Source organism: Triticum aestivum, chromosome 3D, assembly GCF_018294505.1.
Source record: "Triticum aestivum cultivar Chinese Spring chromosome 3D, IWGSC CS RefSeq v2.1, whole genome shotgun sequence".
Classification (NCBI taxonomy): domain Eukaryota; kingdom Viridiplantae; phylum Streptophyta; class Magnoliopsida; order Poales; family Poaceae; genus Triticum; species Triticum aestivum.
In genome coordinates this window covers 157,675,061-157,746,496 of record NC_057802.1, presented here as the reverse complement: position 1 = coordinate 157,746,496, position 71,436 = coordinate 157,675,061, and the positions used below count along the sequence as shown (strand labels likewise).

The 71,436-nt window shown below is 46.9% G+C and overlaps 4 protein-coding genes across 6 annotated transcripts; 1 reads left to right on the top strand and 3 right to left on the bottom strand.

Moving 5' to 3' along the window:
• Positions 1 to 32,172: 32,172 nt before the first annotated feature.
• On the bottom strand, positions 32,173 to 33,443 carry LOC123074408 (uncharacterized). Its single transcript, XM_044497268.1, has 3 exons — positions 33,134 to 33,443; positions 32,714 to 33,055; positions 32,173 to 32,624 (listed from the first exon to the last, which is right to left on the bottom strand). The coding sequence occupies exons 1-3, from the start codon at positions 33,146 to 33,148 to the stop codon at positions 32,301 to 32,303; spliced, it is 681 nt and encodes a 226-aa protein (XP_044353203.1). The 5' UTR covers positions 33,149 to 33,443; the 3' UTR covers positions 32,173 to 32,300.
• Positions 33,444 to 40,320: 6,877 nt separating this feature from the next.
• Positions 40,321 to 41,592, bottom strand: LOC123078015 (uncharacterized). The gene is made up of 3 exons (XM_044500397.1): positions 41,283 to 41,592; positions 40,863 to 41,204; positions 40,321 to 40,773 (listed from the first exon to the last, which is right to left on the bottom strand). Exons 1-3 carry the CDS (start codon positions 41,295 to 41,297, stop codon positions 40,399 to 40,401), a joined length of 732 nt encoding a protein of 243 aa, XP_044356332.1. The 5' UTR covers positions 41,298 to 41,592; the 3' UTR covers positions 40,321 to 40,398.
• A 2,358-nt stretch (positions 41,593 to 43,950) lies between these two features.
• On the bottom strand, positions 43,951 to 49,992 carry LOC123078014 (isocitrate dehydrogenase [NADP]). Of its 3 annotated transcripts, none has more exons than XM_044500395.1 (16): positions 49,743 to 49,992; positions 48,803 to 48,846; positions 48,519 to 48,628; positions 48,171 to 48,208; positions 47,982 to 48,059; positions 47,781 to 47,834; positions 47,598 to 47,699; positions 46,917 to 47,002; positions 46,720 to 46,823; positions 46,537 to 46,605; positions 46,341 to 46,456; positions 46,206 to 46,240; positions 45,864 to 46,006; positions 45,406 to 45,528; positions 45,182 to 45,294; positions 43,951 to 44,497 (listed from the first exon to the last, which is right to left on the bottom strand). In XM_044500395.1, exons 1-15 carry the CDS (start codon positions 49,789 to 49,791, stop codon positions 45,201 to 45,203), a joined length of 1,245 nt encoding a protein of 414 aa, XP_044356330.1. In that variant the 5' UTR covers positions 49,792 to 49,992; the 3' UTR covers positions 43,951 to 44,497; positions 45,182 to 45,200. The 3 variants fall into 3 exon arrangements, with proteins under 3 accessions (XP_044356330.1, XP_044356328.1, XP_044356329.1); XM_044500393.1 differs by lacking the exon at positions 43,951 to 44,497 and adding an exon at positions 44,556 to 44,922; XM_044500394.1 differs by lacking the exon at positions 43,951 to 44,497 and adding an exon at positions 44,556 to 44,922 and having other exon boundaries at positions 45,199 to 45,294.
• Positions 43,959 to 44,501, top strand: LOC123076221 (pathogen-related protein-like). Its single transcript, XM_044498590.1, has 2 exons — positions 43,959 to 44,255; positions 44,376 to 44,501. Exons 1-2 carry the CDS (start codon positions 43,959 to 43,961, stop codon positions 44,499 to 44,501), a joined length of 423 nt encoding a protein of 140 aa, XP_044354525.1.
• Positions 49,993 to 71,436: the final 21,444 nt, after the last annotated feature.

The window sequence follows — 71,436 nt, the reverse complement described above, 5'->3', positions numbered from 1 at the left end:
CATCGATTCACTCGGACGAACTGTTTTCGATTAGGGAACACAACAGAAACGGTTCAACTTAACAAGATGTGTGTGATATGCGGCATACAGTTCACATGGATGAACTGTTTGCGATGAGCCAAAAGAACACAAACGAGTCATGTAAACAAGATGTGTGTGATATGTGGCAAACAGCCGACTCGGATGAACTGTTTGCGATGAGAAATTACAACACAGACGGTCAATATAGTTACTTCGTGTGCGATTCTGTGTGTACAAAAAACTTTGAAAAATGCAAACTATTTGCTTGCGGTGGCTAGGAGTATCGCCCACGATGCGTCTGCGAGTACTCGTGTGCGATGATTAGTATGTTACACATATGTTTCCTTATGTTAACATGTGTGTGAATTTGCAATATGGACAATTAATATGCAAATGCCTTCTGGACATTGGGCACACGCTTAAACTCAATGAAATGTGTACGATACTAATACTTTCCATGAAAATTTATGAACATGGGTAACAACATTTGAGTAACATATATATAGTGGTTACACTATTCGACAAAAGGAGGATCTTCGTAACACGGTTTTGACAACCATATGGTCCATATCTACATACTTAACATAGTAACAACTATCACATTTTAAGAGGCTAAGGCCCAACCACTATATGGTCCATATCTACATACTTAACATATATAGTAACAGCTAGCACATTTTAAGAGGCTGAGGGCCAATAACCACAACTATCCACTGGAAGCAGCTTGATCACGGCGACTCGACATCTCGTCAATGAAAAGGAAGAGCCCTCCCGTGCCTTGGTAGAGCACGAGTAGAATAGTGTCTCCAATTTTCCAATATGGATGCATTGCCATGAGAAGCGAGAACTTGTTAATTTGAATGGTTCCATTTTTGCGGGAAATGCAGTTCCTTGCAATCACTTTGGCGTTATTAGCAGGCACAAGTGTAATTCGACCACGCTGGGAAATCGATCCAGGAACTGCTACAGGGGGCAATTTCTATTGACACGTAGAATAAAAACCAATTGTAACATATCGTTGAAGATATATACAGTTTATGAGTATCAACATTAAAATAAGACTTTTTACCAGCGTTTTGTGCACACAATTGGTATTGTTCAGTGTGTGCACCATAGGTCTAATTAATCCCATCCAAAATCCAGTGTTCATACGTTGTGCTATCTCTGTCAGATTATCAACAAAGTTTATGACATGCTTCAAGTCCTTTCAGTGTTATTTGGTACGCTTAGTAACATACAGATCGTTCACTATGCATCCAACATATTCTGATTAAAAGGTGGAAATGTATTATTTATTCAGAACATGACAAAAGAATATATAGTGTGCATAAATTGGTAAATCGAATTTGTTACTGCCTAGGAACAGAGTCAGAATATGATATCACAATTGGTTGATCAATTAGTTAGAACAAATACCCCGATTTTGCGAAGTAATATGACAGCATGGAGAAAGTTGAAAGGACACTAACCTCGATCAGACTTTGATCGGCTGATGACGTTGGGGAAGTACACAACCATGTTAATTAGACCAGGCTGTGGTGCACGCACTAGAATTTTATTGCCAGGTTTCAGTTCATAACACTTAGACATTTTTCTCCAAAGGTCCGCATTAAAATAGGAGTGACCATCTTTATCAAGTTTACGCTAACCGTCATTGTAAATCCATGTTGCATTGTCAATATGACATCCTGGGAGTCATCAACAAAGTAAAGCCCAAGATTTCCTTCTACTCCTGTTCTTGCAAAACAAGGGATGTACTACTTGAAATGAAAATTAAGATCGTAATTTAGATATACTGAAATAACAGAGCAAGATGCAAATGTGGGAGTAACTGATAGAACAGATCAATATATAGATGAAAAAAAGTACAAAAATATAGAATTAAAAATAGATAATGTAACAAAGATTTGATGCAAATATATAGATAATGTAGCAACAGACGGTATATGTTCACAAATTTAGGCCATGCCGACCGTGGTAGGTTGAGATTGAATATACCGAGCGCTCCCTGAAGTCATCCAGAATGGTGAGATAGAACTTCGTTTCCGATTGGCCACGACCACAGTTGTCCGATTTGTGCTCGCACTGTGGACACATGAATGAACACCCACGAATCAGCTAGAACAAAAATGATTCCACGGCGATTTCCGTCGGTTGATTAATAGCGATGGATGGACTGCGATAAGAGATGAGTGAATATTTTGCTAAGTTGATTACCTTCTCCATGAGAAAAATCTCTGGCCCAATCCCGCAGAAAACCCAGTCAACCAGAGTCTAGAATGTCGGTGCAGATAGGCGGCTGAAAGCGGTAGGGGCGAAATCCCGTGCGTTTGGAGCGCGACCTACGCCTGCCGCCAATAGCCGTCGAGCTTAGGGTGCAGAGTTGCGGAGGAGTCCGCGGCGAGTGAGTGGGGACGAAGTGGGCGAGGGTTTTCATTTTCCTTTTGCATGTGTGAGTGAACACACACGGTTCGCAGAGGTGGCGGAGATGAATCATGTGGGATAGTAAATCACCGAGATTGAATGGGAATCCAAATTTCCTTTGTCCTTCATCCATGAGTTTTTTTCTATGATGAACATAAACCCTGCTAATCACCGTGTTCAAATTTGACACTTTTCCGGGTTCATTTACAATATTTAGGGGATTATGTGCATTTTGTAGGCATTAATGCACATAATTCAAATTCAAACAATTGGTGCTTGAAACGGTGCACAAGAATGGTCTGGAAAAACCATACTCGTGGTATTTAGTAATTTCTCAAGCCTTTTACAAGGAATGGGCAGAGATTTCAATGGAATGCATGGCAATAGTCAACCACAAACGCGTCATTTACTGGGTTATCAACTATAGAACAATGAAATACGTGCTTGAAAAACATGACGCCTGGCATGGTGCCATGGTATGGCCTCACCGTGCCCTGGTTAAAAGCTGAGAAGGTTCGATTTATGTCATCATGCACGCCCTTCATAAATTGAACCATCACCGTGGAAGTTCAATGCTTTCGAGAGGGAAATCACCAAGATTGAAAGGGAATCCAAATTTCCGTCCTAGTTTGTCATTCAATTTTTTTTCAACGATCAACATACCGCCTCAAATGCAACGTGTTCAAATTTGATATTTTTCCGAACTCATTTACCATATTTAGGGGATAATGTGCATTTTCTAGGCATTAATTATGCACATAATTCAAATTTGAACAATCGGTGCATGAAAAGGTGCACAAGAACGGTCTGGAAAACCATGCTCGTGCTATTTAGTACATTCTCATGCCTTTTACAAGGAATGGGCAGATATTTCAAGGAAATGTGTGGCAATAGTCAACCATAAACACGTCGTTTACTGGGTTAACAACCTTACAAAAATGAAATACATGCTTGGAAAACATGACGCCTGGTGTGGTGCCATGGTATGGCCTCACCGTGCCCTGGTAAAAATATCGTCATGCACGCCTTTCATAAATCGAACCATCACCGAGGAAGTTTCATGGTTTCGAGGGGAAATCACCAAGATTGAAGGGGGATCCAAATTTCCTTTTTCCTTTGTCCACGAGTTTTTTTTCTATGATAAACATACAACCTGCAAATCACCGTGTTCAAATTTGGCACTTTTCCGGATTCATTTGCCATATTTAGGGGAATATGTGCATTTCCTAGGCATTAATGCACATAATTCAAGTTCAAACAATCGGTGCATGAAAGGGTACACAAGAACGGCCTGGAAAACCATGCTCGTGCCATTTAGTAAATTCGCATGCCTTTTACAAGGAATGGACATATATTTCGATGAAATGTGTGGCAATAGTCAACCACAAATGTTTGTTTGTTGGGTTTTCAACTATAGAAAAAATGAAATAAATGCTTGAAAAACAAGACGCCTGGCATGGTGCCATGGTATGACCTCACCATGCCCTAGTAAAAATTTGAGAAGGTTTGGCTTATGTCTTCATGCACGCCCTTCATAAATCGAACCATCACCGAGGAAGTTCCATGCTTTCGAGAGGGAAATCCCCAAGATTGAAGGGGGATCCAAATTTCCATCCTAGTTTGTCATTCAGTTTTTTCCCAACGATCAACATACCGCCTGAAATGCAACGTGTTCAAATTTGACATTTTTTCGGGCTCATTTACCATATTTATGGGATGATGTGCATTTTCTAGGCATTAATGGACATAATTCAAATTCGAACAATCGGTGCATGAAAAGGTGCACAAGAATGGTCTGGAAAACCATGCTCGTGTTATTTAGTACATTCTCATGCCTTTTACAAGGAATGGGCAAATATTTCAAGGAAATGTGTGCCAATAGTCAACCATAAACGCGTCATTTACTGGGTTAACAACTATAGAAAAAATGAAACACATGGTTGGAAAACATGACGCCTGGCGTGGTGCCATGGTATGGCCTCACCATGCCCTGGTAAAAATTAGAGAATGTTTTCCTTATGTCGTGATGCACGCCTTTCATAAATCGAACCATCACCGAGGAAGTTTCATGGTTTCGAGGGGGGAATCACCAAGATTGAAGGGGGATCCAAATTTCCTTTGTCCTTTGTCCACGAGTGTTTTTTCTATGATGAACATACAACCTGCAAACCACCATGTTCAAATTTGGCACTTTTCCGGGTTCATTTGCCATATTTAGGGGATTATGTGCATTTCCTAGGCATTAATGCACATAATTCAAGTTCAAACAATCGGTGCATGAAAGGGTGCACAAGAACGGCCTGGAAAACCATGCTCGTGCCATTTAGTAAATTCTCATGCCTTTTACAAGGAAGGGACAGATATTTCGATGAAATGTGTGGCAATAGTCGATCACAAATGTTTGTCTATTGGGTTTTCAATTATAGAAAAATTGAAATAAATGCTTGAAAAACATGATGCCAGGCATGGTGTGCCATGGTATGACCTCACCATGTGATGCGGAGCATCCCTCGACTACCCGCACCAACACTCCATCACCACCGCAAGCATCGAGAGGGCCAATGACAAGAGCACGTGCACGCAACATCGACAACGAGGTCACTTCTTTCCTCTCCGAGTTTCGTTCGGCTTCACATGAGAATGAGATTATACCTCAAAGAGATATGCTATGCATCCTTAGGTACATCGGAGATCATCGTGAGGAAGCAAGCACGGAGACCCAAGCAGTCGCAGAGAAGACGAAGGAAGAAGAACGAGCGAAGCTTGAAGCTACGGAGAAGAGAAGCGAAGAAGGACGCGTGGGGGCAAAAAACCCTGAGCGCTCCGGGTGCCCGGCCTCCCCGCCTGGGAGCTGCTCCGGCCTGCCCCGGGTGCCCGGCCCCTTGCCTCCCGGGTGCCCGGGCCCTCCTCTCCTAGCCGCTGGCCGCCCCACCGGGTGCCCGGGCTCGGGACCCCCGGGTGCCCGGCTCCCCCCCCCCCCAGCCGCCCGCCTGGCGCCACCCCGGGTGCCCGGGCTTGGGACCCCGGGTGCCCGGGCCACCTCCAGTCGCGCCCCTGTACAGGTCGGGTGCCCGGTCCCCTCGCCCCGGGTGCCCGGCCAAACCCGTGGATGGCCCATGTCCGGTCCGGGTGCCCGGCCCCCATGACCCCGGGTGCCCGGACACCTCCGAGGGCCTGCGTGCCTTTTTGGGTTGATGCCCTTGTATCGTTCTCCCCCTCCTAATTTCGTCCCTAGACTATAAGTACCTCCCACCTAGCTCATTAGAGGGATATAATAGATTTGGATGAGATATTTGTGAGCTTTGTTGTTCCCCTACCTCCTTGGGAGATCAAGACCTCTTTGGAGAGGATCCACTTGTGGAATCAAGACCTCCTCCTTGGAGTGGACTACCAACATCAAGACCTCACCTCTTAGGAGTGGGATGAACATCATCATTGTATCTTTCCTTTGATTGTGATTGTGAACTTGTGGATCTTGTGATGCTATTCTAGTGGATGTGTCATTGGGATTTGTTTGAGTGATTTCCTCTTGTGTTCTTGTGTGTTCTTGCCCTTTTCCCCCTCCAAGTGTGAAAAGAACCCCTCTAGGGTTTCACCCTACAACATCTTGGTATCATGAGCAAGGTTGATTCACATCTTGGAGTCCCATCCCCCCATTTGCTAGCTTGATTTTGTTGTTTTTCGTCCAAATTCGAAAATTCCCCACAAAAATAGCCCCAAAATGTTTTCTTGCAATTTGTTGGATCTTGTGAGATTTGGTTGTTTTGGTCCATGAATTTCATGTTTGGCAAGTGGATCTAGCCCCTCCCCAACAATCCCCACCCTTCCCACCACGAAATCCTCGAAATTTTGCTTTTCCCCCAAATTTTCCGCCCAAATCGGAGACCACTGGGTGCCCGCACCTCGAACCACCGGGCACCAGCACCCCCGGGCCATTTCCCCCTGACCACCCCGGGCACCCGCACCTCCCACCCCCGGGTGCCCGCACCCCCCCCCCCCAAATCATCCCACTTCTAACACCGTTTTGGCCATAATTTCCACCTCCCAAGTCCGTTTTTCGTGTTCTTTAGCTCGTTTGGAAGCTCTTGACACCCCCCATCCATATATATCATTACCACCACCTTTAGACTCCATCCAAAAATCATCACAAAAACACCTACCTTCTGCATTTGACCGATTTTGAGTTGCGATTTGCATTTCGTAAGGTGTTTCGGCTACTTAGGAGCGTGTAACATCGACATCATCGCCTCGGAGTCATCTTCACCGCTAACCGTAAGAAAGGACAGTAACCTCGACGACACTTAACTTTGCTTTTGCATTGATAGCCCCGGCCTTTTTGCGTTGCTTACCCATCAAGAATAGCGAGTTGAGAATTGCCGGGCCACGCTTTGTGCACCGTTGTGATCGTGTTATCATCTTAGTGCCATAAGTCTCTCCCGTGCATATCTTACATACTTGTCTCATATCATACTTGGCTCCGGCATCAAGCATAGAAAAAAAGAGAAAGCAAGAAAAGCTTATAAGCAAAAGATGAGAAACAAAGAGCTTGTGAACAATAGCATTGAGCCATTTTCCATACTCATATCATCCTGGTCACCTCATACATAGCATAGTTGGGATTGAAGACGGCATGTTTCTCTTATAGGTTGGTGCACATGCGTATCTTGCCCATTTGAGCAATCGAGCTAGCGTCTCTCTAGCATTCGCACAACAAGAGCATTTTCCGTGGTTGCACATTTTGAGCTCACCCCTTGGTTGTGCGGATCCCATCTATCTTCCGTGTGTGTGTTCCTAGTGATATCCTTGGGTTTGATCTATTTGCTTTACTTGCATTTTTGTGAACCTTCTCAACCTTATCGATATCTTGACTAACATTTGCTTGAAATTTTTGCCACCATCCTAATCGAGCTACTCCATAAGCCTTTTACTTGTAGGTGTGAGAAACAAGTCCCGGTACCAATTCTCCTATTATAGCATCACGTGGGATCGTACTTGTTTCATTCACAATCTTCGGTAAAGTTAACTTTGATTTTGTTCTCTCTTTTTCCTCCTCACCTCCACTTTCTTATGATGGATAGGCCGAGTTCTTCTACAAATCCACTCTTCATTGAGAAATACGGCGACATGAACTCCTACGTCACCAAGACTCACCTATTTGGCACACAACGAGCTTTGCATCAAGAGAAACTAGCAATGGGCGACCGCATTGACAATCTCGCCACCGACTTACGCCTCTCCGAGCAACGTACAAGAGACTACTTCGACAACAAGCTCGACGAACAAAAACAAGAGAACAATGCAAGAATGGACGATATTCGTGCTTTGTTGGTCAACCGCTCTTCTACAGCGCTGTCCTACTCATGATGGAGTCACTCAATTCGACACTCATATGACACCATCTCCGGCTCAAGTACTCCGACATCAAACACTCTTCGACGAGCGGCGCGCCAAGACCGTCAAGCCAACCGCAATCCTCTTCACGACATCGATCCTCAAGAGCAACCTCGAGCATAAGACAATCGTCATCGCCACAATCAAGCTACCCTTGTGGAGGCACAAGCAAGGAAACGCCAATGCCTACAAGAAGAAGAGCGAGCGCGCCAACACCAAGAGGAGCAAGATGCCGAAGCACTTCGACAACAACAACTACGGCAAGAAGTTCAAGCTCAAGCGGCCCTAGATGCACTCCGAAATTCCACATGTGCCGTTGCCCAACGCGGTCAGGAAGCATGTGAGCAAGATGAAGCTCTTCGCCGGGAGATACAAGAAGAAGCCGTGCATCGCGAAGAACAACAAGAAAGGTGCAACCAAGCGCATATCCCTCGTCCTCCTCCACAGCAAGAATGACATCAAGAGAATCAAGTGCTTCAAGACCCTCCTCCACGCCAAGAGAGACATCTCGAGGAACGAGCATTTGAGGACCTTCCTCCATGCCAAGAGCGACATCAAAACCGCTACTTCGATGAAGAACTCCGCTATGGCAAGCTCAAGTTCACCGTGCCCAAGTTCTCTGGAAGTAATGATCCCGAAGAGTATCTCTCATGGGCCTTGAAGGTGGACAAGATCTTCCGTCTTCACAACTACGACGAGGAAAAGAAGATCGCCATGGCCTCCCTCGAGTTCCAAGACTACGTCCTCATTTGGTGGGAACAAGTGATCGAGCGACGACATACAAGAGGCGAACCACCAATCACAACTTGGACGGAAATCAAGGATGTCATGAGAGCTCGCTTCGTGCCTACACACTACACCCGTGATCTCTTCAAGAAGTTGCAACTACTCAAACAAGGCACGAAGACGGTGGAAGAATACTAATAAGAAATGGAGATTGCCATGATACGAGCCAATGTCAAGGAAGACAACGAGCAAACTATGGCACGCTTCTTGAACGGCCTCAACCACCCAATCAAGCGGATTGCCGACTTCCAACCATACTCAAACCTTCTCGAGCTAGTTCATCAAGCGACCAAGGCCGAGTGACAAGTGCAAGATGACTTCAAATATGCCAAGTACTCGTCCAAGACCTACGGCTCCTACTCTCAAGCTCCCGTGACTTCGGCAACTCCTACCACGACTAGAGCATCACCAAGTACCGGCGACAAGTCAAGTTTCAAGCAAGCTATGCCTTCCTCGACTCGTTCTTCGGCAAGCACCTCTAAATCCAAGAATTCGTCTTCTTCGGCGCCATCGAATGACCCCGTCAAGACAAGTTCATTCAAGTGCTTCACATGTGGTGGCCGCGGTCACAAGTCCTTCGAATGCACCAACAAGCGGACAATTATCTTCAACGATGATGGCACATATGACTTGATGAGTGAAGAAGAAATGAAAGCCCTTGAGCACGTGGCCATGCACCGGTGCATGAACGAAGAGGAAGATGATCAAGTCTTTTGTGACAACGATTCAAGTCCCTCTCTAGTGGTCTCCAAGGTCTTGACGCTACAACACCATCAAGATGAAGACCAACGATGCCACATCTTCCACACCAAGGCCAGCATCAATGGGCGTTCCGTGAAGGTCATCATCGACGGAGGAAGTTGTCACAACTTGGCAAGTGAAGAGCTATGTTCCAAGCTGCAATTGGTCAAGAAGAAGCACCCTCGTCCCTACAAGGTGCAATGGCTAAGCGACTCCAGCACTATTCAAGTGGAGCATACGGTGCAAGTGTCTTTCAAGATTGGCGCCTACGAGGACACCTTGGAGTGTGATGTAGTTCCTATGTCGGTGTGCCACCTTCTCTTGGGACGACCTTGGCAATTTGACCGTGGAGTCATCCACAACGGAAGAACCAACCACTATAGCTTCAAGATGAAAGGCAAAGAATATGTGCTTCGCCCAATGTCACCAAGCCAAGTGATCGCCGATAAGCAAGCATCCACCCATCGTGGAGATCCTAGTGAGAGAGTGAGCCACCAAAAAGAAGTGAGAGCCACAAGCCAAAATTGAGCGCCTCTTCGCCAAGAGAGAAAAACTTAGTCCTCCTAGCCACAAAAAGAGAGATGAGAGAAGTGTGTGAGAACCCTTCAAGTGTCATCCACTTTGTCCTCCTATGCAAAGATGACGTGACAAAAACTAACACTCCTAATCCTCTTCCTCTAGTGTTTTCTAATTTGTTGCAGGAATTCGAGGATGTCTTTCCCGATGAGCTACCTCCCGGTCTTCCTCCTCTACGTGGCATTGAACATAGGATCGACCTCATCCCCGGAGAACCTCTTTCGAACAAGGCTCCCTACCGCATCAACCCCGAAGAAACTAAGGAGATCCAATGGCAAGTCCAACAACTCATCGACAACGGCCATGTACGTGAAAGCTTAAGCCCTTGTGCCATTCCGGTTATACTTGTACCCAAGCAAGATGGTAGTTTTCGCATGTGCTCCGATTGTAGACCCATCAATGCTATCACCGTTCCTTATAGGCATCCCATACCTTGCATTGATGATATGCTAGACGAACTTAGCGGTGCCACTATTTTCTCAAAAATTGATCTCAAGAGTGGTTACTATCAAATACGCATACAAGAGGGTGATGAACGGAAAACCGCTTTCAAAACAAAATTTGGTTTGTATGAGTGGTTGGTTATGCCTATGGGTTTATCGGAAGCACCCGGTACTTTCATGCGTCTTATGCATTATGTGTTTCGCCCTTACATTGGTGAGTTTGTTGTGGTCTACTTCGACGATATCCTTGTTTTTAGCAAATCTCTCAAAGAGCATGTCACCCACCTTCGCACCATTTTGAAAACCCTTCGCAAGGAACGTCTTTTTGCAAACATGAAAAAGTGCACTTTTGGAGTTGACAAGCTTGTTTTCTTGGGTTTCGTTGCTCAAAGGGTGTTCATGTTGATGAGTCTAAAATTTAAGCAATTAAAACTTGGCCACAACCCACTAATTTGCAACAAGTGTGTAGTTTTCTTGGCCTTGCGGGTTTCTATTGTCGCTTTGTGAAAGATTTCAGCTCTATTGCCGCACCTTTGCATGCCTTGAGTAAGAAGAATGCACCCTTTGCTTGGGGACCTTTGCAATCAACCCTTTTGATGAGCTCAAATATTTGCTTACTCATGCTCCAATTCTTGCTTTGCCCAACTTTGACAAAACTTTTGAGCTTCATTGTGATGCGAGTGGTAATGGAATTGGTGGAGTTTTGATGCAAGAAAAGCGAGCTATTGCATATTTTAGTGAAAAACTCTCCGGTGCTCAACTCAACTACCCCATCTATGATAAAGAATTGTATGCTTTAGTGTGTGTGTTGCATGTTTGGGAACATTATCTTAGACCGCATGAGTTTGTCATACATACCGATCATGAGACACTAAAGTACCTTAAAGGTCAAACCAAGTTGAATAAACGGCATGCTAAATGGAGTGAATTTATTGAATCTTTCTCCTATGTGATCAAGTACATTAAGGGCAAAGAGAATGTTGTGGCGGGTGCCTTTTCTCGCAAATGCATGTTACTTACTCAACTTGAATTGAATGTTGTTGGATTCGATCATATCAAAGATTTATATGAGAATGATGCGACTTTTGCTACTCCTTATGCTAAGTGTGTGACGCATACTTCTTGGGAACGATACTATATCAAAGATGGTTATCTTATGAGAGCTAACAAACTATGCATTCCCGAGTCTTCTCTTCGTTTGTTACTTTTGCAAGAGGCTCATGGAGGTGGACTCATGGGACACTTTGGACGTGACAAGACTTTTGCCACGCTCTCCAAGAACTATTTTTGGCCCGAGATGTTTCGCGATGTCGCCCGCTTCACCAACCGGTGCTCTACATGTTGCAAAGCTAAGTCACAATCTCAATCCCATGGTTTACATATGCCTTTACCTATTCCACATCAACCTTGGGAAGATATTAGCATGGATTTTGTGCTTGGATTACCTAGGACTCAAAATGGCAAGGACTCCATATTTGTTGTTGTAGACCGTTTCTCTAAAATGGCTCATTTTATCCCATGCAATAAGATAGACGATGCTTCACATGTTGCCAATCTCTTTTGTAGGGAAATCTTGAGGTTGCATGGTGTGCCAAATACAATTGTGTCGGATTGAGACGTCAAGTTCTTAAGCTACTTTTGGAAGATGCTATGCGCCAAGCTCGGAATCAAGCTACTCCTCTCCACGGTGTATCATCCTCAAACCGATGGCCAAACGGAAGTCACCAACCGGACGCTTGCAACTCTCCTACGCGTGTTGATAAAGAAGAACATCAAGGAGTGGGAGGAGTGCCTACCCATCGCCGAGTACGCCTACAACTGCGCAAGACACTCTACAACTGGCAAGTCCCCCTTCGAGGTTGTCTACGGCTTCAACCCTTTGTCACCTTTGGACATTCTCCCTCTACCGCTTCAAGAACGAGCAAACATGGACGCTAGCGCAAGGGCCAACTACCTCAAGAAGATGCATGAAGAAACACGTTCCACGATCGAGCGTCACGTACACCGACTCGCCTCCAAGCTCAACATCAACAAGTCTCCAATGGTGTTCCAAACGGGTGATCAAGTATGGGTACATCTCCACAAAGACTGCTTCCCGAAGGAACGCAAGTCCAAGCTACTCCCGAGATCCGACGGACCATTCAAGGTGCTCGCACGCTACAACTACAACGCCTACAAAGTCGACATCCCACACGAAAAGTACAACGTAAGCGACATCTTCAACGTCAAAGACTTGGCCAAGTACCATGGTGATGAAGAGAACGATCCGTGGATGGATCTCTCCCAAGGGGGGGAGATGATGCGGAGCATCCCTCGACTACCCGCACCGACACTCCATCACCACCACAAGCACCGAGAGGGCCGATGACAAGAGCACGTGCACGCAACATCGACAACGGGGTCACTTCTTTCCTCTCTGAGTTCCGTTCGGCTTCACGTGAGAATGAGATTCTACCTCAAAGGGATACGCTATGCATCCTTAGGTACATCGGAGATCATCTTGAGGAAGCAAGCACGGAGACCCAAGCAGTCGCAGAGAAGACGAAAGAAGAAGAACTAGCGAAGCTTGAAGCTACGGAGAAGAGAAGCGAAGAAGGACGCGTGGGGGCAAAACCCCCTGAGCGCTCCGGGTGCCCGGCCTCCCCGCCTGGGAGCTGCTCCGGCCTGCCCCGGGTGCCTGGCCCCTTGCCTCCCGGGTGCCCGGGCCCTCCTCTCCCAGCCGCTGGCCGCCCCACCGGGTGCCCGGGCTCGGGACCCCCGGGTGCCCGGCTCCCCCAGCCGCCCGCCTGGCGCCACCCTGGGTGCCCGGGCTTGGGACCCCGGGTGCCCGGGCCACCTCCAGCCGCGCCCCTATATAGGCCGGGTGCCCGGTCCCCTCGCCCCGGGTGCCCGGCCAAACCCGTGGATGCCCCTGTCCGGTCTGGGTGCCCGGCCCCCATGACCCCGGGTGCCCGGACACCTCCGAGGGCCTGCGTGCCTTTTTGGGTTGATGCCCTTGTATCCCTCTCCCCCTCCTAATTTCGTCCCTATACTATAAGTACCTCCCATCTAGCTCATTAGCGCGATAGAATAGATTTGGATGAGATATTTGTGAGCTTTGTTGTTCCCCTACCTCCTTGGGAGATCAAGACCTCTTTGGAGAGGATCCACTTGTGGAATCAAGACCTCCTCCTTGGAGTGGACTACCAACATCAAGACCTCACCTCTTAGGAGTGGGATGAACATCATCATTGTATCTTTCCTTTGATTGTGATTGTGAACTTGTGGATCTTGTGATGCTATTCTAGTGGATGTGTCATTGGGATTTGTTTGAGTGATTTCCTCTTGTGTTCTTGTGTGTTCTTGCCCTTTTTCCCCCTCCAAGTGTGAAAAGATCCCCTCTAGGGTTTCACCCTACAACACCATGCCCTGGTAAAAAATTGAGAAGGTTTGGCTTATGTCGTCATGCATGCCCTTCATAAATCGAACCATCACCGAGGAAGTTCCATGCTTTAGAGAGGGAAATCACCAAGATTGAAGGGGAATCCAAATTTTCTTCGTTCTTTGCCCTGGAGTTTTTTTCTATGACGAACATACACCCTGCAAATCACCGTGTTCAAATTTGACATTTTTTGGGCTCATTTACCATATTTAGGGGATTATGTGCATTTTCTAGGTATTTAGCGCATATAAATCAAATCCAGCTATAGATGCATGGGTGTGATGTGAGGGGCGTGGATTGCCGTTCGATCGCGGCGCATCCTACGGTGCACACGCGCGATCCGCGTGGCTAGGGTTCCGGTCAATCATAACGCAACATACAATAGGCTCAGCGCACATTGTATCCGGAAGCGACGGAGATGAACCGTGTGCGATAATGAAGGAGCAAAATGGTAAGGGAAGCCAAATTTATGTTGTCGTTTGCCGTTGAGGTCTTGAATACCACCGCACTGTACGGCTGCCCAGCCCCTCCATCCAAGAGCTCTCTTCGGGCATCGTCCATGGCACCGCGTTGCACAGTAACTGGTAAGGAAGCGATGGCATCCCATCGCGCCGCGTTCCTCGCTGCCCGCGACCGCACACATGGTAAGGAAGCGATGGCATCTCGCCCGCCGAGTTCATCGCCGCTGGCGGCCAGAAAGTTACATGGGCGGACTTTGAAGTTGCCATGGCCGAATGGGTGGTGGATCTAGAGGCGGCCAAAGCCGCACAGAAGGAGCGGAAAAGGTAGAAAGCAGTCAAGAAAAGAGAGTCCCGCCGCCGCAAGAAAAAAAGGCCGCGCGCCGTGGTGAGGAGAGCTTGGCGGAGATCGAAGCATGGTGGGCTGCCGCCTACAAGGCCGGAAAGGAGAACGCCGACGTCTGGCCAGCATGCCCCGATGGTAGCATGTGAGAAGTAGTTTAAGTTTGTAGTATTAGAGCAAATTACCAGTAGTACTTTAAGTTTGTAGTATTAACGTACAATGTCGGTAAGAGCATCCTTTGAGGGCTTTGAGCATTGATTAGCATGTGTGCCCGTGTGCGTTTTTTTGCGTTAATCATTAGAAGATCACAAAACACACGGTTTCTATGCCGTACCCATCTGCGTTTTTTTGCGTTAATGATCCGTAAGTCAGTTACATGTGCGCTGTTTCCTAATAAACCAGGCGTACCATTGACCAAAAAAATCAACTACACGTGTACATTTTTTTGGAGACGGGATCTACCAACTTTCTTTTTTCTCGCACACGAGTATTTTACGCGCTTCGTCTGTGTTGTGTGTTTCTCCCGCCCAAGTTTCAAGTTTCGCAGCGAAATTTTCATTAGGTGCACGATTTCAGAATTTATTCCTCCAACCACATCCCCACCCTCAGTATCCCCCCCCCCCTCGCGCCTCCCCCTACCGGCATCTCAAACCGTCGCCGCCGCAACCACAACTTCAACCACATCTACGTTTTGCTCGGATCTAGTCAGGTAACCCACCGATCTCTATCACGGCCCCCGCCTGATTGCTTAAATGGCACCTGCGAAACATCCTCATGCCTCCAAATCCCCACCGCCAAGAGCTAATGGCGGTCCATGGCGCGATGGCCCCTATGCGTGTTGACCCGGAGGAACACCTCGCATCCGCCGCCGCCACCGACATGGTGTAGGCTCTGGCCCAGATGAAGTGGCCCAACGACTACCCCCCAGGACTTAACAGGTAAGATCTGACCAGCTAAATCTTACCAATACCACTTGCAATGGCTATGATTTGTACGGTTGATGTATTAAGCATGTTCGTGCCTTGTTTATTTCAGTACTACACACTGTGTGATGTTCAAATATTACCGTGTGCAGCTCAATTTCACCAATACCAGCAACAAACTTACAATACATGACTCAGGATATCACTAGAGATGTTGCCCATTTGCTATTTTTAGTGGATGCTAACCCTGTTGTACTTAACATGCTTGTCCATGTACTTACGCAGGGTCATAACGGCCGATGTTGTTGTTTGCCGTCGAGGTTAGCTGCATCCCATGTCTTACAGTATTTCACATCATTTGTGCAATTGCAGTTTAACTTCTACCATTTACTGGTTGCCTGTAGGTACACATGTTAGTGCCACTGATCCACGCTTCGACCCGGAGGAACAGCTCGCCTCCGCTGTCGCTGACTTTGGGCGGGCTCTGGCCAAGATGAAGTGCCCCAGCAACTACCTCTCAGGACTTACCAAGTATGTACTCACCAGTTCAATCTTACCAATACCAGTTTCCATTAATGGCTATGTTCTGTACGGTTGATGTATTAAGCATGTTCTAGTAACATGCCTAACACTTTTTTGCTACTTTCCCTACCTTTTTATAGACATCTGGGCTCTGCTCTGGCAGCACCTGCCTTGTGATGTTTAACTATGCCAATTGCATTTTTATCAATACCGGTTTCAATGTCTATTAAGCCTGTTGCAATTAACAGTTGAATCCATTTTTAAACAGTTGTATTTCAATGGCTACAAACTTACAAAACATGACTCGGGATGGTGTTAAGCCTGTTGTATCCATTTTTTAATCTATCCATTTGCTACCATGCTACTCTCCGCAATGAAGATATACTAGAGATGCTGCCCATTTGCTATTTTTGGTGGATGCTAACCCTGTTGTACTTAACTTGTCTGTCCATGTACTTACAATGGGTCATAACGGCCGATGCTGTTGTTTGCCGTCGAGGTTAGCTGCATCCCAGGTCTTACAGTATTTCACATCATTTGTGCAATTCCAGTTTAACTTCTACCATTTACTGGTTGCCTGTAGGTACACATGTCAGTGGCACTGATCCACGCTTCGACCCAGAGGGACAGCTCGCCTCCGTCGCCACTGACTTTGGGCGGGCTCTGGCCAAGATGAAGTGCCCTAGCAACCACCTCTCAGGACTTACCAAGTATGTACTCACCAGTTCAATCTTACCAATACCAGTTGCAATTAATGGCTATGTTTTGTACAGTCGATGTATTAAGCATGTTGTAGTAAACATGCCTAACATGTTTTAGCTATTTTCCCTACCTTTTTATAGACAACTGGGCCATTATCTGCTCTGGCAGCACCTGCCCTGTGATGTTTAACTCTGCCAATTGCATTTTTTATCAGTACCGGTTTCAATGGCCATTAAGCCTGTTGCAATTAACAGTTGTATCCATTTTTAAAGAGTTGTATTTCAATGGCTACAAACTTACAAAACATGAATTAGGATGTTGTTAAGCCTGTTGCAAATAACAGTTGTATCTATTTTTAATCCCTCCCTTTACTACCGTGCTACTCTTTTATAATGAAGATATCACTACAGATGCTGCCGTTTTATTACCATTTGCTATTTTTGATGGATGTTAACCCTGTTGTAGTTAACATTGGCTTTCCATGTACTTACACATGGCTACAATGGGCGATGATGTTGTTTGCCGTCGAGGTTAGCTGCATCCCATGTCTTGTACACCATCTATTCCTAAATATAAGTATTTTTAGAGATTCCAATATAGAGTACATAAGGGGCAAAATGAGTGAATCTAGATTCTAATCTAAACTATAACTATAATTCTATATACATCCGTATGTAGTTCATATTGAAATCTCAAAAAAAATACTTGTACTTAGGAACATAGGTAGTTGTATTTTACATCATTTGTGCAATCTCAGTTTAGCTTCTAACATTTGCTGGTTGCTTGTAGGTACATATATGAGCGGTACTGATCCACGCTTCGATCCCTTTTGCGTATGGGCAATGAGATATTCATGAACAAGCGTCAAGTGAGAAAACTAAGAAAGGTTGTCAGGCGAAAGAAACAGGTGATTGGAATTAAGCTCTTTATTTACACTTTGTCCAAGACAACAGTGAACTTTAGGATGGTAAGTAATGTGTTGCCTTTTCCCCCTGCCCACAACAAGTTACTCTATGACCTCCGTATCTGATATTTTTTCTCTTTTCAGTGGTTTCTGAAGCTATTACTGATGATTACCTTGCAAACTACATGACCGGAGTGGAGGCAACTAAGGTTAAACTATATAATTCATGCTACCATGATAATGCTCTAGAAGTCTTCCTAAAGGCGGTGAAGGATGGGCGGGCGATCGTCACAAGGGGTTGGACAAAAGTGGTTCATGCCTATGACATGCAGGAAGGCACATTATGAGCATTCCGCTTCTTCAACACCGTCGGCAGTCAAAATGATTTACAATTGTCTCTTCACCTTTACCGCCTTTAAATATTGTGGTTCATCATAATTAATTGCTGCCTAATCCTATAATTACTGAACATATTGTACTGGCAATTTTATTTATGGATTCGTTGTTGAACCATTGTGCTCAGAATTTGAATTGCATGTTTCATATTTCAAAATTTCCAATTAGAATAATAAATTACAGGCAAAAATAAAAATATACATGAGCTAATAAAATAATGTGCACATGGTTAGAAAGAAAACAGCATGTGCGATGTAAAAAGAGAACAGACGGTCATGGAACTTTGCAAACGGTTCTGGCAGTAAAAGCGCTTGTGATGGATAACCCAATGCCACACAGGTTTCTACGTCAAATCGTGTGTGATGTAGTTCATAAAAGCAAGCAGTTAACCAAGGCAGAGCGTGTGTGATAGTTACACCTTTCACACACGAGCATATACATAAAACTGTGTGGGATGTACATACAAACAAAAACGTTTTCCCTGGATTGACTGTGTGGGATGTACATAAGAACGGAAATGTATTCCTTGGATTGACTGTGTGTGATATACATACCTACGGAAATGTTTTTCTGGGATTCACCGTGTGGGATGTACATACCTACGTAAATGATTGGGTTTCGATGCCTCGCCCGATCGCACAGGAGCTCATTTGGTGTCTCAGTAGGGCCTATCCCCGACGATTTCTGAGTCGTGTGGGAAGGACCCCCCCTATCACCCACACTCACTTGGCGACGGTTCCAAATGCCGTCGCGGAAAGGGGTTAAAACCCGTTTGTATAGCACCAACGCGTACCAGTGGATCCACTGAAGGTCCATTTGCAGCAACCCATGTGGTTTTGGGGTACTGCTCAGGCTTCCAGTATGAACCATCAACATTCATTTTCCTCTCGAACCCAACACCCCCTTTCCTAGGATTTCGGTTCAGAATCTGTTTCTTGAGGACATCACATAGTGTCTGATGCCCTTTGAGGCTTTTGTACATCCTTGTTTCAAGCAAAGTCTTCAACCTGGCATTCTCATCAGCAATAGTACTGGTATCCTCAGAAGAGGGGTTAGTTACCACATCAGCACTTGAAGATATTGCAACAGTAGCAGCAGTAGAACACTCAGCAATAGAGACAGCATTATCACGCTCAAGACATTAGACATGGTGGCTCAAAGTCTTCCTAAGCGGAACTGATCTGTTGAGCGCGAAGTGAATCATTCTCCTTTTGAAGATCTTCATGAGACGCTCTCAGATTCTCAAGTTCTTGCTTCCTTTGAAGATAATCATAGGAAAGCTTCTCATGAGCAGCAGAGAGAGTTTTATGACGACTTTCAAGTTCCTCGTACTTAACGTGAAGATTTTTAATGTCTTCAGTTAAGGACTGAGTTCGATTCATTTCTGCGTCCAACAGGGTCATCGCTTTTGTCTAGCAACTTTTGAATATGTTCCATAGCAGTTTGTTGTTCAGTTGCAATTTTAGCAAGTGTTTTGTAGCTAGGTTTAGATTCACATTCAAAGTCATCTTCACTGGATGTTTGAAAGTAAGCATCGCGTGAGTTTACGTTGGCACCACGTGCCATGAAGCAGTAGGTCAGAGCAGAGTCATCCTCATCATCAGCATCAGCGTCGGCGACGAGGCCATTGTCTTCGGTGTTGAAGATGGACTTGGCGACGTAAGCTGAAGCTAGAGCCAGGCTTGCCACACCTGAATCGGACTCCTCCTCAGACTCCACCTCCGCCTCCTAAGAAGCAGACTCCTCCTCTGAATCCATCTCCTTGCCAACAAACGCACGAGCCTTGCTGGACGAGCTCTTCTTGTGAGATGAAGACTTTGATGATGACTTTGAAGAAGACTTTGAGGATTTCTTCTTCTTGTCGTCAGAATCATATTCCTTGCTCTTCTTCTTCTTGTTAGATTCCTTGTCCCACTGAGGACACTCAGAGATGTCGTGAACAGGCTTCTCGTGTTTGTGGCATGTTCTCTTCTTGTGGTCACGAGTGGAAGCTTCATCATTTCTTGAGCTGGACACTCGGAGATGTAGTGACCGTACTGTTCTTTGGTCAGATGACCACAGATGATGTTCTTGGCAGTCGAATCCAGTTGAATGAACCTCTTCACATCAGCAGCGGTGACACCTTCACTGACCTTGGGAACGCCATTCTTGACGACATACCAGAGGTCGACATCAATGGCTTCAAGATGCATGCGCATCTTATTCTTCCAGTAGGGGTAATCAGTGCCATTGAAAACTAGGCACGCAGCGGAGACCTTGATTATCCCTGCAGTCGACATAGCTAAAACTCCAGGTGGTTAAACCGAATCACACAGAACAAGGGAGCACCTTGCTCTAATACCAATTGAAAGTGCTAGTTATCGACTAGAGGGGGGTGAATAGGCGATTTTTATGGAAGTCTTCAAAACACGAGGTCTTTGAAGACAAACAGTAGAAATGAACCTATTGATATGCAGCGGAAGATAGACTACACTAGACAAGCCATAGTCAAGTAAGCAATGTGTGAAAGTACGAAGACTATCAACAGCTAGGTAGTATGGATCAGGATGGAAGACAGTATGAAGCCAAACAGTAAATAGTCTACACACAGTGAAGTCAATCAGACCAGACAAGCTAGCAATGACTTCATGAAGACAAACTGAAATGTAAAGGGAAGTGGGAGATAGAACCAGTTGCTTTCTATAGGTGCACGTGGATTACCCGTGACGGCAATAGTTCAATACACATTTGACAAGATGAATGCGTACTTTGTAAAGTACTCGATGGAAACCGATGCACAGATAGCGGGTGAGAACCCACGGAAGTACAAGTACAAGTTCCCACCCAAAATTTATGAATGGTTGGTATTTCAATCACGGAAGGCGGACTCAAAAGAAGCTATATTATATGACAACGAAGAGTGGAAGTACGAAGTGAAAGAGCCAGGAGGAACCACAAACGATGGCCGGCAACATGGAGGTCGGGCTTTCAAGGTGTCGTTAACACAATGTGATTGCACTTGCAGGAGGCCATTGTTGCTTCATCTCCCATGCTCACACTTGTATACCGCCGGTCGCGTTAGGAATGTGGACATCAATCACCCACGCACCGTGAGGGAGTCGGAGTTCTTAATCATGACGGTCAAGAAAACATGGGCTCCCCGCTTTCACCCATACCTTGACCAATCACAATGGCCGGAGTATCATGGAGTTCAACTATGGCCGGATCCGGAGTTGAAGGTTGTTAAACGGGGTAGACGTAAGACAAAGCATCTTAGAGGCGACATGGACGGATGGGGCCATGGTGGGCGCCACGAAGCGGGCAACGACCAATTCCAAGAGCCTCGTGAGAGCTCCCGTTGTGGGGAGTGCAAAGGTCATGGCCACAACAAAATAAAATGTACGAAACCAAGGAAAAGGTCCAAGAAAAATGATGCAAGCACAAGCCAACAAGGAGCTACACAAGGGAGCCAACCAAGTGGTAGCCAACCTAGTGGTAGCCAACAAGTGCCAAGCCAACCAAGTGGTAGCCAACCTAGTGGTAGCCAACAAGTGCCAAGGCAACCAAGTGGTAGCCAACAAGTGCCTAGCCAACCAAGTGTTAGCCAAAGAGGATCTAGGCAACAAAGAGGTCGGCAACTTGGACTTACAAGAGGCCGTGGTGGTGGTAGAGGTGGTGGTGGTGGTCTAGGCCGTGGTGGTGGTAGAGCTCGACGTGGTGGTAATGGTCGTGGTGATTGTCTCGGCCTTGGTGATGGTCTTGGCCTTGGTGGTGCACTTGGTCGTGGTGATGGACAAGGGCAAGTTCGTTATAGAGGAATGTTTGGATACCTAGATGGACCGTTTCCGTATGTTCCTCACTAACTATAATGTATCATATGTTCTTGTTTTTTCATATGTTCTTCTTTTTCATATGTGCTTCCATTTGTTCTTATTGTCCTTACTAACCATTATGTTTCACTCATTGTAGGTATGGCGGCTTCCCAACCCAACAAACCAACGATGAAGGAGGATGTCGAAGATGAGATGGCGGGATGGTGGGAGAAGGCTGCGAAGAAGCTTAGAGAGGAGGATGCAGCCAAGCTAAAGAAGAAGAAGGAAGAGGAGCTTGAGAAGGAGAGGAAGCAAAAATAGACTGCAGCAAATGCGATGCGCGCTAGGGAGCAAGCGTTGATGAGGAAAGTTGAGGAGGCACAGAAGAAGCGTCAACAGGATTTTGAAGAAAGAACCATGAAGCTTTGGGCAATTGCAGCTGAAAAAGAAGAGAGGGACAATCAGATATTCATGGAGAGGGTGGTTAAGGAGGCTCACCTCATAAGAAAAAGGGAGGAGGAAGAGGAAGAAGAGAGGAAGAAGAAGGGAAAGGGGCCTTGCTCTACGCAATAGAGCTATGTCATCCTCTTCGATTTGGTTGTGAACTACTATGTCTCCTCTTCGATTTGGTTGTGAACTACTATGTCTCCTCTTCGATTTGGTTGTGAACTACTATGTGTCGTGAACTACTATGTCTCCTCCTCGATTTGGTTGTAAGAACTACTATGTGCGGTGAACTACTATGTCTCCTCCTCGATTTGGTTGTAAGAACTACTATGTGTCGTGAAGTACTATGTGTTATGAACTACTATGTGTTATGAACTACTATGTGTCGTGAAGTACTTCGTGCATATGTTCTTTTCACAGTTGTTTGCTTGCTACGTATCAATCCTACTTCACATCTGGGCGCTGCAATCTACAGTTGTTACTTACTATGTTTGCATATGCTAAAAAATTCACCAAGTCCAAGTGCAACGCCTAGCATCTGGGCGCTGCAATATACCGTGTGGCGCCTAGCTGCTGTGGCTCTCTGGATAGCTAAAAAATTCACTAAGTCCAAGTCAAGTGCCTCAAACTGGAGGCCTACCTTCTGTGGCTCTCTGGATAGCTACAGACATGTGCAGCGCCTAGCCTGGAGGCGCCACACTCTACAGTGCAGTGCCTGGCCGCTAGGCGTTGCACGGTATAGTGTAGCGCCTCCGGGCTAGGCGCTGCACAAACACTTAGCGAATTTTTTGCCTCAAACTGGAGGCATGAGTGTGGCGCCTCCAGGCTAGGCGCTGCACAGGTCTGTAGCTATCCAGACAACAACAGAAGGTATGGCAAGTTATAGACCCGTGCAGCGCCTAGCCTGGAGGCGCCACACTCTACTGTGCAGCGCCTGGCAGCTAGGCGTTGCACAGTAGAGTGTGGCGCCTCCAGGCTAGGCGCTGCACAGGTCTGTACCTATGCAGACAGCAACAGAAGGTATGGCAAGTTACAGACCTGTGCAGTGCCTAGCCCGGAGGCGCCACACTCAATAGTGCAGCGCCTGGCCCCTAGGCGTTGCGCAGTATAGTGTGGGGCCCCCGAGCTAGGCGCTGCACAAACACTTTGCGAATTTTTTGCCTCAAACTGGAGGCCTACCTACTGTGGCTGTCTGGATAGCTACATACCTGTGCAGCGCCTAGCCTGGAGGCGCCACACTCTACAGTGCAGCGCCTGCCTGCTAGGCGTTGCACAGTAGAGTGTGGCGCCTCCAGGCTAGGCGCTGCACAGGTCTGTAGCTATCCAGACAGCAACAGAAGGTGTGGCAAGTTACAGACCTGTGCAGCGCCTAGCCTGGAGGCGCCACACTCTACAGTGCAGCGCCTGCCTGCTAGGCGTTGCACAGTAGAGTGTGGCGCCTCCAGGCTAGGCGCTGCACAGGTCTATAGCTATCCAGACAGCAACAGAAGATGTAGCAAGTTACAGACCTGTGCAGCGCCTAGCCTGGAGGCGCCACACTCTACTGTGCAGCGCCTGGCGGCTAGGCGTTGCACAGTACAGTGTGGCGCCCCCTAGCTAGGCGCTGCACAAACACTTAGCAAATTTTTTGCCTCAAACTGGAGGCCTGCCTTCTGTGCCTCCTCCCCCCCCCTCTACTGGGTCATTTTCAGCCACAGTTCAACAATTCGTATAATAAACATTAAGGTTCAAAAAGGGTTCACCACAGACATCATTTCTTACAAAGGACCATCACAATAAGTTCAAGTTTAACATAGAGCTACCACCACTCCAAGTTCAACGACATAACAAATTCCACATTACTAAAAGGTACGACCACTCCAAGTTCAACGACATAACAAATTCCACTCTAAGTTCAACATTATAAAAAAATGACGATGACTAGTGCTTTCCACGCTCGCTGGCTCCACCCCCCTCTTGACGCTTATCTTCTTCACCTTCCTAGGAAGAGGAACCCGCTCCGGCTCCGGTTCGTCCACGTCATCCAAATAGTCATCCAAAGCCGCCATCCGCGAGGTGCCGACCGTCCTTTTGCCTCTTTGGCCTCTTTGGGTGAAGTCTTCAGGTGTGTACTTGTTGATTCCCGTCCTAGGCTTCAACTCGTATGCAGACCGAGCCTGGTACCTCCCCACGGTCATATCATCAGCAACCTATGCATCAACAGAAGATATGGAAAGACCGTGTGTGAGGATATAATTAGTAATGCATCAACAAATGGATATATATCGTCGTGACATACCTCTTGGGTGACCACACCCACGTCCTCATCCTCGAAAGGTTCACCATGGCCCTGCCCCGAAGCGGGATCTGATGGTGTCGCTGACCTAGACCGTTCTGGTGATACATACTCAGGGTCACGACAACCGAAAAGGTTTGATAGCCGCCTTAACTTTTGGCCCTGGCGCTGCAACATGTACAATTGAATGAGACATGGAAGGTAGCAACAAATGTTAAGTGCTAGTTTGAAGGAGATGTGAACCTTAATGAATGCTCGAAGTGCACCTTCCCCATCGCTTTTGCCAGCCGGGGTTGTTTCCAGAATAGTCTCGGTCTCATCAGCTGCTTTCTTGATCTGGGCATGCTATGAACAGAAACGGTATCAAAGTGTTAGGCAAGCGAAGATGTGAATAGTGCGAATGGAAAAGCAAAAAGGGCTAACCACAAAGTTCATCATTGGAGCTGAAGGGATCACTGAGTTGCCTTTCCTGACTAATGCGTTGTACTGGTGCTGGGCTACCTCATCAAAAACGGTGGGTTCTTCCAGAATCTCCTCAGCATACGCCGGTTGGCATACCTCCACGTGGGGTACTTGCAGGAAACCATGTGAGATAGTTGTTGAACGCGATCAGGCAGTGCTCACGAAGCTGGGCTCGTTTTCCAGCCCTTGCTTGCTCCACACTAAGAGCGAACTGCACGACATACTTGATGTGATGCTTGGCCCAATCCTTGATCTTCCGCTGCTTTTTCCTATCCAACCTGCAAGTTAGAAACAGAATATTAGCATCATCGAAACCGTCGAGAAGCTGCTAAGTGCTCAAGGTTAATTATATCTTATGCGTGTAGCAACTTGTCCGTGTCCTCCCACTCCGGCGGGTGTGGCTGGAACAAACCAAACTGACGAAACACCCGATGTGGCAGGTGAAGCTCAACCGCCCAGTTGCATATCAGTGGGCACCGCATATGCCAGAGATCCCTATCCCTAGTGCACATCGGATTCAGCCTGAACTCCATAGGGTTACCAAAACTCTCTCCTTTTCCATACGGCTCCCATTCCACCTGCAAAATGGGATTGAATGCAAAATTGATATCGAGTTACGATACAAGCATGATAATCACTTATGCAATGTCGGTTCACCTGCTCAGGCGTGATCGCGTCCAGCTCGCTCTTGTACAACTTCTACATTACCGAGGGATCATCCGTCGTCTCATTTAACACATCCCACTTGTAAGCCCAAGTGGGGAGCCGTAGTGGGTCGTCTTTATCGTCCCAATCCTCGTACTTCACGGTCTTCGGTCGTCCAACCGGCAAACGCTCCCAGCTCCATATGGAAAGTGCGAGCAGACAACCACCAATACCTCCAGTGTGCCTACAACAGGCTTCGTCCAACTGCACATAAAAGAGAACATGGTCAAATTTGCCGCAAGAGCGCATTGATAATGTATCAATGAAGTGAAAAGGAAACAACTTCATACCTGTCGATACAAGTAAGCCAGTGTCGCCGAACCCCAACTCCATTTGCTATCGAAGACGGTCAACGCCTTCAGCCACATCCATGGAGCATTCTTGCCTGTGCCATCAGCAAACATTGTCCTGGATATCACGTACCACATGTAGACACGAGCATATGTCTTCACCATGTCTTTATTAGCATCCTCAGGGCAATGACTGAAGTTCGATGATATCCACGTGAAAGTAGCGCCCGCTGCGACTCTTTCCTTCTTATTTTCTGCTTCTGGTTCCCGAGGCTCCGAAGGAACCATACCGATATGGGCATGCATCTGCGCGCGCCACCCATCAAAATCGGTGTTCATACATAAAGGATTGCCATTAATAGAAAGATCGGTAATCATAGCAATATCCTGCAGCGTCACGGTCATCTCCCTGGTCCGAAGATGGAAAGTGTGTGTCTTCGGCCTCCAATGATCAATAAGCGCGGTGAGTGCTGCAGCATTGTTGAGTGGCATCGACCGGCGGACCAACTGAATGAAAGGGAGAAGTCCTGCCTCCCTTACATACGGTGTGTACCGCTCATCATAGCACATCCATCCAAGGCTGATCTCGTGAGACCGAAGCTTCAGAGGTGCAAGCTCCTACAAACAAACAAATCATAACATTACATATGGGGCATTTGTGTTTGAAAAAAAATACGAATTTCATAACACCGGCCACTTTCAGTATTACCAGCTGCTCCACCGACATAGCGTACGACCGGTGTTGTTTGTCCCAATAATCATCGAGAAGCCAAACCATCCTAACAATTTCAACAAAGCATTCTTGTCAACACGATTATCTTTTCAATTCAAAAAAACTGAAGTAGGCCTACTACATGCAAGATTCAAAGCATATGTATCCAAAGCATTTTTCTCAATACGAGTATAATTCAAAGCATATGTATCCAAAACTAAACTAGGCCTACTTCATACAAATAACTTTTCCATAGAAATAACATGTCAATCTATATATCCAACCATATTTTTTCAATAAAATAAAATACACTAGGGTTCCACAAATCAAACAAACAAGGGTTGTAATACATGCAAATTTCTAATACATGCAAGATTCATATCTAATCAAATCAAACAAGGATTCCCCAAATCTTTGAAATACCATATTTTGTAGGGATAGAAAGAAGGGGATCGGAGGAGAGTACCTTCTAGGATGGATTGGTGAAGAAATGCACGAACCAAATCGTCAGATCTGAAGGATTTGGGAGAGGGGATTGAGAGGGGGAGAGGAGGAAGCCGCCGGCGCTGTTCTGTAACTCCTGGAACGAATGGGTGGGGTGGGGGAGGGGGAGGGAGCGGGTGGCTGGCATCTAAGTCACAGTGCAACGCCTAAGGGCTAGGCGCTGCACATTACATGTGTGGCGCCTACCTCGTAGGCGCTGCACTGCTGGGTCCGGGGCCCAGGGCTGCCACGGTGGACTGGAGTACAACGCCCCAGAGCTAGGCGCTGCACCGTTGGGTGTGGCGCCGGCCTGGCGGGCGCTGCACAAAAAGGTCTTCAGTTAAGGACTGAGTTCGATTCATTTCTGCGTCCAACAGGGTCATCGCTTTTGTCTAGCAACTTTTGAATATGTTCCATAGCAGTTTGTTGTTCAGTTGCAATTTTAGCAAGTGTTTTGTAGCTAGGTTTAGATTCACATTCAAAGTCATCTTCACTGGATGTTTGAAAGTAAGCATCGCGTGAGTTTACGTTGGCACCACGTGCCATGAAGCAGTAGGTCAGAGCAGAGTCATCCTCATCATCAGCATCAGCGTCGGCGACGAGGCCATTGTCTTCGGTGTTGAAGATGGACTTGGCGACGTAAGCTGAAGCTAGAGCCAGGCTTGCCACACCTGAATCGGACTCCTCCTCAGACTCCACCTCCGCCTCCTAAGAAGCAGACTCCTCCTCTGAATCCATCTCCTTGCCAACAAACGCACGAGCCTTGCTGGACGAGCTCTTCTTGTGAGATGAAGACTTTGATGATGACTTTGAAGAAGACTTTGAGGATTTCTTCTTCTTGTCGTCAGAATCATATTCCTTGCTCTTCTTCTTCTTGTTAGATTCCTTGTCCCACTGAGGACACTCAGAGATGTCGTGAACAGGCTTCTCGTGTTTGTGGCATGTTCTCTTCTTGTGGTCACGAGTGGAAGCTTCATCATTTCTTGAGCTGGACACTCGGAGATGTAGTGACCGTACTGTTCTTTGGTCAGATGACCACAGATGATGTTCTTGGCAGTCGAATCCAGTTGAATGAACCTCTTCACATCAGCAGCGGTGACACCTTCACTGACCTTGGGAACGCCATTCTTGACGACATACCAGAGGTCGACATCAATGGCTTCAAGATGCATGCGCATCTTATTCTTCCAGTAGGGGTAATCAGTGCCATTGAAAACTAGGCACGCAGCGGAGACCTTGATTATCCCTGCAGTCGACATAGCTAAAACTCCAGGTGGTTAAACCGAATCACACAGAACAAGGGAGCACCTTGCTCTAATACCAATTGAAAGTGCTAGTTATCGACTAGAGGGGGGTGAATAGGCGATTTTTATGGAAGTCTTCAAAACACGAGGTCTTTGAAGACAAACAGTAGAAATGAACCTATTGATATGCAGCGGAAGATAGACTACACTAGACAAGCCATAGTCAAGTAAGCAATGTGTGAAAGTACGAAGACTATCAACAGCTAGGTAGTATGGATCAGGATGGAAGACAGTATGAAGCCAAACAGTAAATAGTCTACACACAGTGAAGTCAATCAGACCAGACAAGCTAGCAATGACTTCATGAAGACAAACTGAAATGTAAAGGGAAGTGGGAGATAGAACCAGTTGCTTTCTATAGGTGCACGTGGATTACCCGTGACGGCAATAGTTCAATACACATTTGACAAGATGAATGCGTACTTTGTAAAGTACTCGATGGAAACCGATGCACAGATAGCGGGTGAGAACCCACGGAAGTACAAGTACAAGTTCCCACCCAAAATTTATGAATGGTTGGTATTTCAATCACGGAAGGCGGACTCAAAAGAAGCTATATTATATGACAACGAAGAGTGGAAGTACGAAGTGAAAGAGCCAGGAGGAACCACAAACGATGGCCGGCAACATGGAGGTCGGGCTTTCAAGGTGTCGTTAACACAATGTGATTGCACTTGCAGGAGGCCATTGTTGCTTCATCTCCCATGCTCACACTTGTATACCGCCGGTCGCGTTAGGAATGTGGACATCAATCACCCACGCACCGTGAGGGAGTCGGAGTTCTTAATCATGACGGTCAAGAAAACATGGGCTCCCCGCTTTCACCCATACCTTGACCAATCACAATGGCCGGAGTATCATGGAGTTCAACTATGGCCGGATCCGGAGTTGAAGGTTGTTAAACGGGGTAGACGTAAGACAAAGCATCTTAGAGGCGACATGGACGGATGGGGCCATGGTGGGCGCCACGAAGCGGGCAACGACCAATTCCAAGAGCCTCGTGAGAGCTCCCGTTGTGGGGAGTGCAAAGGTCATGGCCACAACAAAATAAAATGTACGAAACCAAGGAAAAGGTCCAAGAAAAATGATGCAAGCACAAGCCAACAAGGAGCTACACAAGGGAGCCAACCAAGTGGTAGCCAACCTAGTGGTAGCCAACAAGTGCCAAGCCAACCAAGTGGTAGCCAACCTAGTGGTAGCCAACAAGTGCCAAGGCAACCAAGTGGTAGCCAACAAGTGCCTAGCCAACCAAGTGTTAGCCAAAGAGGATCTAGGCAACAAAGAGGTCGGCAACTTGGACTTACAAGAGGCCGTGGTGGTGGTAGAGGTGGTGGTGGTGGTCTAGGCCGTGGTGGTGGTAGAGCTCGACGTGGTGGTAATGGTCGTGGTGATTGTCTCGGCCTTGGTGATGGTCTTGGCCTTGGTGGTGCACTTGGTCGTGGTGATGGACAAGGGCAAGTTCGTTATAGAGGAATGTTTGGATACCTAGATGGACCGTTTCCGTATGTTCCTCACTAACTATAATGTATCATATGTTCTTGTTTTTTCATATGTTCTTCTTTTTCATATGTGCTTCCATTTGTTCTTATTGTCCTTACTAACCATTATGTTTCACTCATTGTAGGTATGGCGGCTTCCCAACCCAACAAACCAACGATGAAGGAGGATGTCGAAGATGAGATGGCGGGATGGTGGGAGAAGGCTGCGAAGAAGCTTAGAGAGGAGGATGCAGCCAAGCTAAAGAAGAAGAAGGAAGAGGAGCTTGAGAAGGAGAGGAAGCAAAAATAGACTGCAGCAAATGCGATGCGCGCTAGGGAGCAAGCGTTGATGAGGAAAGTTGAGGAGGCACAGAAGAAGCGTCAACAGGATTTTGAAGAAAGAACCATGAAGCTTTGGGCAATTGCAGCTGAAAAAGAAGAGAGGGACAATCAGATATTCATGGAGAGGGTGGTTAAGGAGGCTCACCTCATAAGAAAAAGGGAGGAGGAAGAGGAAGAAGAGAGGAAGAAGAAGGGAAAGGGGCCTTGCTCTACGCAATAGAGCTATGTCATCCTCTTCGATTTGGTTGTGAACTACTATGTCTCCTCTTCGATTTGGTTGTGAACTACTATGTCTCCTCTTCGATTTGGTTGTGAACTACTATGTGTCGTGAACTACTATGTCTCCTCCTCGATTTGGTTGTAAGAACTACTATGTGCGGTGAACTACTATGTCTCCTCCTCGATTTGGTTGTAAGAACTACTATGTGTCGTGAAGTACTATGTGTTATGAACTACTATGTGTTATGAACTACTATGTGTCGTGAAGTACTTCGTGCATATGTTCTTTTCACAGTTGTTTGCTTGCTACGTATCAATCCTACTTCACATCTGGGCGCTGCAATCTACAGTTGTTACTTACTATGTTTGCATATGCTAAAAAATTCACCAAGTCCAAGTGCAACGCCTAGCATCTGGGCGCTGCAATATACCGTGTGGCGCCTAGCTGCTGTGGCTCTCTGGATAGCTAAAAAATTCACTAAGTCCAAGTCAAGTGCCTCAAACTGGAGGCCTACCTTCTGTGGCTCTCTGGATAGCTACAGACATGTGCAGCGCCTAGCCTGGAGGCGCCACACTCTACAGTGCAGTGCCTGGCCGCTAGGCGTTGCACGGTATAGTGTAGCGCCTCCGGGCTAGGCGCTGCACAAACACTTAGCGAATTTTTTGCCTCAAACTGGAGGCATGAGTGTGGCGCCTCCAGGCTAGGCGCTGCACAGGTCTGTAGCTATCCAGACAACAACAGAAGGTATGGCAAGTTATAGACCCGTGCAGCGCCTAGCCTGGAGGCGCCACACTCTACTGTGCAGCGCCTGGCAGCTAGGCGTTGCACAGTAGAGTGTGGCGCCTCCAGGCTAGGCGCTGCACAGGTCTGTACCTATGCAGACAGCAACAGAAGGTATGGCAAGTTACAGACCTGTGCAGTGCCTAGCCCGGAGGCGCCACACTCAATAGTGCAGCGCCTGGCCCCTAGGCGTTGCGCAGTATAGTGTGGGGCCCCCGAGCTAGGCGCTGCACAAACACTTTGCGAATTTTTTGCCTCAAACTGGAGGCCTACCTACTGTGGCTGTCTGGATAGCTACATACCTGTGCAGCGCCTAGCCTGGAGGCGCCACACTCTACAGTGCAGCGCCTGCCTGCTAGGCGTTGCACAGTAGAGTGTGGCGCCTCCAGGCTAGGCGCTGCACAGGTCTGTAGCTATCCAGACAGCAACAGAAGGTGTGGCAAGTTACAGACCTGTGCAGCGCCTAGCCTGGAGGCGCCACACTCTACAGTGCAGCGCCTGCCTGCTAGGCGTTGCACAGTAGAGTGTGGCGCCTCCAGGCTAGGCGCTGCACAGGTCTATAGCTATCCAGACAGCAACAGAAGATGTAGCAAGTTACAGACCTGTGCAGCGCCTAGCCTGGAGGCGCCACACTCTACTGTGCAGCGCCTGGCGGCTAGGCGTTGCACAGTACAGTGTGGCGCCCCCTAGCTAGGCGCTGCACAAACACTTAGCAAATTTTTTGCCTCAAACTGGAGGCCTGCCTTCTGTGCCTCCTCCCCCCCCCCTCTACTGGGTCATTTTCAGCCACAGTTCAACAATTCGTATAATAAACATTAAGGTTCAAAAAGGGTTCACCACAGACATCATTTCTTACAAAGGACCATCACAATAAGTTCAAGTTTAACATAGAGCTACCACCACTCCAAGTTCAACGACATAACAAATTCCACATTACTAAAAGGTACGACCACTCCAAGTTCAACGACATAACAAATTCCACTCTAAGTTCAACATTATAAAAAAATGACGATGACTAGTGCTTTCCACGCTCGCTGGCTCCACCCCCCTCTTGACGCTTATCTTCTTCACCTTCCTAGGAAGAGGAACCCGCTCCGGCTCCGGTTCGTCCACGTCATCCAAATAGTCATCCAAAGCCGCCATCCGCGAGGTGCCGACCGTCCTTTTGCCTCTTTGGCCTCTTTGGGTGAAGTCTTCAGGTGTGTACTTGTTGATTCCCGTCCTAGGCTTCAACTCGTATGCAGACCGAGCCTGGTACCTCCCCACGGTCATATCATCAGCAACCTATGCATCAACAGAAGATATGGAAAGACCGTGTGTGAGGATATAATTAGTAATGCATCAACAAATGGATATATATCGTCGTGACATACCTCTTGGGTGACCACACCCACGTCCTCATCCTCGAAAGGTTCACCATGGCCCTGCCCCGAAGCGGGATCTGATGGTGTCGCTGACCTAGACCGTTCTGGTGATACATACTCAGGGTCACGACAACCGAAAAGGTTTGATAGCCGCCTTAACTTTTGGCCCTGGCGCTGCAACATGTACAATTGAATGAGACATGGAAGGTAGCAACAAATGTTAAGTGCTAGTTTGAAGGAGATGTGAACCTTAATGAATGCTCGAAGTGCACCTTCCCCATCGCTTTTGCCAGCCGGGGTTGTTTCCAGAATAGTCTCGGTCTCATCAGCTGCTTTCTTGATCTGGGCATGCTATGAACAGAAACGGTATCAAAGTGTTAGGCAAGCGAAGATGTGAATAGTGCGAATGGAAAAGCAAAAAGGGCTAACCACAAAGTTCATCATTGGAGCTGAAGGGATCACTGAGTTGCCTTTCCTGACTAATGCGTTGTACTGGTGCTGGGCTACCTCATCAAAAACGGTGGGTTCTTCCAGAATCTCCTCAGCATACGCCGGTTGGCATACCTCCACGTGGGTACTTGCAGGAAACCATGTGAGATAGTTGTTGAACGCGATCAGGCAGTGCTCACGAAGCTGGGCTCGTTTTCCAGCCCTTGCTTGCTCCACACTAAGAGCGAACTGCACGACATACTTGATGTGATGCTTGGCCCAATCCTTGATCTTCCGCTGCTTTTTCCTATCCAACCTGCAAGTTAGAAACAGAATATTAGCATCATCGAAACCGTCGAGAAGCTGCTAAGTGCTCAAGGTTAATTATATCTTATGCGTGTAGCAACTTGTCCGTGTCCTCCCACTCCGGCGGGTGTGGCTGGAACAAACCAAACTGACGAAACACCCGATGTGGCAGGTGAAGCTCAACCGCCCAGTTGCATATCAGTGGGCACCGCATATGCCAGAGATCCCTATCCCTAGTGCACATCGGATTCAGCCTGAACTCCATAGGGTTACCAAAACTCTCTCCTTTTCCATACGGCTCCCATTCCACCTGCAAAATGGGATTGAATGCAAAATTGATATCGAGTTACGATACAAGCATGATAATCACTTATGCAATGTCGGTTCACCTGCTCAGGCGTGATCGCGTCCAGCTCGCTCTTGTACAACTTCTACATTACCGAGGGATCATCCGTCGTCTCATTTAACACATCCCACTTGTAAGCCCAAGTGGGGAGCCGTAGTGGGTCGTCTTTATCGTCCCAATCCTCGTACTTCACGGTCTTCGGTCGTCCAACCGGCAAACGCTCCCAGCTCCATATGGAAAGTGCGAGCAGACAACCACCAATACCTCCAGTGTGCCTACAACAGGCTTCGTCCAACTGCACATAAAAGAGAACATGGTCAAATTTGCCGCAAGAGCGCATTGATAATGTATCAATGAAGTGAAAAGGAAACAACTTCATACCTGTCGATACAAGTAAGCCAGTGTCGCCGAACCCCAACTCCATTTGCTATCGAAGACGGTCAACGCCTTCAGCCACATCCATGGAGCATTCTTGCCTGTGCCATCAGCAAACATTGTCCTGGATATCACGTACCACATGTAGACACGAGCATATGTCTTCACCATGTCTTTATTAGCATCCTCAGGGCAATGACTGAAGTTCGATGATATCCACGTGAAAGTAGCGCCCGCTGCGACTCTTTCCTTCTTATTTTCTGCTTCTGGTTCCCGAGGCTCCGAAGGAACCATACCGATATGGGCATGCATCTGCGCGCGCCACCCATCAAAATCGGTGTTCATACATAAAGGATTGCCATTAATAGAAAGATCGGTAATCATAGCAATATCCTGCAGCGTCACGGTCATCTCCCTGGTCCGAAGATGGAAAGTGTGTGTCTTCGGCCTCCAATGATCAATAAGCGCGGTGAGTGCTGCAGCATTGTTGAGTGGCATCGACCGGCGGACCAACTGAATGAAAGGGAGAAGTCCTGCCTCCCTTACATACGGTGTGTACCGCTCATCATAGCGCATCCATCCAAGGCTGATCTCGTGAGACCGAAGCTTCAGAGGTGCAAGCTCCTACAAACAAACAAATCATAACATTACATATGGGGCATTTGTGTTTGAAAAAAAATACGAATTTCATAACACCGGCCACTTTCAGTATTACCAGCTGCTCCACCGACATAGCGTACGACCGGTGTTGTTTGTCCCAATAATCATCGAGAAGCCAAACCATCCTAACAATTTCAACAAAGCATTCTTGTCAACACGATTATCTTTTCAATTCAAAAAAACTGAAGTAGGCCTACTACATGCAAGATTCAAAGCATATGTATCCAAAGCATTTTTCTCAATACGAGTATAATTCAAAGCATATGTATCCAAAACTAAACTAGGCCTACTTCATACAAATAACTTTTCCATAGAAATAACATGTCAATCTATATATCCAACCATATTTTTTCAATAAAATAAAATACACTAGGGTTCCACAAATCAAACAAACAAGGGTTGTAATACATGCAAATTTCTAATACATGCAAGATTCATATCTAATCAAATCAAACAAGGATTCCCCAAATCTTTGAAATACCATATTTTGTAGGGATAGAAAGAAGGGGATCGGAGGAGAGTACCTTCTAGGATGGATTGGTGAAGAAATGCACGAACCAAATCGTCAGATCTGAAGGATTTGGGAGAGGGGATTGAGAGGGGGAGAGGAGGAAGCCGCCGGCGCTGTTCTGTAACTCCTGGAACGAATGGGTGGGGTGGGGGGGGGGGGGGGAGCGGGTGGCTGGCATCTAAGTCACAGTGCAACGCCTAAGGGCTAGGCGCTGCACATTACATGTGTGGCGCCTACCTCGTAGGCGCTGCACTGCTGGGTCCGGGGCCCAGGGCTGCCACGGTGGACTGGAGTACAACGCCCCAGAGCTAGGCGCTGCACCGTTGGGTGTGGCGCCGGCCTGGCGGGCGCTGCACAAAAAGGTCTTCAGTTAAGGACTGAGTTCGATTCATTTCTGCGTCCAACAGGGTCATCGCTTTTGTCTAGCAACTTTTGAATATGTTCCATAGCAGTTTGTTGTTCAGTTGCAATTTTAGCAAGTGTTTTGTAGCTAGGTTTAGATTCACATTCAAAGTCATCTTCACTGGATGTTTGAAAGTAAGCATCGCGTGAGTTTACGTTGGCACCACGTGCCATGAAGCAGTAGGTCAGAGCAGAGTCATCCTCATCATCAGCATCAGCGTCGGCGACGAGGCCATTGTCTTCGGTGTTGAAGATGGACTTGGCGACGTAAGCTGAAGCTAGAGCCAGGCTTGCCACACCTGAATCGGACTCCTCCTCAGACTCCACCTCCGCCTCCTAAGAAGCAGACTCCTCCTCTGAATCCATCTCCTTGCCAACAAACGCACGAGCCTTGCTGGACGAGCTCTTCTTGTGAGATGAAGACTTTGATGATGACTTTGAAGAAGACTTTGAGGATTTCTTCTTCTTGTCGTCAGAATCATATTCCTTGCTCTTCTTCTTCTTGTTAGATTCCTTGTCCCACTGAGGACACTCAGAGATGTCGTGAACAGGCTTCTCGTGTTTGTGGCATGTTCTCTTCTTGTGGTCACGAGTGGAAGCTTCATCATTTCTTGAGCTGGACACTCGGAGATGTAGTGACCGTACTGTTCTTTGGTCAGATGACCACAGATGATGTTCTTGGCAGTCGAATCCAGTTGAATGAACCTCTTCACATCAGCAGCGGTGACACCTTCACTGACCTTGGGAACGCCATTCTTGACGACATACCAGAGGTCGACATCAATGGCTTCAAGATGCATGCGCATCTTATTCTTCCAGTAGGGGTAATCAGTGCCATTGAAAACTAGGCACGCAGCGGAGACCTTGATTATCCCTGCAGTCGACATAGCTAAAACTCCAGGTGGTTAAACCGAATCACACAGAACAAGGGAGCACCTTGCTCTAATACCAATTGAAAGTGCTAGTTATCGACTAGAGGGGGGTGAATAGGCGATTTTTATGGAAGTCTTCAAAACACGAGGTCTTTGAAGACAAACAGTAGAAATGAACCTATTGATATGCAGCGGAAGATAGACTACACTAGACAAGCCATAGTCAAGTAAGCAATGTGTGAAAGTACGAAGACTATCAACAGCTAGGTAGTATGGATCAGGATGGAAGACAGTATGAAGCCAAATAGTAAATAGTCTACACACAGTGAAGTCAATCAGACCAGACAAGCTAGCAATGACTTCATGAAGACAAACTGAAATGTAAAGGGAAGTGGGAGATAGAACCAGTTGCTTTCTATAGGTGCACGTGGATTACCCGTGACGGCAATAGTTCAATACACATTTGACAAGATGAATGCGTACTTTGTAAAGTACTCGATGGAAACCGATGCACAGATAGCGGGTGAGAACCCACGGAAGTACAAGTACAAGTTCCCACCCAAAATTTATGAATGGTTGGTATTTCAATCACGTAAGGCGGACTCAGAAGAAGCTATATTATATGACAACGAAGAGTGGAAGTACGAAGTGAAAGAGCCAGGAGGAACCACAAACGATGGCCGGCAACATGGAGGTCGGGCTTTCAAGGTGTCGTTAACACAATGTGATTGCACTTGCAGGAGGCCATTGTTGCTTCATCTCCCATGCTCACACTTGTATACCGCCGGTCGCGTTAGGAATGTGGACATCAATCACCCACGCACCGTGAGGGAGTCGGAGTTCTTAATCATGACGGTCAAGAAAACATGGGCTCCCCGCTTTCACCCATACCTTGACCAATCACAATGGCCGGAGTATCATGGAGTTCAACTATGGCCGGATCCGGAGTTGAAGGTTGTTAAACGGGGTAGACGTAAGACAAAGCATCTTAGAGGCGACATGGACGGATGGGGCCATGGTGGGCGCCACGAAGCGGGCAACGACCAATTCCAAGAGCCTCGTGAGAGCTCCCGTTGTGGGGAGTGCAAAGGTCATGGCCACAACAAAATAAAATGTACGAAACCAAGGAAAAGGTCCAAGAAAAATGATGCAAGCACAAGCCAACAAGGAGCTACACAAGGGAGCCAACCAAGTGGTAGCCAACCTAGTGGTAGCCAACAAGTGCCAAGCCAACCAAGTGGTAGCCAACCTAGTGGTAGCCAACAAGTGCCAAGGCAACCAAGTGGTAGCCAACAAGTGCCTAGCCAACCAAGTGTTAGCCAAAGAGGATCTAGGCAACAAAGAGGTCGGCAACTTGGACTTACAAGAGGCCGTGGTGGTGGTAGAGGTGGTGGTGGTGGTCTAGGCCGTGGTGGTGGTAGAGCTCGACGTGGTGGTAATGGTCGTGGTGATTGTCTCGGCCTTGGTGATGGTCTTGGCCTTGGTGGTGCACTTGGTCGTGGTGATGGACAAGGGCAAGTTCGTTATAGAGGAATGTTTGGATACCTAGATGGACCGTTTCCGTATGTTCCTCACTAACTATAATGTATCATATGTTCTTGTTTTTTCATATGTTCTTCTTTTTCATATGTGCTTCCATTTGTTCTTATTGTCCTTACTAACCATTATGTTTCACTCATTGTAGGTATGGCGGCTTCCCAACCCAACAAACCAACGATGAAGGAGGATGGCGAAGATGAGATGGCGGGATGGTGGGAGAAGGCTGCGAAGAAGCTTAGAGAGGAGGATGCAGCCAAGCTAAAGAAGAAGAAGGAAGAGGAGCTTGAGAAGGAGAGGAAGCGAAAACAGACTGCAGCAAATGCGATGCGCGCTAGGGAGCAAGCGTTGATGAGGAAAGTTGAGGAGGCACAGAAGAAGCGTCAACAGGATTTTGAAGAAAGAACCATGAAGCTTTGGGCAATTGCAGCTGAAAAAGAAGAGAGGGACAATCAGATATTCATGGAGAGGGTGGTTAAGGAGGCTCACCTCATAAGAAAAAGGGAGGAGGAAGAGGAAGAAGAGAGGAAGAAGAAGGGAAAGGGGCCTTGCTCTACGCAATAGAGCTATGTCATCCTCTTCGATTTGGTTGTGAACTACTATGTCTCCTCTTCGATTTGGTTGTGAACTACTATGTCTCCTCTTCGATTTGGTTGTGAACTACTATGTGTCGTGAACTACTATGTCTCCTCCTCGATTTGGTTGTAAGAACTACTATGTGCGGTGAACTACTATGTCTCCTCCTCGATTTGGTTGTAAGAACTACTATGTGTCGTGAAGTACTATGTGTTATGAACTACTATGTGTTATGAACTACTATGTGTCGTGAAGTACTTCGTGCATATGTTCTTTTCACAGTTGTTTGCTTGCTACGTATCAATCCTACTTCACATCTGGGCGCTGCAATCTACAGTTGTTACTTACTATGTTTGCATATGCTAAAAAATTCACCAAGTCCAAGTGCAACGCCTAGCATCTGGGCGCTGCAATATACCGTGTGGCGCCTAGCTGCTGTGGCTCTCTGGATAGCTAAAAAATTCACTAAGTCCAAGTCAAGTGCCTCAAACTGGAGGCCTACCTTCTGTGGCTCTCTGGATAGCTACAGACATGTGCAGCGCCTAGCCTGGAGGCGCCACACTCTACAGTGCAGCGCCTGGCCGCTAGGCGTTGCACGGTATAGTGTAGCGCCTCCGGGCTAGGCGCTGCACAAACACTTAGCGAATTTTTTGCCTCAAACTGGAGGCATGAGTGTGGCGCCTCCAGGCTAGGCGCTGCACAGGTCTGTAGCTATCCAGACAACAACAGAAGGTATGGCAAGTTATAGACCCGTGCAGCGCCTAGCCTGGAGGCGCCACACTCTACTGTGCAGCGCCTGGCAGCTTGGCGTTGCACAGTAGAGTGTGGCGCCTCCAGGCTAGGCGCTGCACAGGTCTGTACCTATGCAGACAGCAACAGAAGGTATGGCAAGTTACAGACCTGTGCAGTGCCTAGCCCGGAGGCGCCACACTCAATAGTGCAGCGCCTGGCCCCTAGGCGTTGCGCAGTATAGTGTGGGGCCCCCGAGCTAGGCGCTGCACAAACACTTAGCGAATTTTTTGCCTCAAACTGGAGGCCTACCTACTGTGGCTGTCTGGATAGCTACAAACCTGTGCAGCGCCTAGCCTGGAGGCGCCACACTCTACAGTGCAGCGCCTGCCTGCTAGGCGTTGCACAGTAGAGTGTGGCGCCTCCAGGCTAGGCGCTGCACAGGTCTGTAGCTATCAAGACAGCAACAGAAGGTGTGGCAAGTTACAGACCTGTGCAGCGCCTAGCCTGGAGGCGCCACACTCTACAGTGCAGCGCCTGCCTGCTAGGCGTTGCACAGTAGAGTGTGGCGCCTCCAGGCTAGGCGCTGCACAGGTCTATAGCTATCCAGACAGCAACAGAAGATGTAGCAAGTTACAGACCTGTGCAGCGCCTAGCCTGGAGGCGCCACACTCTACTGTGCAGCGCCTGGCGGCTAGGCGTTGCACAGTACAGTGTGGCGCCCCCTAGCTAGGCGCTGCACAAACACTTAGCAAATTTTTTGCCTCAAACTGGAGGCCTGCCTTCTGTGCCTCCTCCCCCCCCGCCCCTCTACTGGGTCATTTTCAGCCACAGTTCAACAATTCGTATAATAAACATTAAGGTTCAAAAAGGGTTCACCACAGACATCATTTCTTACAAAGGACCATCACAATAAGTTCAAGTTTAACATAGAGCTACCACCACTCCAAGTTCAACGACATAACAAATTCCACATTACTAAAAGGTACGACCACTCCAAGTTCAACGACATAACAAATTCCACTCTAAGTTCAACATTATAAAAAAAATGACGATGACTAGTGCTTTCCACGCTCGCTGGCTCCTCCCCCCTCTTGACGCTTATCTTCTTCACCTTCCTAGGAAGAGGAACCCGCTCCGGCTCCGGTTCGTCCACGTCATCCAAATAGTCATCCAAAGCCGCCATCCGCGAGGTGCCGACCGTCCTTTTGCCTCTTTGGCCTCTTTGGGTGAAGTCTTCAGGTGTGTACTTGTTGATTCCCGTCCTAGGCTTCAACTCGTATGCAGACCGAGCCTGGTACCTCCCCACGGTCATATCATCAGCAACCTATGCATCAACAGAAGATATGGAAAGACCGTGTGTGAGGATATAATTAGTAATGCATCAACAAATGGATATATATCGTCGTGACATACCTCTTGGGTGACCACACCCACGTCCTCATCCTCGAAAGGTTCACCATGGCCCTGCCCCGAAGCGGGATCTGATGGTGTCGCTGACCTAGACCGTTCTGGTGATACATACTCAGGGTCACGACAACCGAAAAGGTTTGATAGCCGCCTTAACTTTTGGCCCTGGCGCTGCAACATGTACAATTGAATGAGACATGGAAGGTAGCAACAAATGTTAAGTGCTAGTTTGAAGGAGATGTGAACCTTAATGAATGCTCGAAGTGCACCTTCCCCATCGCTTTTGCCAGCCGGGGTTGTTTCCAGAATAGTCTCGGTCTCATCAGCTGCTTTCTTGATCTGGGCATGCTATGAACAGAAACGGTATCAAAGTGTTAGGCAAGCAAAGATGTGAATAGTGCGAATGGAAAAGCAAAAAGGGCTAACCACAAAGTTCATCATTGGAGCTGAAGGGATCACTGAGTTGCCTTTCCTGACTAATGCGTTGTACTGGTGCTGGGCTACCTCATCAAAAACGGTGGGTTCTTCCAGAATCTCCTCAGCATACGCCGGTTGGCATACCTCCACGTGGGTACTTGCAGGAAACCATGTGAGATAGTTGTTGAACGCGATCAGGCAGTGCTCACGAAGCTGGGCTCGTTTTCCAGCCCTTGCTTGCTCCACACTAAGAGCGAACTGCACGACATACTTGATGTGATGCTTGGCCCAATCCTTGATCTTCCGCTGCTTTTTCCTATCCAACCTGCAAGTTAGAAACAGAATATTAGCATCATCAAAACCGTCGAGAAGCTGCTAAGTGCTCAAGGTTAATTATATCTTACGCGTGTAGCAACTTGTCCGTGTCCTCCCACTCCGGCGGGTGTGGCTGGAACAAACCAAACTGACGAAACACCCGATGTGGCAGGTGAAGCTCAACCGCCCAGTTGCATATCAGTGGGCACCGCATATGCCAGAGATCCCTATCCCTAGTGCACATCGGATTCAGCCTGAACTCCATAGGGTTACCAAAACTCTCTCCTTTTCCATACGGCTCCCATTCCACCTGCAAAATGGGATTGAATGCAAAATTGATATCGAGTTACGATACAAGCATGATAATCACTTATGCAATGTCGGTTCACCTGCTCAGGCGTGATCGCGTCCAGCTCGCTCTTGTACAACTTGTACATTACCGAGGGATCATCCGTCGTCTCATTTAACACATCCCACTTGTAAGCCCAAGTGGGGAGCCGTAGTGGGTCGTCTTTATCGTCCCAATCCTCGTACTTCACGGTCTTCGGTCGTCCAACCGGCAAACGCTCCCAGCTCCATATGGAAAGTGCGAGCAGACAACCACCAATACCTCCAGTGTGCCTACAACAGGCTTCGTCCAACTGCACATAAAAGAGAACATGGTCAAATTTGCCGCAAGAGCGCATTGATAATGTATCAATGAAGTGAAAAGGAAACAACTTCATACCTGTCGATACAAGTAAGCCAGTGTCGCCGAACCCCAACTCCATTTGCTATCGAAGACGGTCAACGCCTTCAGCCACATCCATGGAGCATTCTTGCCTGTGCCATCAGCAAACATTGTCCTGGATATCACGTACCACATGTAGACACGAGCATATGTCTTCACCATGTCTTCATTAGCATCCTCAGGGCAATGACTGAAGTTCGATGATATCCACGTGAAAGTAGCGCCCGCTGCGACTCTTTCCTTCTTATCTTCTGCTTCTGGTTCCCGAGGCTCCGAAGGAACCATACCGATATGGGCATGCATCTGCGCGCGCCACCCATCAGAATCGGTGTTCATACATAAAGGATTGCCATTAATAGAAGACCGGTGATCATAGCAATATCCTGCAGCGTCACGGTCATCTCCCTGGTCCGAAGATGGAAAGTGTGTGTCTTCGGCCTCCAATGATCAATAAGCGCGGTGAGTGCTGCAGCATTGTTGGGTGGCATCGACCGGCGGACCAACTGAATGAAAGGGAGAAGTCCTGCCTCCCTTACATACGGTGTGTACCGCTCATCATAGTGCATCCATCCAAGGCTGATCTCGTGAGACCGAAGCTTCAGAGGTGCAAGCTCCTACAAACAAACAAATCATAACATTACATATGGGGCATTTGTGTTTGAAAAAAAATACGAATTTCATAACACCGGCCACTTTCAGTATTACCAGCTGCTCCACCGACATAGCGTACGACCGGTGTTGTTTGTCCCAATAATCATCGAGAAGCCAAACCATCCTAACAATTTCAACAAAGCATTCTTGTCAACACGATTATCTTTTCAATTCAAAAAAACTAAAGTAGGCCTACTACATGCAAGATTCAAAGCATATGTATCCAAAGCATTTTTCTCAATACGAGTATAATTCAAAGCATATGTATCCAAAACTAAACTAGGCCTACTTCATACAAATAACTTTTCCATAGAAATAACATGTCAATCTATATATCCAACCATATCTTTTCAATAAAATAAAATACACTAGGGTTCCACAAATCAAACAAACAAGGGTTGTAATACATGCAAATTTCTAATACATGCAAGATTCATATCTAATCAAATCAAACAAGGATTCCCCAAATCTTTGAAATACCATATTTTGTATGGATAGAAAGAAGGGGATCGGAGGAGAGTACCTTCTAGGATGGATTGGTGAAGAAATGCACGAACCAAATCGTCGGATCTGAAGGATTTGGGAGAGGGGATTGAGAGGGGGAGAGGAGGAAGCCGCCGGCGCTGTTCTGTAACTCCTGGAACGAATGGGTGGGGTGGGGGAGGGGAGGGAGCGGGTGGCTGGCATCTAAGTCACAGTGCAACGCCTAAGGGCTAGGCGCTGCACATTACATGTGTGGCGCCTACCTCGTAGGCGCTGCACTGCTGGGTCCGGGGCCCAGGGCTGCCACGGTGGACTGGAGTACAACGCCCCAGAGCTAGGCGCTGCACCGTTGGGTGTGGCGCCGGCCTGGCGGGCGCTGCACAAAAAGGTCAGGGGAATGAAATAGTTTCACGGGCAGTTCATTCTGTGAATTGATTTTGTTCCGAGGTCAAAATTGTCAAATTTGCCTGCCTTGCAATGGCACCAATGCTTGCTGCTTTGCAGGGATGAAGCCTCTGACGCGGAAGGAGTGGACGGCCATCGGCGGCTACAACGCGTTCCTGGCGACCAAGCTGCCGCCGGAGCACCGCATCTACGACCCGGACAAGGAGACGGTCGACTCCGGCATGTCGACGTTCCTCACGGCGTTCCCCAGGGGCTTCGCCATCGAGGTGCTCGACGTGTACAGCGGCCCGCCAAGGGTCACCTTCAAGTTCCGGCACTGGGGTTACATGGAGGGGCCGTTCAAGGGGCACCCCCCACACGGCCAGCGCATCGAGTTCTTTGGCGTCTGCATTTTCCACGTAAGTTTGGCAGCTTGATAGTGCAGTCAACTTTTGTTCAGAGTTGGGACTTCACAGAATCACAGTAACAGTCTAACAGAGTAGACACTGACATGGGTCGCTGCAACAATGTGATGATAGGTTGACGAGGAGATGAAGGTGGAGAAGGCGGAGTACTTCTACGAGCGCGGCAACTTCCTCGCAAGCTTCCTGAGCGCGCCTGCTGCTGCATCGGCTTCGGGTTGCCCTGTGATGAGAGGAAACTGAAGCACAAAAGAAACATGTCGCTCATATCATCAATGCCTTGGATGACCAGCTTCAGATTTCAAATTGGCTTTTGACTTCATGTAGTGGCATTACAATGTTTAAATAAAGTACAGTAGCTTATTTGTTTGGTACAAACACCACTTCGGGTGTGTAGGTGTAAGAAGCCCAACTTGATTTGGACATCACTATCCAAAGTGCTAAATGAAATGACTCGATCATCACCACGAATCCGATAAAAAAAGAGCCTACTTATTTTCGAGCTAGACAGCATCTTCCTTCATTGTTCGGAGGTGCATTCAGACTGTCACCAGAGGCTCTATTTGAGCACTGTAGGGAAGGCACGTTGCCCACGCTGTTATTCATAGTACAAATGTAAACCTTGTATTATAGGATCCTAACAAGTCCCTTGTCCTATTCACTCCTGTGTCGAAAATGGCATATAATGCTTAGATGAGAAAACATGAGCTTCAGAAGAATTACAAACCAGCTAAGCTCATACTCCCTCCGTTCCTAAATATTTGTCTTTCTAGAGATTTCAACAAGTGACTACATACGAAGCAAAATGAGTGAATCTACACTCTAAAATAAGTCTATATACATCCGTCTATGGTAGTCCATTTGAAATATCTAAAAGGACAAATATTTAGGAACGGAGGGAGTAGAAAGGGAAATTATCTTACTTGTAGACTTGTAGTACCTTCATAACTTCGATTTTGCGGACAATCTTGTCCTCAACTCCTCAGCAACCGCATCAATGAACTCCATGGTGTTCAGATACTTATCACGGCTAACACTGTAGGACGTCAAGAGAAGCAATTAAATAAAAATAATACAAAATAACCAATTAAAACTAAGTAATCCCTTTGTACTGTAGCTACAGAATGGAAAGAAATGCCAGAATTACGTTGGTCCGTGTATGAGAAGAGCCAGATCCTTTGTCATCTTTCCAGATTCCACTGTTCCCACACAAGCAGCTTCAAGTTTTTGTGTGAAATCCAACAGTCTTTTGTTGTCATCGAGCTTTGCCCTGTATTAAGTATTCAATATTAAGACGTAATGCTTCAGGTACAAATACATCAAATAAAGTTACTGCAGCATACTTAATATTTACAAAATTAGCAAGAAAAAAAAAGCTAGAATAACCTTCCTAAAGTGGAAACTCCCACCAAAGTTTAGAAGACAATTTTCTCAACTCCACATATTAAGAAAACTAAAGATTGTGTATGGCAATTGAATAGGGTTATTAAGATAAATTGTGTATAAAAACTTAGGTTCAACTGGTCTAAGAAAATAAATTTAGGTTCAACATAATGAGTGAAAACATTGTCATCTAAGTTCTATGGTTTAATTCACCCTTGGTACCTATGTGCTAATCCAGTAGACCACGCAAAGATTGACGCAATGCTGTTTGTGCTAGTTTCGCCTCCCTTTTGGTGGACTCTGTAATGTCGTGTGACTGTACCGTGTGCAGCTTCAGCTTCAACTGTTCTACCGTCAGGGCACACCTAAAGTAACACGAACTATACTTGTTAAGCTGAGCAGAGAGAAGCAAATACTGGGTGCCAGTTATTCCAGCAGTAGAGCACAATGTAGGTGCATTTCCAATAGTAAAACACTAAAACATTATCCTAACAAATGGTTATGAGACACGAATTGAACTTTGAAATACACAGAGTAGCATGAAATATCCGTCCGGGCACGTACCAGAACCGATGTCATGAGACCTAACGATCCAAAACCTGAAACAGGAGTAGAACATTCCAGCTCTTAACAAATGAACTGCCATCCTTCTCAAGATAAAAGGTCGCAGCAGACAACATCCATATGTAGAGCACATACCTTGAGCAACTAGATCGCTCTGCACATCTCCATCATAATTCTTGCAAGCCCAAACATAGCCACCTTCACTCTTTAGGGCATAGGCCACCATATCATCGATCAGTCTATGTTCATACCTGCCACAGCAACAATTAGTCTGGAAGAGAAGGAAGAAACATTTAATACTTATCTGCACAAGACAGAGCAAATAGACTACCATATTCCTGCATCCTCAAACCTGCCTCTCCAATTTGTTTCATAATTTTCTTGGAATATGTCTTTAAACCTGATATACAAGACAACCAGGCAAGTAAGGAATGTTATATTTCAATGAAATGCATACATGGATGCAAGCCTGTCTCCAAAGTAAGTAGATAGCTTATGATAATTGCATATTGACCTTCCGTCATATTTTTTCAGGATTGTGTTCTTGGTACTAAGATAAAGTGGCCATCTTTTCTGGTAAGCCACATTCATCGAAGCTTCAGCAAATGCCCGAATTGACTGTTTGGAATGCAATAAGATAAATCATGTCATGATTAAAAAAAACATTTGAACACACACAGCATCAAAGCTAGCATGACACAGGGAACAAACCTCATCAGTGTTATACATAGACAATGCTACTCCACCAGCACCACTAAAGTTGAACACATCCAACTCTATTTGTTCCTCTATGCCATCTGTGGTAGTTTTAAAAAGATAAGAGAGTAAACATGACACTGACACAATGGATAACTTATATTTAGTCACTGGGAAAATATGATTAGTACTTTACTATATTAGTAAGGTACATTCACATATATGCAGTTGTTTTACTCGGAGAAACCGGTTATATTCATTGTACACATGTACTCCCTCCGTCCCAAAATAAGTGTTGCTGGTTTAGTACAAAGTTGTACTAAATCAGCGACACTTATTTTGGGACGGAGGGAGTATAAGCCAATTCATATGTCCCGAAGTAGTACCCCTTATTATATAAACCATTTAATAGGTCCTGAAGTAGTACCCCAGATTATAGTGATAGCCAAGCTTAATGTGCCAATATGGTGACACATCATGTCTATTCCAACAACAATCATGTCTCTATTTTGAGAACCAACAACATTTTCAATCGCAAAGATGTCCGTAAAAAACAGGAAATAGAGTTATTATCAGTAGAACAAACACAATAGTGAGACCAAGCCGCAAACTATCCGGTCCTAACTTCTACAAATTCTGACTTTGTAAGACCTATCAGAACATTAGCTGGATAACTAGCTTTGTAGGGCTACATACCAAATATCAACTTGAGCTTCCCTGGCCCTCTAATGATTGTATCTGTTGCTCGATATTGATCACCAAAAGCATGTCTGCCAATGCATATGGGTTTTGTCCATCCTGTCAGAATAAGATATGTAGCATAAACATCAACAAGCTCCAAGTATTGGTGTGTGCAGCACTGCAGTACAGCCACCATACCAGGCACAAGCCGAGGAACATTCTTGCAGATGATTGGTTCTCGGAAAACAGTTCCTGTGGAAAAAAAAAATAGTTCCACCAATGTAAGTAATAAAGAACCACAAAAGGTGCATTGATGGAAGTTCAGAGTAGAACGAACATAAGATTCAAGAATCTCAATGCACATATGTAGAGTAAATGAATCACGAATGAGTGGTTTACCATTTAAGATGTTCCTTATTGTCCCATTTGGACTCCTCCACATAGCTTTTAAATTAAACTCTTTTACGCGTCCTTCATCTGTAAGGTCACAAGTAGTGTGGCGCCAAATCAAAATTAACATGGGCATCCAATGTTGCTATAGAGCATTAAGGCTCATAAGTAATGAGCCCAAATTCTGCCGAACATCACCTGGGGTGACAGTTGCGCATTTGATGGCCACGTTATACCTGAAAAAAAATAGAATCACTGAACCACTATAATGTAAAAGGCTACAAATATAGGAACCACAAATAATAATATCAGCATATGTTATATATCAGCATAAATGGAAGCACCAACAGTCCAGCACACATGCAAATTCCTTCATTCAATCAATAATTGCTAAGCGATACTAGGACGAAGAGGTTCAGAAGCACTGATAATATCGATTTGCAGTAGACAATATCAGAACCATTAAGGAAAGGAACAACTAAATAGTGAAAAAAACAAGAAAACAGAGTGGGCCCAGAATCAGGAACCTGAAAAACTGAGGCTTACTTTAGGGTAGCTTCTGCACTTTCTATCGTTACTTTATCCCCAGTAGCATCACGGTTAGGTAGACCTAAGTCAAAGTATTTTATATCCAAGTCCAGGAAAGGAAATATAAGCTGCATGATCAACAAACATATTTGAAAATGTCTCTTAATGAAGATGGGGGCAATAAGCAACACGAAAATCACAAAAAGTATTAAAATGGAGTAAAGACGTAAGAGATGCTGAGCACAATGCTTAGGTAAGTATTCCATCGATATCAAGAGCAAACAGAAATGACAAGAACTAACCTTATCTTTGATCCATTCCCATATAATTCGTGTCATCTCATCACCTACGCAAAATGAACATATAGTTTATGAGTTATTCCAGTCAGCAAAAGCATCGTCTCCCAACGATAAAAAAAAGGGTGACACTTATAGGCTAAAAAAAATTTCCTGGTAAATGCTACACAAAAGGATAATCAGTCTATTCATGGCACTTTTTCAGCCACTACTAACTTCCGAGTGAGGAACATATTGGGCTGACATCTGGTATACAACAAGGCGCAATCAAACAATCATGTACTAGATAATTTTTGCAGATAAGTTCTGAACTTGGTATCTGGAAATAGTGCATACTGAGTGCACTGGAAGACGATTTGGAACGTTTTTCATCTTCCATCAGTGTATCCTCCACGTGGTTAATCATACTACTTTCATGTCACCCAATAGAGAAGTCCTGCTAAGGTCAGTGCATTTTCTAATCAGAGAACTTCTTCAATACACCTTAGATTCAAAAAAATTAAGACCAGACGGTGTAAACACAGTGAAGCACCTAGTACACTAGTAAGTAATTAGACGAACATTAATCGCCAGACCATCATGGAACGATATCTACATTCCACCACCGAACAACTTCACCAAAATAATCACATTTTCCTGCGCAAGTGAAGTAGGCCAAGGCTGTCTAGAAGAGTAGAACATCAAAGTATAAGGCAGAAATTTGATCGCGTAATACTGTAGCACATCGACTACGTTCCAGTTCGACTACACATGATCCAAATCCAAGTAAAGCAGACTAATTCACCCATCACCATGGTACAACCAAACAATTCCCACGCAAAACTCAGCCACACAACCGGCCAAACACACGCGGTACCTAATCGAAACATGCTATCTTGGTTGCAGCAAAGCACGAGACAAATCAAGCAGGGTTCCGATAGGAGTAGTGGGGGATCGGGGTTCTCACCATCCATCTCGACGATGGGGTTGGCGACCTGGATCTTGTCGAACGCCATGGGCGCCGCGCTCGGATCGCCGGGCAGCTAGCCTTCTCCGGGACGAGGCGAGGGGAGGCGGGAGGGAATTCGAGCTCTCCCAGCCTGTGCGGCGTGGACTGGGGAGACCGGAGCGCGGAGAGAACGAGGCAGTTTGCAGTGGTATGACGAACTAAGCGACACGGCGGAGTTCGGCCGCAGGCCGTGGACTTGGTCCAGTGTGCGGTGACTGTGACAGGGCATGTCGCCCTCTGGGGCCACATCACGTTTGAGTGATCTGCAGTGTCTAAGGGCAATGTACAATGATTGATAAGATAGTCTTATCTTAAGTCTTACATTTAATTTAGAGATGACAAAAAAATTCTATAATGGATCATTTCTTAGTTTTATTTTCAATAACTAGTCATTCCTAAAAACGTGATGAGACATATTATGCTAAGAAATCATCTCTTGTCTTTTCTCTTATGAGTTCTCTCTCCTCCACCTCATCGTTTATCCTACGTGGCACTCCTAAAATAGCACCATTGTACATGCCCTAATCTAACGATCGGAGAATTGTCACACCTCATGCAGAGATCGAGACCGATTTAGGGTTGGGAGCACAAGAGTATACCCAAAGGGAATATGCTTGTATTAGCTGTAAGTGTTGATCAAGGATTTTCTCAGAAAAATTGGCATATGGTTACAGACGGAGAGGATGGCTTAAGTAGCTCAGCTGCAAAGGAAGAAGGTAAATGGTAAAATCAGTGAAACGCTACAGTTCGGTAAATGATGAGCTCCACGAGTCATTGGATCTTCTCCTGATCTTCCATCATGGCCGTTCACTAACTGAAGATGTCGACGCCCTTAACTAATGAGTTGTGCCTGACGAGAATCAAGGCCGTCCGTTCGTTTTTGTCATGCAACCTCCTTCAAGTCTCGCTCTTGCGATTGCCTCTGCTGCTGATTATCTATTGCTATTGTGCTCCGCCGCTCCAGGTTGTTCGTCTCCTCTGCTCGATCGACTCATCGAGTCAGCCAACATGGTCGAAGGTGTCAGTACAGGGAATACTTATGACAAGAGCGAAATGAGATCGTTGGGTTGCAAGAGAGAATGCAATGGGATTTCACGCTCCAAGAACTTCAGTGGCTGAGTATCCAACTCTTTGCTTAGCATTGGCTGCTGGCTAGTGGGGAGGCAGACCACTCGGATAAATCCTTTTAGGGGTAAAGGGTGAAGCTTTTGAAGTCAGTAGTATGGATAGTAGGAGTTCTTTTCAGCACGGAACTCCTGTAGAGAAACATCCAACTTCAAATGGGAGGTTATCGTAGTCTAAGCCCCCCCTCACAATAGACCAGGGGCCTTTTTGGCCGTTTTGTCTACTGAGGTGGAGCATGCAACTCTGCTGGTTGCTGTAGGGGGGTGACTTCAACCTAATCACAACGGCCTCAAACAAAAAAATAATTGGATCAATGTACCTTCAATAAATTGGTTTAACGGATGTATCGCGGAGATGGGCCTACACAAACTTGAGTGTGTCAGGCCCCGCTTTACCTGAACTAACAAGCAGGCAAACGCGATATTTGTGTGTTGTTATCACGCTTTAGACTCCACCAGTTAGGAGGCGAGATTCCCTTGGCATCCATCCAGGTTGTTATGAGGGTTGGCTCGAACCACGTTCCTCTCTTGCTATCCTCAAGAGAGCACGAGGTGAGACCTCTAACCAGATTCCATTTTGAGACATATTGGTTCAACCGAGGTTGTCAAGGAAAAATGGAAGGCAACCCTTACTTCCCCGCACCGCACGATGTCGATCCTAGACACTTGGCATCACTACACCAATCTAGACAATTCATGCAAGAATGGGGGGGCTAATCTTGGTCGTGATCTTTGGGAACACAAGGCCTAGATTTTGCGCGCCATTCAAGCCTTTGATGCTCGCGCTGCTTGCGTGGGACTAGATCCCGAGGAATGGATGGATCGTCATGGGCTGGAGGACAGCCTACTAGAGTTCTTTTTGAATGAAGAGATCTACTAGCGTCAAAGGGGTAGTTGAGACTGGCTACTTAGAGGGGACTTTAATACATTGTATTTTCATGCCATAGAAAATGGCCATGGTAGACGGTCTTCTATCCCGCTATTATGGTATGGATCTAGGCTCCTTTAACAGAAGGAGAATATTAGATCCCATGTCGATGGGTTCTATAAGTCTCTCTTTGAGGGAAATAGGAGATGAGGGATTGGTCTCAACCCCAACACATGGGATCCTATTAACTACGTATCGGAGGTGGAAAATGAGGCCCTTGTGGCCCTCTTTAGTGTGGAGGAGCCGGGGAGGTCAAGTTTGTGATCAAATCCATGAAACTTGATTCAGCTCCTAGGTCAGATGGGTTGCCGGTCAGGATGTGTATCAAGTTCAAGGGGTTCGTCAAATGGGGGGTGATGGATATACTCGTGGAGTTCTATGTAGGTGTGCTCGATGCTTCTCGGCTTAACTTTAATCCCCAAGGTGGTGGGGGTACAGACATTTGCAATTCCGTCTGGTCATAGTAATTAACATGATCTTTCGCATTCTTGCCAAGGCGCACGCCATTAGTACGACACCTATAGTTGCTAGAGTTATCCATCCGAATCAGTGTGCCTTTATCCAATGTAGATTAGTTATGGATGGCGTTCTGGCCCTGCACAAAGTCGTTCATGAGGTAATATTAAACTTCGGAAGGCAATCTTCTTCAAAATTGACTTCGGAAAGGCATATGATATGCTTAACCGGGACTTCCTTCGGGGAGCTTTGTGGCGCAAAGGATTTGCGAATCGTTGGATCACCTGGATTATGCAGTTGGTAGGGATTGAGCACACGATCGTGAAACATCATTGGAGAGACAGGGCCCTTCTTAAGCCCTCAAGGGGGTTGAGACAAGGGGGTCCCTTATCTTCATTTTTCTTCAAGCTTGCAGTCAATGCCTTGGACACAATCCTTGGAAAAGTTAAGTGCGGGGGTCGCTTCCGAGGGGTTGTATCACACTTGATCGGTGGAGGTGGGATCTCGCTTCTCCAATATGCGAACAATACGATTCTCATGTTCGAGGCAACACAACTCGACATAATCAACCTGAAATTACGGCGTGCTTTGAAAAAAATGTCAGGGCTAGCAATTAATTTCTCAAAGAGTGAGGTTTTAGTGATGGGCTATTCTAACCAGGAGAGGTCTTAGTGATTAATTTTTCAAAGAGTGAGGTTTTAGTGATGGACATAATCGACCCCCATTAGACCCCCCTGGCTCAATCCACATCAGTCGAATCTGGATCCCATCTTCGCATTGACTATGGCTAGCAAGTGCCATGCTCCCAACGATGTGATGGATGTGTTGCTCGGGGCCAGGCCCGGCTCCTGGTGCACCATCGTCGATGGCGAGGATGAAGTGGGACGGACCCCACTGCCGCTGCCAGCAGCCACTCTGGGCCTCGTCCCCTATGACGTGCAGATCCTGCCTTGCTCCAATGTCCGGGACGGGGATGGCGTTGCTATCTTAGTTTCGTAGTCGTCGCTGGGTGAAGATGTTGAGTTCCTGCCGAGTACTCCGCCGACCGTCACCAAAGGCCACGCTTCTGGCGCTGCAGTCATGGGCAAGTTGGAGCTGATGACAATGAATGTTGTTGTGGATTGTGTGTCATCCGCTTCCTGTTGCTCTGGGTTGTCTAGTACTCCCTCCCTCCAAAAAAGCTTATCCCAAGCTTGTCTCTCAAATGGATGTATCTAGCACTAACTTGGTGTAATACATTCATTTGAGAGAAGATTTTTCGGACAGAGGAAGTAGTGATCTAGCAGAGGTTGTGGATGCTCTGCCTGGGGAAGGTCCTTGGATTTTTTTTGTGGGTCGAAAGTGTCATCCTCATGTCCATGAGACTTGCAGCCAAACTCCCCAATCCTCTATTTTGAAGGATGCGAGGCTGGAGCAAGCCGCCTCCTTCGGTCGGAGAACTCATGATAGATGCTTCCGTTGTTTGGCTCCAGACCACAAGGCTTCCTCCTGCTGTGATTCAATTCAATGCCTAACATGTCTCCGTTGTGGGTGCAGTGAGAGGGACTATTATCTTCACCTCTCATTTGTCAAAGCTCCTCACCACCATGTGTGTGCCTCTCCAACTCCGCCATGTCCATCCTCTGATGGGTGCTCTTGGACTTCCGTTGTTGCTCCCACGATGCACGCTGAAGTCCCCGAGCCCGTGATTTTTGTTGAAGCTTCAAGTGGAGGTTGTGCTTATCTTCAGGTTGTGGCAAAGTCTAACGACTCTATGCTTGCCTCGACTAGTTTTGAACTTCAAAACATGATACAGTTGGCGCTCCGCCCTCTGCACAAGCTTGAGGACTCTTTGTGCTATGGTTAGCTTGTGCGACCAACTTATTGGAGAGGGCGGAGGCATCTGATGATGTGCATGGGATGCCGGTGGAAAATCATGGAGACCAAGGTGTTGAGGACATTGGTGACACTAAGAGGCTGGCGACTTTGGAGTTAAATGCACCGGTGGTGGCCATAGAGTTCGGCCTAGCTAGTTCTACCTCCGATGAAGTACGGGATGTTGCAAGGGATGTGCTTTTTGCGACAAGAGACGGTGACACTTTGCATGACTTCACCGAGTTGATCAAAGGCCTCATTGTCGTGCCTTCGATCACCCAGGGATTGAATCGCCTTGTCAAGGCAAAGAGATCAAGAATGCCAACCAGTTAAATAAGTGCCGCCATGAGGAACAATCCTGTAAGATGTTTTTTTAAGGAGGAATACCCCGGCCTCTGCATCAGTCGATGCATGCAGCCATATTATTAGAAGTCACAACAGAGTCTTAACATCCAAGGAAGCTCAAAATCCGAGAAAAAAAGGAGAAAATAAATATGTAAAGTGCCACAACCGGCAATAAAGTGCCACATCCAGCGATAGAAAACAGGCTACGATGCCTACACACCTAGCCTATTATTAACTCGCCATCCAAATCGGCTGAAGATAGCCCATGCTACCGTCTCCCAGCGGTTGCACCCAATAACCATAGGCCCCTGTAGTCCGCATGAGTGAGTAACGACCACATACGGATCCAGGCTGTAGCTCTGTAGATAACCTGCAAAAAAAGGTGAATGTTGTACCATTAAAAATCATATCATTTCTAGTGTTCCATATAGCCCACAATAAAGCACATATCCCTATCCGAATATGTTTAGCTATGTGTATGTCTACTCCATTAAGCCACGTCCCAAATAACGTGTTTATTCTCATTGGAGGTTGGATGTTAAAAGCTATATGAATAGATCGCCATAACAATTTTGCAAGTGGACACTCGAGAAAGAGGTGTTTAATTGTTTCGTTATGATCACAAAACAACACCTGGGGTTACCAACCCAATTCCTTTTCATCAGATTATCTTTGGTCAAGATGACTCCTTTGTGGACGAACCACATAAAGATCTTGATGCGGAGTGGAACTTTAATCTTCCAGTGTGCAAAGACCTCGATAATGGCCCGGAGTCAATTAAGTCCAAATACATGGATTTCACATAGAATAATCCATTTGTGGTTAACTTCCAACTAATTTTATCTGCCTGGTCTGAAAGTTGAACATCCATCAACCTACGGACCAGGTGTAACCAAGCATTCCAACGTTCCCCTACAAGAGATCTCCTAAATTGGATGTTAAGTGGTACTGAATTTAATACTGTGGCGACATAATCCTCCTTACGTTGCACAATATTGAATAAAGAAGGGTATTGTAAAGCCAGAGGCGACTCCCCTAGCCATGTGTCCTCCCAGAATCTAGTAGAGGTACCACTACCAATTAGGAACTTCACCCGCTGGAAGAAAGTTACTTTTGTCTTCATTAACCCTTTCCAAAATGGTGAGTCTGTTGGCCTTGCATTCACCTGGGCCAAAGTCTTAGTATGTAGGTATTTATTCCGTAAGATTTGTACCCACATGCCTTCGGTCTCCGTAGATAGTCTGTATAGCCATTTGCTAAGCAAACATCTATTCTTTACCTCTAAATTCTTGATCCCTAACCCACCCTGGTCTTTTGGTCTACACATGATATCCCATCTAGCCAGTCGATATTTCTTCTTAGCCTCATCGCTTTGCCAGAAGAATCGAGATCTGTAAAAGTCTAATATTTTTTGTACACCTACCGGTACTTCAAAGAAAGATAGGAGGAACATCGGCAAACTCGTCAAAACCGAGTTAATCAACACCAGCCGCCCTCCGTAAGACATTAGCTTGCCCTTCCAGCAGCTTAATCTTTTTTCGAATCTATCTTCTATACATTTCCATTCTTTGTTCGTTAACCATCTATGATGGATTGGGATCCCGAGATAACTAAAAGGTAGGGATCCCATTTCACAACCGATGTAACACCCACGATGCGGCTATATCTCCCACGTGTCGAGGCACGACTTAGAGGCATAACCGCATTGTGGTTTTGTCGCAAGAAGGGTCATCTTCACACAATCCCATGTAATGAACAAGACTGGGATAAAGAGTTGGCTTACAATCGCCACTTCACACAATACATAAATAAATTCATACATCATTCAAGATACACACATAGGTCCGACTACGGAACCAAAAGAAAAGAAGACAACCCAACTGCTAGATCCCTGATCATCCCAACTGGGCTCCACTACTGATCAAAAAGTAAAGAAAACAACACAACGAACAAGATCTTCATCGAGCTCCCACTTGAGCTCAGTTGCGTCACCTGCACTGGCATCGTCGGCACCTGCAACTGTTTTGGAAGTATCTGTGAGTCACGAGGACTCATCAATCTCACACCCGCGAGATCAAGACTATTTAAGCTTATAGGAAAGAATGGGGTAGTGAGGTGGAGCTGCAGCAAGCACTAGCATATATGGTGGCTAACATACGCAAATGAGAGCGAGAAGAGAAGCAACGGAACGGTCGTGAAACTAGCAATGATCAAGAAGTGATCCTGAACTCCTACTTACGTCAAACATAACCCAGAAACCGTGTTCACTTCCCGGACTCCGCCGAGAAGAGACCATCACGGCTACACACGCGGTTGATGCGTTTTAATTAAGGTCAAGTGTCAAGTTCTCTACAACCGGATATTAACAAATTCCCATGTGCCACATAACCGCGGGCATGGCTCTCGAAAGTTTATACCCTGCAGGGGTGTCCCAACTTAGCCCATTATAAGCTCTCACGGTCAACGAAGTATAAACCTTCTCCCGGGAAGACCCGATCAGTCTCAGAATCCCGGTTTACAAGACATTTCGACAATGGTAAAACAAGACCAGCAAAGCCGCCCGATGTGCCGACAAATCCCGATAGGAGCTGCACATATCTCGTTCTCAGGGCAACACCGGATGAGACATCCTACGAGTAAAACCAGACCTCGAGTTTCCCCGAGGTGGCCCCGCAGTCTACTCGTTTCGGACCAACACTCGAAGGAGCACTGGCCCGGGGGGGGGGTTAAAATAAGATGATCCTTGAGTCTGCAGAACCCAAGGGAAAAGGGGATAGGTGGTAGCAAATGGTAAAACCAAGGTTGGGCCTTGCTGGAGGAGTTTTATTCAAAGCGAACTGTCAAGGGGGTCCCATAAATCACCCAACCGCGTAAGGAACGCAAAATCAAGGAACATAACACCGGTATAACGGAAACTAGGGCGGCAAGAGTGGAACAAAACACCAGGCATAAGGCCGAGCCTTCCACCCTTTACCAAGTATATAGATGCATTAATAATATAAGAGATATTGTGATATCCCAACATAAACATGATCCAACATGGAGCAATCTTCAACTTCACCTGCAACTAGCAACGCTATAAGAGGGGCTGAGCAAAAGCGGTAACATAGCCAAACAACGGTTTGCTAGGAAGGGTGACAAAGGTTAGAGGTGGTTTCATGGCAATTTGGGAGGCATGATATAACAAGTGGTAGGTAGCGCAGCATAGCAATAGAGCGAACAACTAGTAAGCAAAGATAGAAGTGATTTCGAGGGTATGGTCATCTTGCCTGAGATCCCGCAAGGAAGAAGAACGAGTCCATGAAGAAGACAAACGGACGTAGTCGAACGAGTCCTCACAACTCCGGAACGAAACCGAAGCTAACGAGAGAAGCAACCCGGAAAGAAACAAACAACATAGTAAACAACCACCACAGAAACATGGCATGATGCACAATCAAGTATGATGCATGTCCGGTTTAAAGAGGCATGGCATGGCAAAGTGCAACAAACAACACTACAAATTAAGTGGAGCTCCATATGCAACGAGTTGCATATTGACGAAACACCACATTTAATTATTTAGTTCTCTCTCGTTTATGCACCCAACAATATTAAATGTTATTAACCATGGCAAGAGGTGAAACATATGGAAACTACCTATTTTAGGCAATTTAAATGAGGCCGGAACAACAAACAATAATACCGGAAAATCCTCATGTCATTTAGCAATTTTTAATGCAAACATCAATTTTAAACATTTAAATGTTGTTATCATGATGCGAATGACATATGCAAGTTATATGCAATTTTATGAAAGTGTTGGTATAAAATGATACGAGGCATTTGTTACCGTGGTGGAAGAAAGGGGTGCCACGGCAACGAATCCGAAAATGATGCCACGACACCATAACGGTTCCGGTAGCTAATGGAGATACCGACGCAAAAGAGAATCGTGCGGATGTGTGAAATGCGCAAGAGATGGTGGGGTGCTCCCGGATTCCGGGTTCCCACGGTACGGCGGCATGGCAATCAAGGAACGTGCAAAGACCTCTCTCGAAAACGGTGCAAACACGAGCATCTCATACAACACACATGCATTCGGTCCACGGACGTCGTCTCGGGGTTATACCTTCGAAGCGTGCATTCGGGGCGGAACGCGTTCGAAGTGGAAGTAGTTGTTCACGTGTCGTAGGGGAAGTAGTGGTACACATGAAGGTAGGTCGAACTTGACGGTTCCGTTAAACGGGTCTTCGGCGACGGTAGTGGAAGTAGTGGCACCCGTTCGTTTTCGGAGAGGTACTTGACGGGTCCGAGTAACTTAGGGTCGACGGTAGTCGTTCACATTCATAGTCGCACAAGTTTCCGTAGATGTTCGGGGTCGTCGGTAGAGGTACTTGACGTCCACGGGGTCGACGCTAGAGTTACCCACGTTGTCAGGGTACTTGTTGTTCCGGGCTTGGCGTCCGTAGATGTACACGGCAATCGTAGTGGTACTTGGCGGTTTCGTGTAGTCGAACTTGACGATCCAAGGGGTACTTGGCGCATCACCGGATAATTGTACACTTGTCAGAGAGAATCTTGGCGCAACCAAAACGAAGCAACACAAAACATCACAAGGCCTCGGGATGCCAGCAGCAAGGAGGCGACGGTGGTCTAGCAGCAGCAGCAAGGGCGTCGGGGAGGTGATGGCCGGGACGGAGGGAAGCGTGCGGCGGAGGTTCACCGACGAGAGGGTGCTGGTCGTGGTCGCCGGCGATGGAGGGCAGGAAGCGAAGCAGGAGGTTGGGCGCGCGGCGCTCGCCCGCAGAAGCGACGGGGCCGTCGGAGTTGGTCGCACCGCAGCTCAGGGCGGAGCAACGCCTGCAGAAGGGAGCAGGGCGCGGCGAGGGCAGGGCCAAGACGCGGTGGTGGAGGAAGGAGCTGCAGAGGAGTGGCTGGAGATGGAAGGGGCGCGACGGCGGCGAGGAGGAAGCTCGCGAGGAGGCAGAGGGAGGACGCGGTGATGGCGGAGCTCGAAGCGGGATGGTGGAGATCGGGGAACGGCGCGACAGCCAGCTCCCGGGCCACGGGGCTGGACGTGAGCAGACGCGTGAAACCGGCGAGGTCGGGGTCGAGCAGAGCAGCAAGGCGGCGGCGGGGCTTGACGAGTCCAGGCTCGGGCGGCGGAGCGGAGGGCTCGGGGCGCCGGCGGTGGAGCTTGACGGGCGGCGACGCCATGGGAGCGAGGAGGAGGTCGGCGCCATGAGAGCGAGGGGAGGGAGGAGCGCGAGGGAGGAGAGGGGATCGGGCAAGAGGCGACGGCAGAGGGAGAGATGGGGAATAGATCGGCTAGGGTTTGGCTTAGGTGGGCCGCGGGGATGGGCCTTCGGGCGGCGGCTACAGGATGGGATGCCCTGGGAGGCTGGCTGGGCTCTCTCTCTTCTTCCTTCTTTTCTTTATTTCCTCAACCAGAACTTTAGAGAAAAGAAGGAGGTGCTAGAGGTGGAATATTTCAGAAAAGAAAATATCTCTGAAGTCTTGATAACATACACAATTTGAATAAATTGGTTTGGCAATTTTTAGAGGAAGAAAAATAATTCAAGTTTGAATTGAATTCAAACTTGAGCCATTTTTAAACCCAACCAAAACAACTTTAAAAGAGATGAGATTTGACAAAGAGGTAGTTGGCATGGTTTAAGATTTACAGAAAGTAAGTGAACATTTAACTGGAACAGAAAAATACCACTTGCAATAAATGGGTGAGAATAGAAAGGAAGACGCTTGTGATGGGGTGTTGCACTAGATGATGTTTTAGATGGAAAGGGCAAGATGAAACAGAAAAGAAGATGAGAAGAAGGAGTAGGATTACAAAGTGTCCAACATGTTGAACATTTAGGAAGGGTCTCGATAAGAGGAAAAAGAATTGTTGGCAAAGCTTGGAGGTGAAACTTGAAGTGGAAATAGGCATGGGAATTATTTTGCAAGTGTGTTCCGGTTAATTCCAAACTAATGGAATATTTATAATAGCTCCATAAATATTAGGAGGATATGTTATAAAGAGAAATCACCATGTGAATTCCCTCGATTTAAATGGATCGAAGATCCATGCAATTTATTTGGTTGAGTTTTGAAAATTAATGACATGATGGCATGATGACATGATGCAATGCAAAGTAAGAGAGCAAGCACAAAAGAAACACATGGTGATCACGAAAAATATGGAAGTCTTCTGAAGCGTCGGTCTCGGGGCGTCACAATCGAACAAGTTTCTGTAATTGTCTTGTTCTTCTTTAGCTCTCCCAAAGCAGAACAGTTCGCTTTTATTGAAATTGATTTTGAGCCCAGACAGTTTCTCAAAAAGGCATAGAATAAGCTTCATATTCCTTGCTTTTGCAAGGTCGTGTTCCATGAAAATAACAGTATCATCCGCGTATTTTAGGATGGAGACACCCCCCTCTACGATATGGGGAATGAGACCTCCTAATTGGCCACTCTCTTTAGCCCTACTAATAAGTACTGCCAACATATCCACTACAATGTTGAACAGCACAAGAGACATGGAGTCTCCCTGTCGTAACCCCTTAAGTGTCTGGAAATGACATGTGTCATCATTTACCTTTATCCCGACACTGCCTTTCTGTATGAATGAATCCACCTGAGATCTCCAGGCTTCGTTGAACCCCTTCATACGTAAGGCTTGCTGAAGGAAGGGCCATTTGACCTTATCATACGCTTTTTCAAAATCCACTTTGAAGACAACCCCATCTAGTTTCTTCGAATGGATTTCGTGCAATGTTTCATGTAGGACTACCAACCCTTCTAGGATTTTTCGTCCTGGCATGAACGCAGTTTGAGTGGGTTGCACGACCGAATGGGCTATCTGTGTCAACCTATTCGTGCCAACCTTTGTAAAGATCTTAAAGCTTACATTGAGAAGACATATCGGTCTAAACTGCTCAATGCGAATAGCTTCCACCTTCTTTGGCAACAATGTTATTGTCCCAAAATTGAGGTGAAACAAATTTAAGTGGCCTTCGAACAAATCAACGGAACATAGGCATAAGATCACTCTTTATTATATGCCAACATTTTTGGTAAAATTCTGCCGGGAACCCATCTGGCCCGGGTGCTTTATTATGCTTCATTTGCGTTGTAGCATCCAACACCTCTTTCTCAGTGAAAGGGGCAGACAACACCTCATTCTCTTCTAAGTTGAGTTGCGGTATGTCCCCGATCACATTCTCATCAAGACAAACGAAACTTTCTTCGGGTGCTCCGAAAAGTTTCTTATAATATTCGAAAATGTATAGTTTTAGGCTCTCATGTCCTACAATTGTACCCTCATCTTGTTCTAGTTGTATTATCTTTTTCTTTCTATGCTTCCCATTAGCAATCATGTGGAAGAATTGTGTATTATCATCCCCTTGGACAATCTTAGAAACCTTTGCTCTAAGCGCCCATTTCATCTCCTCCTCTCTTATAAGGGCTTATAACTTCTTCTCGGCCTCATTCTTAATATCTCTCTCAAAAGTATTAAGAAGTATGGATTCTGCTTTCACATCAAGTTCATTATTAATTCATGTCAATCTTTCCTTTTCCACTTTATAGGTACCACTTTGGTGTTTGGCCTAGCTGAGGGAGTCCTGGACTGAGGGGTCCTCGGGCGTCCGGCCTGTTAGCCATGGGCCGGACTGATGGGCTGTGAAGATACGAAGACCGAAGACTGCACCCGTGTCCGGATGGGACTCTCCTTGGCGTGGAAGGCAAGCTTGGCGACCGAATATGTAGATTCTTTTCCTTTGTAACCGACCTTGTGTAACCCTAGATCTCCCGGTGCCTATATAAACCGGAGGACTTAGTCCAGAAAGGAGAGATACTCATGACCATAGTCATACAGGCTAGACTTCTAGGGTTTAGCTATTACGATCTCGTGGTAGATCAACTCTTGTAATACTCATATTCATCAAGATCAATCAAGCAGGAAGTAGGGTATTACCTCCATAGAGAGGGCCCGAACCTAGGTAAACATCGTGTCCCCTGTCTCCTGTTACCATCGACCTTAGACGCACAGTTCGGGACCCCCTACCCGAGATCCGCCGGTTTTGACACCGACATTGGTGCTTTCATTGAGAGTTCCACTATGCCGTCGACAACAGGATCGATGACTCGCCTCGTTCTTAAAGACAATATCACTGCCGGAGGAGAACTGGCCCCAGGCCAAACCCTTTGGTTGGGCAGCTTTACCATGACCGCTCGTTCGGCCGTTAAGCCGACGATGACCTCTCGGGCCATCAAAAATCCTCTTCGTATCGACCCCAAACACTCCAAGCAGATGGATCCGGTGGAGTTTTCATCTTTACCTCCTGGATCGTATCGCCGCCCTGGGAATCGCCATAGATTACGATCGGATCGGGCTTAAACCCGACCAAAGAGAAATCAAATCTCCACCGATCACCCACCAGATAGCGGTAGTAGAGGAGCAAGATGGCGACTCTTCCCCTATACTGAAGACGGACTACGTCCGGATCGCCGACCCTACAGAGCCGGATACCCACCCGCAAAAGGAGGTGACCGGCCTTCCGAACATAGAATCGGATGGCGGGCAAAGGCAACCAGAAGATACTCCGGAGCCCGGACTGTTATGTCTGGAAAAACTTCAGACTCTGGATCATCGATCGGGTCAGGGTCCAGATCCAATTCCACCCACCCACCCAGACATAAGCGCTCTCACGAGCATACAACAACAGTCTCAGGAAACGGTCCACCACTTCTGGGCCAGATTCCTCCTTGTCAAGGACAAGGTTAAAAATTGCCGCGACAAGGACGCGATATCATCGTTCCGCAACAATTGCCTGAACGAAGGAATCCTCAACGCCATTAATCGCTGCCGCATACTACACTTCGCTGACTTGGCAACTATCGTACAGAAGTACAACGCAATGGAAAGCGCCTGGAGGGATCAGGCAGCTTGTTGGGAGCCATCGCTCCCAACTCAACCACTGGCCCAGGCGAAAAGGGCGCATCCTCGTGATGCGCCCAGTCCAATAGCCAAGAAATACAAACCCATCACGTGGCGCGGAACCTTTCTGGAGGGATGGCTCGATGGCCCATGCAAAATACACACAACACCGGATACCATACCAACCCACAGCCTTAGAGCATGTTGGATACTCCGGTAGGTAGCCAAAAGCGGCGAGGACATCCTTACCAAAAACACCCCAGAGCAACACCCTCCAGAAGACGACGACCCCAGAGTACTGACGGTCTTTGAGACATTCGCTTCAAACAATAAGCGCAAAAGGGCACTTCGCGGCCTTGCCAAAGTCTGTCAAATCGCCACAGTAAACCCTTGGAATGACACGGCTATAACCTTTAATGCCGGCGATGAACCAAAATACAGGACAGTCCGAGCACCAGCCGCTTTAGTCCTCAGTCCCATCGTGGACGGCTTTCGACTCACCAAGGTCCTCATGGACGATGGCAGCAGACTAAACCTCATCTATGAGGATACGCTCCACAAAATGGAAATAGACAGGAGCCGCATCAAGCAAAGCAGCACGACCTTTCGAGGAATCATTCCCAGCCGGGAGGCGCGGTGTGCGGGAAAAATCACACTTGACGTGGTATTCGGCACGCCGGAGAATTATCGGTTTGAAGAGATCACCTTCCAAGTGGCTCCTTTCAGCAGCGGATACCACGCCCTGTTGGGGCGGGATGCTTTTACACGCCTCCAAGCTATACCTCATTACGGGTATATGAAGCTCAAAATGCTCGGACCAAACGGCATAATCACTCTTGTCAGTGATCCGGACATAGCACTCCGCGCCGAAAACAAAACCGCATCCCTGGCCCTTGAGGCATTATCTGAAGCCCTCGCGGCCGAAGAATTAACCGCACTGCGCTCCACGGTGGATAGGGACGATGTGATCTTAGACAAACGACCCAAATCCACCTCCTTCAAACCGGCAGAAGAAATAGCCAAATTCCAAGTCCACCCAACGGACTCCAAGAAGACAGCATCTATTGGAGCACAACTTGACCCAACGGTTGATGCCGCACTAAGGGAATTCCTCCGCGAAAACTGGGATATATTCTCCTGGCACCCTTCTGACATGCCTGGAATCCCACGTGAGTTGGCCGAACATAGCCTTAACATCCTAAAGGGATACAAACCAATCAAGCAAGCACTGCGACGCTTTTCCGAGCCCAAACGCCAAGCTATGGGGGAGGAGCTGGCCAAGCTAATTGAGGCCGGATTCATCAGAGAAATAAAACATCCTGACTGGCTGGTAAACCTGGTGATGGTACCAAAGAAGGACAAATCCTGGCGGTTATGCGTCGATTTTAAAGACCTCAATAAGGCTTGCCCTAAGGATCCCTTCCCCCTCCCCTGCATTGATGAAATCATTGATGCTACCGCAGGACACGACTCATTGTGTTTCCTTGATGCATATTCCGGATACCATCAAATCAAAATGAAGGAGTCCGATCAAGCTGCAACAGCATTCATTACCCCATATGGGCCATTCTGCTTCAACACCATGCCCTTCGGGCTCAAGAACGCCGGTGCCACATACCAACGCATGATTCAAACATGCCTGGAGAAACAGATCGGCAAGACAGTTGAAGCTTATGTGGACGACGTTGTCATCAAGACTAAGCGCGTCGAAACACTGATAGATGATTTTACGTCTCACATTTGATAACCTCCGCGCGTATGACATTAAGCTCAATCCGGAAAAGTGCATTTTCGGCGTCCCCGCTGGAAAACAGCTGGGCTTCATCGTTTCCAACAGAGGAATTGAAGCAAATCCAGCAAAAATTTGAGCTCTGTCACAATTGGCTACGCCAACAGACCTTAAACAAGTCCAAAAGCTCGCAGGTTGCGTGGCAGATCTAAGCCGCTTTATCTCCAGATTGGGAGAAAAGGCACTGCCACTCTATCGCCTTCTACGGCGAACCGATCACTTCGAGTGGACGGACGCGGCAACAGCTGGACTGGAGGAAATAAAAACCCTTCTTGCGAGCAACCCAATCCTGGCCGCGCCAAACGTCGGCGAACCGATGTTATTATACATATCGGCAACACATCAGGTGGTGAGCGACGTGCTCGTCGTTGAATGAGAACAAGACGGACACAAATTCCCGCTTCAGAAGCCAGTATGCTACGTATTCACCGTCCTTACACCATGCAAATCCCGGTACCCCCATTATCAAAAGATAGCATACGCGGTCTTCATGGCATCCCGGAAGCTCCGTCACTACTTCCAGGAGTGTTCGATCAAGGTGGCTTCCGAAGTACCACTCAATGACATTATAAACAACCACGATGCCACGGGCCGGATTGCCAAATGGGCCATTGAGCTCCTTCCATTTGATATTACATACAAACCACGTCGAGCTATTAAATCCCAAGTACTGGTTGACTTCGTCGCCGAATGGACAGAGGCCGAACTCCCTAAAGAGTACGGCGCATATTCCAATTGGGTTATGTATTTTGATGGCTCCAAAATGCTGGCGGGGCTAGGGGCGGGCGTCGTTTTAACGTCACCTACTGGAGACATCGTTCAGTATGTACTCCAAATACTATACACAGACTCCAACAATGCAGCCGAATACGAGGCCTTATTGCATGGTCTCCGGATGGCTGTCTCCATGGGCATACAACGACTAGAAGTGCGCGGGGACTCAAACCTTGCAATATCTCAAATAAATGGAGACTTCGACGCCAAAGATCCGAAGATGGCAGCTTATCGTAATGCCGTCATAAAAATGTCGGCCTGGTTCGAGGGGCTCGAGTTCCATCATGTGGCTCGAGAAAGTAATCAAGCAGCGGACGTTCTTGCTCGTATTGGCGCTAAGCGCGACCCCGTCCCGCCTAATATCTTTCTGGAAAGGCTTTTTAAGCCATCCGTGGTGTGGTAGGGGGAAAACGGCAACACTAGTCCGGATCCGAATATAACCCCAGATTCCGAAAACACCGACATCATCGGCGGCTCAGCCACCGAAATAACATCGTCGGCGCATCTCATCATGGCAGTCATTGCCCCATGGACCGAACCCTTCCTGGCCTACCTTACCAGGAAGGAGCTTCCTGAGGACCAGAATGAGGCCCGCCGCATTGTTCGGTGTTCGAAGGCCTACAAGGTTCACGATGGAGAGCTCTATAAGAAAAGCCCTACCGGAGTCCTTCAAAGATGTATCTCCGAGGAGGAGGGGCGGCAACTCCTGGCTGAGATTCATGCCGGTCTCGGCGGGCACCACGCCGCAGCTTGGGCCCTTGTTAGCAAGGCCTTCCAAACAGGATTCTATTGGCCGACGGCCCGAGCGGATGCACAGGACCTTGTCCAACGTTGCGTTGGGTGCCAACTCTTCGCCAACCAAAGCCATATGCCCCCACTTCCCTACAAACAATCTCCATCACTTGGCCTTTTGCAGTCTGGGGACTGGATATGGTTGGACCCCTTAAAGGAGGAAACCATAAGAAAAAATATTTGCTAGTCATGGTGGATAAATTCACCAAATGGGTAGAGGCTAAACCAGTTAAAACGGCCGTGTCTGGGCCAGTAATAGACTTTATATCTGGCGTCGTACACCGTTACGGTGTTCCGCACAACATCATCACTGATAACGGCTCCAATTTCACAGCCGACAAAGTGAAAACCTGGTGCGCTAATCTGGGCATCAAGCTCGATTACGCCTCTGTATATCATCCACAAACAAATGGTCAAGTCGAAAGAGCCAATGGTCTTATTATGAGCGGCATTAAGCCTAGACTAGTGCGGTCTTTGAAAGAGTCAGACAAGCACTAGGTTGAGGAGCTCGACTCCGTACTCTGGGGGCTGCGGACCATGCCTAATCGCACTACCGTATACACACCTTTCTTCATGGTGTACGGCGTAGAGGCAGTACTACCCTATGACATTATTCATGACTCACCTCGAGTGCGCATGTACGAAGAGAGAGAGAGAGGCCGAGCTCGATCGGCAGGACAGCTTAGATGCCCTGGAGGAGGAGCGCGATGTCGCAAAAGCCCGTTCCGCATTTTATCAACAGCAGGCTCACAGGTATCAAAACAGAGAGGTGCGGGCCAAAACTTACAACGTCGGCGAACTCGTTCTGCGGCTGCCGGAGAAGAAAAAGGACAAACTCAAGCCCAAGTGGGAGGGTCCCTTCATCATCGACGAAGTTCTCACCGGAGGGGCGTACCGCCTGCGTGATGCGTTAGACAATCGATTAGAGCCGAACCCCTGGAACGCGGCCAGACTCCGAAGATTCTATGCCTAGCGCGGAAATCTTTGTTCGTCTCTTTCCCTCTATTGTTTCCGTCATTTTTTCTCTCTCTTTTCGTTTTTTCCTTTTAGCTTTAAAAGCTTTCGTGCGGTTAGACCGTACACCCCTGACGCATAATGTCCAGTCTTCTGGCACTTGAAACAGGTAACGTGACTTAGATTCCTCTTGGCTGGGGTTGATGGGTGGGTGCGGTTCTGTCCGTTGGTTCCTCCATTTCCATTACCATTCTTGGAGCCATTATGGTTGTGCGAACTACCTCCTCCATGGGTATGCTGAAACTGTCCTCCCGGCTTCGGGGCAAAACGAGGCTTCTGTTGAGCTCCAGAGTTATACTTCCCTTGTCCATACTTCCTCTTACGGTTTTCAATCTGCTGTTGCTTCCCTTCAATCATGAGAGCTCTATCTACCAACTCCTGGTAGTTGTTGAAGGTTGCTACCATCAACTGCATACTCAGTTCATCATTAAGTCCTTCCAAAAATTTCTCCTGTTTAGCTGCATCTGTAGCAACGTCATCTGGTGCATAACGTGCTAATTTACTGAATTCCTCCACATACTGGCCTACGGTGCGTCCTCCTTGGCGTAGGTTGCGAAACTCACGCTTCTTCATAGCCATAGCTCCTGCTGAAACATGTGCTGTACGGAAAGCTTGCTGAAACTGGTCCCATGTGACAGTGTCAATAGGGTGCGTGGCTGTATAATTCTCCCACCATGATGCGGCGGGTCCATCAAGCTGATGTGCGGCAAAACGCACTCTTTCCGCATCTGTGCATCCTGCAGTGTTCAACTCCCTTCCAACTTTGCGGAGCCAATCATCTGCAACAATCGGCTCGGTGCTACTGGAGAACACCGGCGGGTTTAGCCTTAAGAAACGGGCTAAGTGATCAACAGGTGGTGGTGGCGGTGGGTTGTTGTTGTTGTTGCCTTGGTTCTGCACTAACACTTGCATCAGGGTATTCTGTTGCTGAATCAACTGGGTGATCTCCGGTGGGAAAACAAATCCGGTGCCGCGTCTCGGAGGCATCTGATAGGTTAGAAAAGATGAGAGTTAAGAATAGAATGAGGTCTAGAGGGAAAACACTACCCATATGCTCATGAGACAAATACAATCAATATCACTCAATCAATTCAAACAAGGCATACAATCTAACTAGCGTTACAAAGTGCTTGAACTATACTATTAAATGGGGGAAAACTACTACTGATATGGTGGTCTACTAGAAATTCTGATCAGTTGAAGACTCCATGATGTCTGCTCCAGCTTCATCAACAAAGTCATCTTCACTTGGTTCCGAGTCGGTGTCGTCGATGATGATGTAGTTATCCGGGCAAGTGCATTCGTCATCCTCTGCTTTTGGCACTGGATTTCCCATGAATACTCCAATCTTCTTCTCCAGGTCGTCATTCTTCCCTACTAGTGCGATGATTTCCTCCATATAATCCTCGCGTGTAGCCTTGAGTTCTTCCTCCAACTCCTTGATCTTGGTTAATGCCTTCTTTAGTTCTTCCTTGTCCGTGCACATCTGGTTCTCCTGGCGACGAATGTGTTGGTTTTGCTCCTGGATGAAAGCTGCAATTGATCCATCCTTCTTGGTTCTGATCATCTCCCATTGCGCGTCTCGGCGTCCACAAATCTGATAAATTGTATCCTTAAGCTCCTGGTGGTAGACTTCTCCAATGCGTCCCATAGCGATGTGGGCGGCCATGCTCTTCCCTAAACTCCAGGTTGGTGCTTCGAAAACCAATCTTATGGGTTCAGTAACTGGCACAAACGTCCTTCCTGGGATGTGAACTTGAATCTTCCAGCTCTCCTCTTCGGGTAATGTGGCGTTGTAGGTTCCGGTGATGCTTGGTATTCCTATGTTCAAGTACTTGGTGACTTCCTTCAAGTGTCGACCAAAAGGCGTGTCTTCATCGGGTTGCATGAACTTGCTCCTTGCATCCGCCATTCCTAAAAGAGTAGAAAGTGGAGAGGGGTCAGAAATGAGAAGAGAGAAGCTTTCTAGGGCTTAAGCTTAGTGGTCGTGTCCTACAGTCAGCGTGTGCTCTGATACCACCTTTTGTAGCGACCAGACCTCAAATGGTCTGTGCTGCTGTGCACCAGTGTCATCCCTGGATCAGTAATGCTGACACGCACAGTACAAACGGAGGATTTATAATAGAGTAGCAATCACACACTTATTACATCGAATATCTCCAAAGAGAATAAGTATGATAAATATGGCTTAAGGCCATCTAAAACGATAACAACGGAAGACTTGGAAGATAAGTGAGTCCATCAACTCCAGCGGCATCACTGAGTATAAGACCACGACCTAAGGCACCTTACTCGTCGTCTGAAAAGTCTGCAACATGAAACGTTGCAGCCCGAAAATGGGTCAGCACATAGAATATGCTGGCAAAATAACACATAGAGAATAATGAACATAGTGATGCTATACTACATGCATATTTGGCTGGTGGAAAGCTCTATGGTTATGGTTTTGCGAAAAAGCCAATTTTCCCTACTGCAAAGGAATAAATTTTATTTAACTATCATGGTGGTTGTTAAACATTGAGATGGTTGACAGCATCTCAATCCCAATTAAGAATCATCATTAACCCAGCAAAATTAATTAAAAGTAACATGGTGATGAGATTCACATGATAATCCAAGTACTAGATACTCAAGTTGTCCATAACCGGGGACACGGCTAACCATGATTAGTTTGTACACTCTGCAGAGGTTTGCGCACTTTTCCCCACAAGACTCGATCGCCTCCGCTTGATTCTCGCACTACATGATGTTTGAGAAACGGATGACCGAGACACAGCCTTTCAGGAACAATCACTCTTTACTCCGGGTGGACAGTTACACCTACTTTCCCCCACATCTGCTAGCCCACCTCTTCAAGAGATCATGTAACCTACTCAACTATGCTAGAGCCCATAATAGCTTGTGGCTGCACACGGAAGTTTCTAGCATGAATAATCTTATGATCCCTTTGAGCCTGGGTGGCGGTCCTTATACACACAGACAACACTGGATTCTCCAGGTGCCTCAATCCACCCAGATGTGATTTTTAGTTGCCACCTTAGGTAAACCATTAATTAACAATCTCACATCTGTCATGGAAATCTCTCAAACCCAATCCACGTCTACGAGCATAGCATGGCAATATAATAGCAACGTAGAAGTAACTCCCAAGGGTTTGATAAATAACACAGGTAATGGGTACTACCTCAACTACTTCCCAATTCCCATAATTTAAATAGATCCTAATCATGCAATGTTTGAGGAAATAGATCTAATGCAATAAAAACTGGGTATGGAAGGTATGATCAAAGTGTTACTTGCCTTGCTGATGATCCGCGAAACCTAGCGATTCGAAGTAACAAGCGGCACACTCCGGGTACTCTATCGCAAACAAACAAGCAAACAATAAGCACTCATCTAATGCACAGGTAAAACTCGAATGAAAAATCCAACCAGAAAGTTCAACTTAAGAACTCCGGTTTGCGAAAAGAATCAACTCGAACGAAGCAACGAAAGTCAAACGGCGAAAGAAACAAGCTTTGTTTACTAATCTGAATCTAGGTCAAATTTTACAGTAGCAAAAACTTGTTTGAGTAGGTTAAACGGAAAGAGAATTTCGAGACGAAACTCTAGGCGCTTGAATCGCCTGATTCCGATAAACGAGCGAAAAGTTAAAT

Coding starts and splice junctions, on each gene's coding strand:
- LOC123074408 (XM_044497268.1), bottom strand. Junction 32,625..32,713: donor TGGGTGTGGTCACCCAAGAG/GTATGTCACGAC, acceptor GTTGATGCATAG/GTTGCTGATGATATGACCGT.
- LOC123078015 (XM_044500397.1), bottom strand. Junction 40,774..40,862: donor TGGGTGTGGTCACCCAAGAG/GTATGTCACGAC, acceptor GTTGATGCATAG/GTTGCTGATGATATGACCGT.
- LOC123076221 (XM_044498590.1), top strand. CDS start 43,959: ATGAAGCCTCTGACGCGGAAGGAGTGGACGGCCATCGGCGGCTACAAC. Junction 44,256..44,375: donor TTGGCGTCTGCATTTTCCAC/GTAAGTTTGGCA, acceptor ATGTGATGATAG/GTTGACGAGGAGATGAAGGT.
- LOC123078014 (XM_044500395.1), bottom strand. CDS start 49,791: ATGGCGTTCGACAAGATCCAGGTCGCCAACCCCATCGTCGAGATGGAT. Junction 46,606..46,719: donor CTGAAAAAATATGACGGAAG/GTCAATATGCAA, acceptor CTTGTATATCAG/GTTTAAAGACATATTCCAAG. Junction 46,241..46,340: donor GAGCGATCTAGTTGCTCAAG/GTATGTGCTCTA, acceptor CTCCTGTTTCAG/GTTTTGGATCGTTAGGTCTC.